General features: G+C 36.9%; 1 long non-coding RNA gene across 2 annotated transcripts; it reads left to right on the forward strand.

Moving 5' to 3' along the window:
• The first annotated feature begins 12,355 nt into the window (after positions 1-12,355).
• LOC130146953 (uncharacterized) lies at positions 12,356-53,457 on the forward strand. 2 transcript variants are annotated; one of them, XR_008821055.1, is made up of 3 exons: positions 12,356-12,563; positions 15,132-15,244; positions 53,370-53,457. It is a non-coding gene; the product is annotated as an uncharacterized LOC130146953 (long non-coding RNA). The 2 variants fall into 2 exon arrangements; XR_008821056.1 differs by lacking the exon at positions 53,370-53,457 and adding an exon at positions 15,503-17,657.
• Positions 53,458-72,089: the final 18,632 nt, after the last annotated feature.

Raw genomic sequence — 72,089 nt, forward strand, 5'->3', positions numbered from 1 at the left:
CCCCATCACTGGGTAGGAACAGGCAGCTTACAGCCATTCATGTTTTATGTAAAATCGGGATAATTTTTTCTAAGTGTGTCATTCTACATTTATGTCCGCTGAATTGCAATGAAATTTTTACCACTTAGTCAATCGGTCACATGACATTAGTTGGCTGGTAAAATAGTTTGTTGTTTTTTTGTTGATGAAAAAATTGTAGCTCATCTTTCGTAGTTTGCGCTGTTGTGAAAGAGCATGCCATTATCTGAGCACGGAAGGAAAGGATGGTGGAGTTGTCTTTTCATTCTCTAGGGATCTGTGAATATTCTGTGTGCAGTTTCAGGCTGGCTGTGTTCATACAGTCCCAAAGAATGAGTGAAGTCTACTGTCATGAGAAAGCCATAGAGCTTAATTAAAATAACTTACAGTTTAATTAAAATAACAATATACCAACTGTGACTACCTTAATGAGATAAGCTGTCCTTTTGCTTACATAAAGATAGCAAAGCTGGCATATCATGTTGCAAAACCACCCCAGATACTACCAGAATAGACATGCTTTCTGACAACTTGGTGGACCCTCACATCATCCTACGTATTCAAACACAAAAATAAAACCTCGTGATGTTATTCAAGAGAGCAAGTGGGTAGATAATTTATGAGGCTGCATAGCCAGAGCTAGAATGGAAATAAGAGCTGACCCATACAGAGAAGGAGACAGACGGTCCCTCAATACAAGGAAACCTGTTCTTAACATAACACCCCAAAATGCATCTTCCAACTTCTCTCCTTTCAGTGTCACGACTTCTGGAGATTTAAGGAAACAAAATATGAAAGAAATCAGACCACTCACTACTCTCACTTAGTAGCATGCAGTTATGGATCTAAGTAATCAATCAGTGCAGCATTCTGCCCCTGACAAAAGCTTGAACTCCTAGCAAAATTAGAGCTCCTCTAAATGTGGTTATTAATAGCAACACTAACTGAAGTGACTTACTGCTGAGGCAAGCTGGCTGAACAAGTTTGCAGCTCAGAAAATGACAGCCACTCAGTGCCTACAATTGCCTTAGGAAGTGCGCTGGCAGAGTTCATGGAAATGTTCATTAACTCAGACATATGTTCATTAGGTCAGTTCAGTCTCTGCAGACATGCTTGATTACTCTTGTCCCCATAGCACACTTAGAAAACCAGGGAGGGAAAGGGATACACCAGATGTAGGGCAAGATTCTCTGGCCTATTAAATCCGTGATAAAATATGTCAAAACAGGCACTTCAATTAACAGGGGAGCTTGTTGATGGTGAGAAACGTTTCTTCTTCACAAAGTTATGTCGGGTTTGCCAAGGGGCTTACCCTGTATGCTGTGGTGCTCACCCTCAGAAAGCGGCAGGGCTGTGGACCCTACCTAAGCCACACTACCAAACTGTTGTATTTATTCCAGTAATCTGCAACTGCAGCCAGACTGTGAAGTTAAAACATTTGTTAGATCCTGAAAAACTTGAAAAGATGGTAAGGAACTTTAGACGGACCCAGAAAAGTGACAAAATGTTGGAAAAATATATTTGTTCAATTTAAAACGAGCATAATCTTTATGCACTAGAGATATATTTTATGAGCCATCAGGTCTCTTTAACTCAGTCTGTCGTAGGCTGTTTACTGAATGTTTTTGATAGGCCTGGTTACAACAGAGATTGCTTACTTTTATTCAGGAGAAAAGAAAGAATAGATTACTGGAGGAAATAGCATTGTCAGGTGTGTTTTTTTCTGAAACGTAGGAGTCCTCTCCTGACATGCTGAATAATCTTTATCATAATGAAATTAAATTTTATGTTCTCTTCCATCAAATTTTAATTAAGAAAGTTCTCAACATACATTGGGTGAAATGTCACATTGACAGCAGTAGAAACAAATGAATAAAATGTTATCTGAGATCAACTTTTGGTTTTTCATAATTTTGATACACAGAATTTCAGGTTTTATGTGTAAACATATGTACTGAAAATTCAGTGAGCCATATTTCAAGGAAAAATGAGAATCTCCAGCAGATATTTGTTTATATGAATGAGCACTTCCTTCCAGAATTAAAAATCAAATCAGAATTTTTCTGGTTATTACAAAGCAAAATTGGTTCTTAAGCCCTATACAAAGTTAATTAATACATGCAGTCCTTCTTTCAAACTATGTAGTCACATCACCAAAAATTGCTAATACTGGTGTTTTTCCTCTCCCTAAAACAATTTCATCATAGTTCAGTCGATTATGTAGTACTACTAATAGTTTTTCTTCAGTGCTTGTTTTATCTCTAGACTTTGGGAAAGAGGAAGAATACATTATACAATCTACACATCACACTGTGAAGATCTTTGGTATTTAAGAAGTACTTCAGTTTTAAGGATTTACTAGGACACTGGAAACAAGACAAGAAAAAAAAATAATCTCTAGGAATTCTGTAAAATATACCTATTGTGAAATTTCTGGGGGGAAAAATCAAAACACAACTGTATAGTCCAGTTAATGTTATATTATGAGATTATCTGAAGGACTGTATAGCAACCCAGATTTTTATTGCGTGGAGGATAGTTTTCACTGTCACAGTGAATGTGCCAAGTAAGAACTCTGACACTGACATAAAGTAAGAGAGAATGACAGTTTTGTTGAAATGGTGGCTCCCAGCAGCAAAAAGGAAGTTATTGCTTCATTGCTTGATATTCAAATTAATGTTATTCCACACTAAGCTATCATTAATGATATTGTTAAATATACTGCTCATTAATTAATGAAAAGTACTCTTAATTCTAATACATGGAGCTTACAATTTATCAGCTACACAAAATGTGATGTCCAATGATAAAAACAAGTCTCCTGTAGCATTCTACAGATATTTGAGGATCTTGAAATGTCAGAGAAAGAAATCCGTTATAGGTGGTATAAAAACATTGAGTAGACTGGTACTTTGCAGAACAGGGATAGAAATAGTCTGTACAGATCAGCTGCAATACTCAGTGAAGGTTTCTTAGTCTCTAGAGGAAGTTTCTGAGCAAAGTAGTCCATATACTCATCTCTGTTTGATCTTGATTGGATTGCTGTCCTGAAAGTTGTAAAAGGGAAATGGACATGCATAAAAGTATATATACACTTTTGTATTGATGTATTTATTTCTTAGGTTCAACCTTTGTGTACAGGCTCACAGATAACATTATCATAAAGTGAATATTTATAGAACAACTTAGGTTTGAAGAAGATCCAGGAGGTTGTCTGGAAGTCGCTACTCAAACTCTGAAGTTAGAGCCAATTCCGTCTCCAAAGATAGAAAATGCACAACTTTTCTGATGGTCTGGTCAGCTTCTGTTAGCTCAGGAAAGACCACAAAACAGAAAAAAAGCATGTTATTGCTGTAATTACTGTTTTCCAGATACTCTGGGATTTCATTTGACTTTCCAACACTTGTAACAAAGTACATTCTCTGTATTCTATAAAGCTTTCATTTAGTTCAGAAATAAAGCTTCTAGTTTCACTGCCTTTCACTAGGAGTTTTTGCAAATGTGTGGGCCTTGAATTATGCAGATTTACATGACTGCAGTTTTCACAGCTGTCAAACTGAGTTTGCATTTTAAAAAATTACTCAAGAATCATTTGGTGGAAAAGAACTTTATGTAGTTGTTTAGGTGACTAGATGTTTTTACCATAGCAATTTTGTAAATAACAGTATTAAGCAGCTCCGTTGTAAACAAACCAAAATACAGCATTTACTGCTAATTGCAGCTCATTACAGTTACACATTTTAAGCTTTTTTTGGGGAAAAAAGGAGGATAGTAAAAGTAGAATTTAGGGGTTTTTTTGGTTGGTTTTTTTTTACATTTATAATAACATACATAGATATGTGTGTGTATATATAGTTATATATACTTACCCCTTCCTCTGCAGTCACTATATAGGACTACCTGGAAAGTTACGGTAGCAATAACAATTCAACATTAGCCATGCAGAGTGCACACACGTAGCAGGCTGCACTGGAAGGAGACAAAGTATCTTGGATACAATGTAGGCACACTTGCTTCCTGACTGGCCCTGAGCAGCATTTCTGTCCCTACAGCTACTTCTCATTGTCCTCCCCTGGGGGGATTGATCTGCCAATGTCCTCACTCCCTGACTTCATCTGTCAAATAAGTTAGAAAAAAGTAATGTTAGAAATGTATTATAAAGTGCTTAGATTCACCAGATCATTTTGAAGAGGTCACCAGTAAGAATGCCTGTAGAAAAGTAGGAAAGAGGTGAAAACATCTAAAGCAACCAAACCAAACACACATTAAAGCTTACATTGTCTGTATTTCAGTTTGCAGTGTCAACAGTGATTTGATTATTGCTAACTAACAGCCAGACAACCTGGTGAGGGAGAAGAGCTTTTTGTGTGACATGAATTATGAGAAAAGTTAACACAAACTTCAAAGAAAATCTGAGAATTTTAAAGAGGTGTTTTGTTCCTTATCCATCTTAAAAATAGGAATCATGACTTACAACTGTGCTTCAGCTATATTTAGTACATTTAGGACAATTATTAAAACGTGAAGCTAATAGGCAGATTAAAAGGAGAATTGGATACATTACAAGCCAACTGTTCCATAATAACTAATACATTTTTAATTGCATCCTTCTGAAATGTAGGAAATTCTCCCACCTTCTCACACTTTTTGTCTGATAATATGTAAACACATAAAACTTCAAAAATTTCAAAGATTTGTGGTAATTTAATTTATCTTCCTTAATTTAAAATATCACATTATGAATATACCTTCATTTACTGCTTTGCCAATGTTTTACTTTGGACTGCACACACCTTTGCAGGTAATTAAAAGTAGCAGTTGCAAATGAAATAAATAAAATATAGCATTTTACCAGTGTGTTCAACTACATGTACGAGCGTGTGATAGGCAATTTCTCTGGCTGATACCTAAAATGTCATTGCCTGAGACAAACATTTTTTATTTTAAGAATAATGCAACTGGAATGTAAATGCTTTCTGCAAAAAACTCTCTATCCAATACTTTCATTAAACCTGTAAAATGAGTCTACCATTGCATTCTAGTTTTGGAAACTCTTAATGTATATTTCAAGGGCATATGCTGATTACATTTTGGTAACTAAAGAAACTATTACAATAGTTAACAAAAATATTGCAATATTTTAAATTTCTGTTTTAATACATTTCATTGCTTAGTTTGTAAAACTAAAATTCTCAAGCATTTTTTCTTTCTAGCATAGAGCTCTTGAGGATAAGATTTGTTCATTTCTGTACAGTATAAATATGTAAATTTTTTCTCCACAGTTTAAGATACACAATTACTTTATCATGCGATTCATTTAATCAAGATTTTCAGCAAGTTTTCAGAGCTTCAGTTGGCCCGTTGGCATTCTTGATGCAAACAGAACTTTATTGCCTTTTATAGATGGTTTAGAGTCAGACAAACAACTTTACAAGCTTGACTCTATTCTGGTCAGAGCACTGGATGGCTTATCCTGCATGGAAAGAGACGCTGTCTATTGGAAATTTGCAGAACTGCAGAAGATGCATTTGAAGTATTATGACATTTTCTTTCGTATCAGATTAAAGATTCCAGTGATTATTCGGTTTCTTTTGCCTTAAGTTGCATTGATTCTCTTAGAATTTTAGTTCTATTTTCTAATGGAACAGTTGACCATTTAATTGGAAAAAAACTATTAAGAATCCCCATCTGCCTTCTTTTAGTAGTCTGGAATAAAACAAAGTGAAACACAAAATATTTCTCTTGGCCTTAGGCCTTTCCAGATCAGAATTATATCTGAATTTGTGGTGATTCTTTTCTTTCTCTAAAAGTATATGACAAGATGTGCTGATTTTGCAATGTATTTCCTCAAAGCAAAGCAAAATATCGTGGACTCATAGAATAGTCTGGGTTGGAAGGCACCTTTAAGGGTCATATAGCCCAATACCCCCTGCAATAAGCAGGGACATCTTCAACAAGATAGGCTGCTCAGAGCTCCGTCCAGCCTGACCTTGAATGTTTCCAGGAATGGGGATACAATTTGCTTTCTGGGCTGCAAGCACAGTTTGTTGGCTTATGTCCAACTTTTCATCCACCAGTCCCTCCAAATACTTCTCCTCAGGGCTATTCTCAGTCTCTTGCACCCTCAGCCTGTATTGATGCTGGAGGTTGCCCTAACCCAGGTGCAGAACCTTGCACTTGGCCTTGTTGAACCTCGTGAGATTCACATGGGCCCATTTCTTGAGCTCGTTCCAATCCGTCTGGATCAGGGGTCCTCAAACTTTTTAAACAGGCGGCCGGCGCGCGGATGAAGTGGCAGGTAGTCATCTGCAGCTGCTTGGTTACCCCCCCCCCCCCCCCCAACCCCCGGCGGGGGGTGGCAGGCAGGGGGTTCTGTAAACCCACGGGCCAGATATGGCCCCCCAGGGTCCTCAATCCAGCCCCCGGGCTGTAGTTTGAGGACCTCTGCTCTGCATAGTATCCTGTTCCTTAAGCATGTCAGCCGTGCCACTCTGCTTGGTGTCATCTGCAAATTTGCTGAGGATGCACTTGATCCCATGGTCTATGTCATTAATGAAGACATTAAACAGTGCTGGTCCCCATAGGGACCCCTGCAGGACACCACCTGTCACCGATCTCCACCTGGACATTGAGCCATTGACCACTACCTTCTGAATGTGACCATCCAAGCAATTCCTCATCCAAAGAACAGTCCATCTATCAAATCCATATCTCCAATTTATGACAATGCTGTGGGGGCCCACATCAAAGGCCTTACAAAAGTCCAGAGATATGACAACCACAGCTCTTTCCTTTTCCACTGATGTAGTCACTCTATCATAGAAGGCCACGAGGCTGATCAGGCAAGGCTTATGCTTGGTGAAGCCATGCTGGCTGCCTCAATCACAGGAACTGTTGTACATGATCATACAGGTTGTCAATCTAGGCAAGTCTCCTACCCCTGGCAGTCCTAAATCCTTCAGAAGAAGCTGAAAGAATACTCAAGGTGAACAAGCGGGAAGTAGCCTTCTTACAAAGGCACTGTGATAGATCATGAATAACACTCCATTATGCATTGTTTAAATCTTTTTCATAACCCTTTTTTAGTGGGTCTCTAAAATTTTAAATATTAAAAATAAAATTTTGTAACTCCATAAATGTGTCTCTGAAGACTTGCCCATGGTTTAGATTCTTTTTAAGATATTACAATTTTTACTTTTGGTTTTGTTTTTCTGAGGGGGAATAAAGATTGAAGTACAATTTAAAACTACACTTCCAGTAAAAATAAAACATTCTATGGACTTCATCATGCGTTTTATGAAAACAAGTTTTTCCTTGATGAAATTTAAGTTCGTCTTTACTTGCTTTTACTGCAGTTCCTTGATGTTCTCATATATCAAAAGGACGAAGTTTTGCATCTGTTCTCTGAAGCTTTGTGCATTTGGTGTGTTTCTTTTCAGTCGTCCTGTCTTACCTGTTCCTTTTTTTCTCACCTACTGGAGTCTGGTGTCTCTCCACAGGTTTACTTTCTATGTTTCTAATGATTCCTTCTACCTATTTCTAAGCTTACATTAGTATATGAGGTAGAGAAATATCCCATTTAATAAAGTCAGAATTATCCAGTTTCAGCCATCATCCATGTCTGTAATATCTCAGTTATTTTTTCCTTATACCCCCATTTTCCTGCCTCTCTTCTTCCTGTATGCATCACTATACAGACACATCTTTGTGTACACCTGTGGTTTTCCTCCCCCTTCTCGTTTTATCTTTTGTTATTGCTTCTATTCAGAAGAAAATACCAAAATTGGAACTATTATACTCTGATTTCAATGACATTTTCAACTTTTAGAAGAAAATCACTTTTCCTTGCTTTGTAAAGATTGAAAAAAATTGTACTAGAAAGTTTCATGACAAAAAAAAAATCAAATTTAAAAAGGCAGAGAAAAACAGAGAAACAGTTTGATAGGGTTCTATGGAAATAAAGAAACTAAAAAAAAAAAAACAAAACACCCAAACCACCCAAATGATAAAAAATGTTCATTCCATGCTCTGCCTGATGGCTCCTAAAGCTACTCTGCGGCACTTTGTGCCATTGGAAGTTGTGTCGTTACTTGCACAGACAGTAGGATGTTGCCAGCGGAGCAATAGGGCCAGGAATAAAAAAACACAAACAAACCAAAATTTTTTTAGTATTGCCATTGGTCTAATGTTTAATCCTTGCTCATAAGTCCATCCTTGGTTCTCCTATTCCAGTAGTTTGGATCAGAGTTTGTTTTATTTCTCTCATTTTTTCCTTTATTGCTTAGGACTGTGATGCTTGATTTCACTGACGACTTCTGCAGGGTGGGGTATAAGAATACCAGAAAGGAGAGAATGTTATACCATCTACTCTGCAAGTCTGTCTATGACAGTGGTGATAGCAGAGAGTGTTTAGGAAAAGCACGCAAGCTTGGTCTCTTTCTGTGCTCTGCTGACCCTCAAGCTCCACTGCAACTTTGATGATTTGACTGGGGACATTGCAAAGACTGTCCTCTTCTACTTCTTTCACTATCTATTTATGGAGCTATTGTCCATGATTTGTCTCATCTCTTCTCTATCCTGCTGATACTGTCTGCTGCTGTGACCTCTGCGCCAGGAAATTCCAGAAGTTCCCTGCCCCCTGTGTGAAAGAGTGCTGTGTTTTATTAATTTTAAATTGAATCCCTACTAGTCGTATTGTTTTACTCTAATTGTAGTATTGCAAGTTTTAATGAAAGTCAGTTCTGCATAAACGTTACTCATTACATTCCTGATGTTGCACATCTCAATTAGATGCCCTTTCAGTCGTCTTTACAGATGGAAGATATCCAAATGATCCTTTTATTCTCTCCTGGTATGGGCGTTTTTCTACATTCTTGTTCGTTATATTTGGCCTTCTCTACAATTTCTTTAGCTCTACTGTATCTTTTCTGAGATGCCAGGAACAAAAGCACACACAGTGCTTTAGCTTGTAGAAATTTCATACAATGGCAAAAGGACATTTTCTGCCTTGTTTTCAACAGTGCCATGCAGATAATTAGCAAAAACAGATGAAAAATGATTGTGGCTTTCAAATTGATGCTTTCAGGCTAAGGATCTCAGTCCAAACATGAGAGTTATACTGATGGAGTCCTTGGTCCTCTGAACCAAGAGGGGACCATTGGAATTCCTTTATCAGAGCTGCAGTGCAGAATTTAAAATCCCAGAGCAGACCATGTTGAAACCACAGCATGTTTAGACATACTCTTAGAGCTAGATATCTGAGAAACAATATCAACAAAGACACAGTATGAAGTAGAGATCTGTGAGTGCCGAGGGCCATGTACGACCTGTGTGAAAAATGAAACCACACTGTTAGCTATATTTAGGTATGGCTAGCCGTCCTGCAGTCATATTCCCCAAAGGCTGCTTAGCAGGTTTTTTTTGAGCAAGACTTATCAGCACTACAGCTACATTTTAAAAAGGTTTAAATTTTATTCTTAATTGAACTGATCTTGCAGAGACTCAGAGGTGACAAAATCCTCAAATCGTAAGTGATAGATGAATTTCAGTTCCCTGCTCATTTTGTTGTTAGCCCAAATGCACATGGAACCACAACCACAAAGATGCACAACTGACAGTTTCAAACTATATGGGTAATCAATTAAAATAATTTCTCTCACAAGAAAGAGAATTGTGTTTGTTCTCAAGATTGGGATAATTGAAGTACTTCTGGTTTGACATACTGTTGCTCAGTGCTAGCCTTCACGATCTTCAGATGGTGATTGGCCTTAGATATTTTTGATCTATGTTTTTTCCTGTCTCTGGGAAAATATAAATCAGGAGATCATGAGTCTTAGGAAGCATAAACAGTCACAGATGCCCTTTGAGTCTCTTGCATTTTTATTACTTTTGAGTTAATGGCTGAACATGTTGAGAAATTTATGGTTTTGTTTTTTTTTTTTTAAATAGAAGTTTCCAAAGTAATCAGGACCTTTTAGAAACATAAAATTTTAAAAAGCTTAAGGATCTGAACTTCACTTTGTTAGTACATTACTTGCTTTGAGTTTTCCATTTTGGAAGATGGAATATCAAGAGTAAAGATATTAAAATCAGTTCTTAATATTAGCTTATTTTGAAGATACCTTTTAAAGACAAAAAACATTCACATGGATGTTTCACTGTTGCAAAGACAGAATTGTTTATTGTCTCCTATTATCCAGATAGAGTTGGTTGGAATTCCCTCTACTCTTAAAGAAATCAAATAGAGCAAGGGTCCTCAAACTTTTTAAACGGGGGGGGGGGTGGCGCGCAGATGAAGTGGCAGGCACTCATCTGCGGATGCTTGGGTTCCCCCCCCCCCCCCCCCCCCCCCCCCCGCAACCCCTGGTGGGGACGGGGATGGGGGGGTTCTGTAAATACCAGGGGCCGGATTGAGGACCCTGGGGGGCCGTATCTGGCCAGCGGGCTGTAGTTTGAGGACCCCTGAAATAAAGCCTCGTATTTTTATAGCATTTTTTTTAAAAAAAAAAACCCAAAAAAACCCCAACTAGACATTATACAGACATTAGGGCAATCTATCATTGGAAATTGATCTGTTGCTAAATAATTATATTGGGTGGTTTATCAGGATTTATGCTGGCACATGATGAACCTTATAAAAATGACATGTATGGTATTTATTTACTTCCCTTTTAAACTGTCTTTTTCCCCAAGGAGGTAGATTTTCCTTGTAGATTGTTTCCCTTTACAAATGCGGGGCAAATTCTTCACTTAGAATCTGCCGTTAAGTATTCCTTTGGCTAGATCCTTCAACCAATGTAAAACCAAGTGGCTCAGCAATAGCAGCAGCAACAGGGCAGGAGCTGCCCAGCAAATCTTCCTGTTCTGTATGGCTCTGTGGGACACCTCTTCTACAGAGTTGGTCTTGCAAGAAGCAATGTCTCAGCTAGATGAGAGTAGAAATCTGGACCTTCATGAGGAAAAGCTAGTCAGGCATCCAGCCCAAGCAAACAAGCAAAAATTTTCAAGATAATTTTGTCTAAGTCTAAGCATGTTAATGGAGTGCATGAGATGATACTGATCATGTCTTCTTGACTAAAATTATGATTCAGTCATTAATCTAGAGTTCCAGTTGAACAACACATGATCTGTTACACCAAATATTGCAAAAAAAAAAAGGATTGAAAATTCAAAAATTATCTGTAGGGATCTTTTTCTATATGTAAATATATAGATAAAAAGATGAAGTAAGTTACAGCAATATGGAACTGAAATATGGCTTTATTACAGGACATGAACCAGGCGATGTCACATTGCAGGAGAAAATCTTAAACTTGAGATTCTAATAATTAGTTTTAGATTTATGTTTGGAAAATTACTTTCCTGAGGGCAAAATAAAACATATATTTTGCAATGCCTTTATAGATTGCCTTTTTTTTTTCTCTTTTCTAAAACTAAAAAAATAAATAAGATCTCACATAAGAATAAAGTGTATGTTCTTATTAGAAACTGAGGAAATGGTATGTAGAGACTATATTTCCGAACAAATTTTGGCTTAAAAATTCTGTTTATTCTAATGACAATATAATTGTCACGTTCTTAAAACCGTATTTAAAATGTTGGACTAAGTGGGGTGATTTGCAGAACTCCCAGATAATTAAGAAATACTTTTTTGCATTTTTTCAGAAGTCTGCCAATACACTTTTATTTCCTTAGCTATACAGAGCATCTATACCAAGTGGAAGGCATAGATATCTTTGAATATACTCTCTTAATTGCAAAACTCTGTGTTTAGACGTTTACCTTTGGGAGTAGTAAGTGAAAGAAATCCTGCAGTAGCTGTTTTACATAAAATCTTGTAGACTGAAGCTTACAGAATGTTTTGTTGTCTTCTTGAGTGCTTTTCCTTTATTGTCTATCTGAGTTTATGCTCTTCCTCTTTTGGGGGAGGGGTGTGTGTGTGTGTGAGGGGAGAGTGCTAGGCAAATGTGCTGCCATAGCAACAGCTATCAGTTACCAGACGAAAAATCAGTGATGAAGTCCAAGCCTGACTTTTCGATTGTTACCTGAGGCTGGTTGTTTTCAAGGCTTTCTCAAGTTCTCAGTCTTTTCTAGTTTTCTTCATTGTATTCTCCAGAGGCTCAATGGGTGACCTAAAAGAAGGCCACCTGCCACAGTACCAGTGTTCCTCCCTTCACAGTCTAGTTTTATTCATCTGTAAAGGAAGGTCATTACCTCTTTTTCACTGTGTCTCAAATATTATTAATGCTTTTATTTTAAAACAGACTCTTTTGGGGAAACAGGAAGAAGTGCTCTGTTAATCTTGCAGCAGTTTTACGTGATATTGTACAAACAAGATTGTCCCTCTGAGAGGTGACAATATTTTGCTTTCTTTCTTAGCAGTTTTCTGTACTGCATGGTCAAATTCCACATCATGAAAATTCTGTATAATTTCAATTTTCTTAGGTAAAAGGTATAAGTATTTTGTAAATTCAGGAAATAATATCTGAAACCAGTAAAATACTGCTCAAGAGCTGAATATATAGAATCTCCTTAAATTTTCACAGGTAAGTAGGAAATAAATAAAGACATTTTTCCGGATGTACTTGGTGAAATATAGGTGGGCTGCTTATACATGGGGATGTGTATGTATTGGTTAAGAGAGAGAGATGAGTCCTACAGTTATTCTGCAAGTATCCTAGAAGTTTTAAAAGAGGTAGCTGGTAACCTTGTTGTCAAAGTTAGCATAAAAACAGAGCTCTCATACACTTTCACATTGAGGAAAGGGGCACCTGAACGAACCTTAATTTTGCCACAACCAAAACACTTTAACAGTGACTTCCATCTTCGTTAACCTGGAGAGTTATCACTCTAAATGAATCATGAATGAGGTAATCTTGGATACATTAAGCCAGCCTGTGGGCTGACAGATGCTGTTTCTTTGTGTGTTTCTTGTGTGAGAGTAAAAAGGAAATCACAAATTTACCGCTCAGGTTTCCTGTATCAATTTTGAACAGTGTTGTAAATTAACACACCATATAAAGGAACAATGAGAAGTCAGTCCAACCTAGTTTCAGGTAGAATTTTATTTAATGTAGATTCCTGTCTCCTTAACTATCCTGTGGCTATGAGAGTACACGTGCTGCCTTCAAGTAACAGATGAAACACCAAAAGCTGTAGCATTCAGGTACATATATTTTATGGAAGTAAGTAGGTATTGGTTGCTTCATTGAGACTTGCTGTTTCTCAGTGAATATCAAGACATTCAGTCTCAGCACAGAAATAAAGTATATGGATACTCCTGTTACCTGAGCTCCGTGGAAATTGAGGGATGGGATTTTTTTTCACAGAGGGCATTCCTGTTGCATGGGCTTTACTGGTTCATTGCCACAGTACATATTAGACACTGGGTTACAACTGCTAAGATTATTAAGTGTTAGAATATTAATTCTCCTATTTCGAGCTTTGCCTGGAATCCCCTGTTTGCTAAGAATGGCACAGAGGATTATGTGATTAGTACATTTCTGTTGAGGATCCAGGAAACCTTCATGCACACCAAGTTTTTAATTTCTTTTTGTTTGTGTTTTTTTCTTTCTTGTTTTGTTTTTGTTGGGTTTAGGTTTTTTGGTTTTGTTTTTTAATGACAGGGTATTTTGAAATGAATGAACTTGATGTGGTAGAATAGAACAGAGGTTTAATTTCCACAGGAACTTTTTCTGGTTGATATATTGGTTCTGATCCTTGGTTGCTTAAGTGAAAAGAGCACCAAGAACTGCTCTAGCGTGACTAGAGATTTCTCTTTATGGGTTACGTGTGGGATACAGCAAGCTCTTCATAATTTTTCTTGCCAGAGTGGACATCATTGGAGCATGCTGCATGCCAGTTTCTGACACGGCCCATAAGAAACCGTTCCGCCTGGCAACTACTAGACATTAAATTGTAATGAGAGCTAACGCTGTCCCAAAATCCTCCCTGATCTTGGGAATAGAAAGACAGAAGTTCTCCCTGCTGCCTTGAAAGCTGCCACTGCTTCAAATGTTCTTGAAGTAGTGCCCAATTGCTTGTTGTTTTCATTTGTTAATTTTGTCAGCATTTCCAGTATGAGAACATTACAAAGAGAGACGTTACACAGAAAATGCTGTCTTCTGTTTCAATAGGAAAGCCTGATTTTGACTGAACACTGATGTTAAGCAATACATTACCATGAAATCAGTCCTATGGAAATCAGGGGCTGAGCAGCTAAATCTCATGCTCAATGCCAAGTGAGCAGGGACCAGAACTGAGGATGAAGGTTAAAGTTAGGATTTGCAGAGTCTGAATGCTTGAATTTCAGACTGATTTTTCATTTCAAGGATACTTTAACAGATTCACTTGGTTCAACAGAAGGCAATCCTCTGGTTATTAGAATTAATACTAAAATATTCTATTATGGTCAGTACATTTATAATGAACACATGAATTATTAATGCCAATATTTCTTCTGTAGTTTTCTACAGTAGCAGTTGTGTATTTCCAAGCTAATGCAATCCTAGGATATGTCAAGCAATTTTTTTCCAGTAGAATTAGGGAGGTATTTAAGGGTATTGTACTAAAGACCAGTGTACAGTGTGCATCTGGTATTCCAGAGGGATAATGTCATACAGGAGCCAATGCAGAAAAGGGCTTCTAGGATGATCATGATGAAAAATAATTATTCTTATTGGCAGAGACTAAAAGTATTTGACTGAATTCACTCAGCTGAAAGCTCCCTATAAATACCTCAGGGAGCAAACATCAGAGAAAAAGAGTTATATAAACTAAAGGACTATGCTGGAACAAGAATACATTACTCTGAACTGGTCATGGATAGATTTACAGGAGGTTTTCTAAATATCCAGTCAATGAAATTCTGAATTATTTTCCAAACAGCATAGTGAGGGCAAAAAAGCAGCCCATTTTTAAAATGGGTTTGGATGACCTTTATTTAAGAGGATTATATGAAGTAAATACTTGCAATAGCTGAGGATGACACTTTCTGGTTCAGGCCTTCCCTTCAAGGCTAATTCTTGTGAAGACTTTTTATACAGTGAAAGTAGTGTATTGTCTTCCTTTTTTTTCTCTGTGGGAAAAAAAATAATATCTGTCTTTGCACATAGGAAGCCAGTGATTTGTGCAATTGTGCATCTCACCAGAATGAGTGCTGTTTGCAGAGGAAACCTGGATGCACGTTTCTAGAAGGGCTGAAGGAGCTCAGCACTGGATGTTGGGGGTAAGGAGGTTTCTGTACTGTGAGGAAATTGCTGTTAGCGCTAGGTTGAAATAAGGGAGCACCTGTCCTGGTAGCAGTGTTGGAGCTGGGTCTTCCTCCAGCTCTCCTCTATTCCGTCATTCCAAACTTCCTCACTCCAGTAAGTCTAAATGAGTAATTAGATAATATACTGCACTTTTAATTATCCCTAGCCACCTTCCGTCTTTCTTTTCTCCTATCTGTCTTTCTAAAGCCCAGCTAAACTCGTTTTCCTTGCAGAACATCAAGAGACAAAGGAAGTGCTTAACGTGGCCACCAGTAGGCATATTCCTGGCTCTAACATTAATTTATTCTTCGGTATCTCCCCAGCCTGATCCGCATCAACACATTCTTCAATTGCTTCTGCTGTTTGGTCATGGCACTCTCATTTCTGTATGAGTGAACTGCTTCATTAAATCTTTGCATTTTTCTTTGCTAAGAGATTTAATTGCTCTGTGTGTGTCAATATTTTACAGATGTTTACAGTGGTTATATCTAATTTAATTGGTTTATTTAAGGGCTGCTAGGGCAATGTTATATGAATGCTCATTAGCAACATGAAATTGTTGAAAAGTTGGAGTATTTGCTGGTTGTTCTTATTAAAGATATTCCAAGAAGTGAACTTTGGTGTTGCCTAGAAGCAAAATGAAGAAACAGACATTATTGAGGTGTATTGTATGCAGGGGAGGGTGTCCAACACTTCACACCCGATGCAGATTGCCTGTGATGGAGAAAGATAAAAATATATGAAAACACATTTTGCAGGTCTTTCAATTTGGACAGTTCTAGAAATAGCAGAAACAACAAATGCCTGTGCTTTCTTATACTGCATCACATGATAGTGCTCTTGTAAAGAATTAAACAAGTGAAATTTTTTTTACATACTCTCTACTGTGCAAAATTTTTTGCTTGGGAAAGAGCAGAAGCTTCACAAAGCATGTGGGCATGAGTACTACATTGGGAATATAGGGAATGGAAAAAGAATGGGGAATAAGGCACAGGTAGAGAAATAACAGAAGCTAAAACAGGGAAATTAAACACTGAAAGTATTAGCTAAGTGAACACCTGCCTTCTGGCTGCTGGAAAGTAACATTTCTCTTTCCACTTTGAGACTGATAATTCATTATTAAAGGTAGCATAATATTTTTCATTTATATTTCACTTTAACTGCACTGCAGGCAATCCTCATGTAAAGAAATAATTTCTCCGCAAAGCCCAAGAGGTTACAAATAATTGCTTTAATAGTAATTGAATTATGTCTTATTATCGGTATCTTATAAGAATTATATTTGAAAATGCACTAGTTATGATATGTAAGGTTTCAATTCTACTTAAAGTGATACATGCTTCACTTATATGTCAACAGAAATTAGTACTAAACCTAATGAAAACTATACATGTGCCTGTGTCTGCTCTCTTTAATGCCACTGTGAGTCTTGCAATTGAGTATGGCATTAGCATCCATACTACAGATTAACATTGCCATTGGGAACCAACATTAAAATTATGCTATACAATAACCATCTTTCAAATGCACGTCACAGCACAGATGCTCTAAACTTCTGTGTATAACACCATTATAGAAATCTGACACAAATTTTTGGCACTAAATTTCTTGACCCAAATGATTACTTCATTTCGCATCTATATATAGTATTAAAATGAAAAGGTCTATCCAGAACTGTAGTTCAGAAAATAGGTCAAAGAAAGATCATGGCACATCTACCACCTGGAGCTCATGAGCCTAATTCATACTCTAGTATGTGCAACAAAAATAAAGGGTGATGGGGACATCTTCTTCGAAATGGATTGAAGACCACAGAGTTAAGTAACCTGAAGTATAATTCTACTGCAGTCAGTTGCATTTTATGGAAGAATAAATAAGGATGTTGTGCAAAAAAAGGTTTCTAATCTTAACATTATTACTAAAAGTAAGATGTTAAAAAGGAGAGGGGAACAAAGTAGTGAAGCTGACTGGTATAGCAGGTCCAAATTGCTTCATGACTAGTTTGAAATGCATTATTCATGCATCAAATAGCATGACAAAAAATTTCACATAACTGACTCAATAGCTGCATATGTAAATATTTTCAGCAGTATTTTTATTCCCTTTATTTTAAACACACTAAAAATCCCAGGTATTATTAAACTTGACTGTTTTCGGGATCTAATCTAATTCTGCTGTTCATACTTATTCTACAACTAATATGGGATAGATTACCAAACCGATTCTGCATACAGCCTTGACTGTGATGCATTATTTTTACTGTTCACAGTGATTTTTTTGATATTTTATAGATGAATATATTATTAAATGATCAGGCTAAAATAAATGTCTTCATGTGAAATCTAAAGTAATTTTGCAGATACAGTTCAGTTTTGATGGATATGCCTCTTGTCCCACCAGGGATGGGGTGGAGAGGGAGAGAGGGAGGGAAGAGACAGAAAGACAGAGCACCTTTTCTTTGGTAATTTCAGTTAAATAACGTTGGGGTAGCCTTTATTTTTCTTGGGGGGGGGTGGTGGGGGGAGGGCGGAGATCCCACCCTCCCTTTACAGTGATTTCTGTAAGCCAATAAACATGATCTTGTTATACTTTTCAAATGATTATTAAGAATACTGATAGCTTTCTTCTTATCTTGGATTTATTTTCTCTTTCTTATTGTAAGTTATGAACTATTACAAAGTTTTTTATATCAAGGAGATAACAAGCTTGGCCTAATCTCTAGTGTGGCTTTAATGCAGCTGGGTGGCTATGATTCAGCAGTAACTAGACAAAGAGCCAGAAGGGTGAAACAATAACAGTGAAAAATTTAAAAGGCTACTTGTTTTAGAAGCCACATCTATTATGACTATAGACAAGTGAAGGTACGTGCTAGCCTTGACCTAATAAAAGGAATAGTGTAATGATTACCTATTCACATTAGACATTCATATTCCTGTAATAATAATTTATTTTGAGACCAACACCAAAACAAGCTGTTACACAATGGGGGATAGTGCTAGAGAGTTGCTCGCATCCTCTTCTTAGTGCTGAAGTTTTCCAGTAATTGCAAGGTTGGTATTACGAATATAAAAAGAACTATGTCTTGTAAAGAGGAGGAAATATGCTCCTAAAACATATAATGTATGCATAGAATGGATGAAAAATCTTTTCACTGGGATTCACCTCACTGGCTGCAGTGTGTCAAAATGTACTTTGCTCTCCCATTTCTAGATTTGAAACTGCATTTGCCCTCCTTTTTCTGCATAACTTTTCTGAATAAAATATTTAAGTTGTGGCTAAAACAGACTAGAAATGTGTTATCTCTACACTTCAAGCTGAGAAAGGAATAAATTTTCTACTCCCTTGCCAAAGTGAAATGCTAAGAAGCAATTAGTTTCACTGATGCTTTGCTTACAGTTTTGGGCATTCCTTTCTGTTGAAAACTTCCTTCTGATCTTCATGCAGCGTTTTACTGTATGTCAAGCTGTATTTTAAACATCTGCAGAAGAAGTCAAGAAAATGGATTACTGGAAGACTGAGCTATTTTGTTACTGGCTCTCAGTCAGATTCAGTTCCTTCCTCTGCCTTGAAGAAATTTGCACTCCTGTTTCCCACTTCCCAGAAGAGTGCCCGTACTATCGGCATATTCAAAAAACTTGTTTCATGCGGCAACAAGTTATCACCAGGGCAGTGGGGATTACTTCTCAGTTGCAATATCAATAGCTATTTTAATGTCAAGAACTATTTAAGTACAATGTATTTAGAGGATAAGGTTATGAGAAGCTCCTTGGGATGCTAGTTTAGGGCACTCATTTTGGATAAGCAATACCAATTAATGCTTATGTATTTTGTACAAAATGCAGAAGGGTTAGGATTAGGAAGTACAGAAGGAGAGGATTAGACCTAGGTCAATGAAATTCAAATACAATTAGATCTAGTGAACACTGCAGTAGATACTTACAGGAGGTGCTATCATGAAGAATCATGTCTCCCCACCTCATCAAAACTAGTGAGCACTATGAATTTGTACAAAGTTTTGTGAAGAGTGACATTCATGAAATTGTTCTTTCTTGTTTATCCTTAAGATTGAATTATCAGTTAACTCCATTAGGTGAGTCATGGCAGCCATTAGAGTTTACTAAAGTTGGTATTTTGTAAATTTCAAAATATGTGGCTATGACTGCTTTTATCTTTTGGTATGGAAACTGTCTTCTAAGGATCCTGCCTTCATTTAAATACAAACATGAACATAAATATCACTCTCAGACAATAAAATTGATAAAATATTTTGGGGCTTTTTGTCAGAAGAAAGGAATATAATTAAGATGTTAATACTTGAAAAATACTGGATTTTGAAATCGAATTTGAACTATGATAAAGTAACCATAGAAAATATTAAACTGTGCCAAATGCCTTGCTAGAAGCATTTAGTAGCCCACTTCTCTTGTTAACATTTTCTTAATGGTTGTGATTGATAATTTATCATGTTGTATTGAAAGACTGAGGAGGTTTTGCATATTTTCTGAGGTGCAGTTTGGATTCAGGTTTACTAACTTAAAAAAAAAAAGAGAAAGTATTATTTGGTCTAAAAGTACTGTTAAAGTAGAGTAGAATTTATCCCTAGCATAACAAAATATAATTCACATAATTTTACAAGTCTGCATTTTTTGTTTTCTTGTGATATCTTTCTAATTTACAGTATTCTATTGAAAATAATGCAGTGAAAAACCTTAACAAAAACAAGGCTTTCTAACTCAAAATTTAGAATTATCTTATTTTTATCATCTCTGGTGTAGCATGTGAACGATCTTCAAATTATATATATATATTTACCTAGGTTTGTTGAGCAGATGTGGGATTAAGTATATGTTTAAAGAACTTCATTGAACAGAGGTCCATATCTTGTTAAATTCATATGCCTAAATGTATGACTAAGTATGTGTAAGTATGTATAAGTGTGTGTAAGTAGCTTGATAGTGTTAATGTATGAATGTAGTGTGGTTATTGATACGTAAGTAATTTTCCTTTAAATTATCAGCTCTACTGAATCATAAAGTGAGTGGTTGCCCAGTAAGTTGCGTGATTTCCTGTTTCACATGTGGAATAGATTTACCTCAAAAATATCTTCTCTTGCTATTAAATAATAATAATATAAACAGATAAGAAAATGGATTTGTTCTCAGGAAATGAAGGAAATCTATTGAGCTACAGCAGCAATAGCAACAAGAATGAAATTGTACATCAGCTCATGTAATCAGCAATCAAAGTTAAGTTTATGATACTCAAGAGGAAATGGACAATAAAACCCATTTCAAATAAAATGAAGGAAGTGATTTTCACTTCTTTCTTGCTCATCCATTTCTTCAGGAAAGTGTCAGTAGTTGTCCTTTCCATTTTGCCTGCGAGGCAGATGAAAGGATCCTCAGATTAATTACTGCTCAGTTGTGACAGGCTTGGGAGATGGTTTCTATTCCAGAACCTATTTTTTGCCTTCTTTTTTTTTTTTTTTTTTTAATCGTGGCTTCCTTTATTTCTATCTGATCTGAGTCACCACTGTGGAATGAAAATAAAAGCTTTCTGTATACTGCCCAGACTGCCACAAACTTTATCCTGATGGTAGCACAGGATTAGATATAGATCTTTTTCTTAAGCATTTGTATCATGTTTGTAGCAGACCCTCTACTCCATGGAGAAAGTCTGAGATCTTTCCCAAAGCACCTTGACGTGCAGTGAAATATTGGTATTTGAATTAGAGCCTAATCAGGAGCAGCAGAGAAAGTGACGTGTTTCAGCTCTGTCTTTTTTGTAGCCAATTACTTCAGGCTCCTAGTGTTCATGTCTTCCATGTACTTTCTTTAATTAGCACTTTATTAGTTTGGCTTCAGAGAGCCAGTTCTGGAGAAAACTTTCCTGAAGCTGCCAAATGGTCACAAGCAGGAGGTGATTAAATTTAGTCTAAGCAATAGGCATCTGCATGCATTCTTTGAATCTCAGTGTGCTTTAAAAGATGTGTTCCCAATAATTTATGCCCAGAGGCATGTTATGCTGTCAGTAAATGCATCTGAAAAACTGTTTCACATTATTACCACTGTCTATGTGCTATTCATTTAGATCTATTTTAATAATGGGATTCTTGACTCCTCCCCATTAAGCTTAAGTTGATTTATGTTAATGGCAAAAGAAATATGAAATACAGGGGCCTAATTTTTGGTAGATTGCACGGGGGGAAAACCAGCAATTTCTGTTTAATACAATCCTTTTTTATTGCTTCCATTATGGGTGATCTGTTCTCTTCATTTTATAGCTATTAGCCCCTGATATTGTCTTCAGAGATGATTATTGAGGAAGACTGCGCTAGTCAAAGTAGCAAAGGAATTGAATAAACACAGATGATTTATTAAAACACAGACCGTTTTTTTCTCTATTGATAAATGGTAAATTCAGTAGAAGTTGCAGTTGTAAATCCTATGTGTTTTGTAATAGCACAAATGGTAGTAATGTCAGAATTATTTTTTTTTTTTTTTAATGAAAGGTTAGATGCCTGGTCAGGCTCCTTGACTCATCAGGTAGATGCCTGTTGCGTGGTACGCCTCGGAGGGCAGGCAGCAAGCAGGCAGGGAAGGCTTTCTGAGGGCAAATGGAGGTAAAGCACAAACAGGGACATTTCTTATTTAAATAGTATTGGGTTTATTCCATTTCTCAGTGACTGATACCAAGCAAGTGAATTTGCTTGGGTTTTGGTTTGGGTTTTTTTGTTTGTTTGGGTTTTTTTCACCAACCCTGGTCAGCAAGTTTATGCACAGACAGGGTAGAGCTCCTGAGAGGAAGAATCTGTGTTTCAGGGTCTCTGGGTGGCACCTACTGCCAACTATTTCCCTTGTTACTATCGCTTTGCATTTTCCCTCACTGGCATTGTAGTCTGGAGGATGCACAGCATGACCACGGTATTCTAGCTGCTGGAATATCCTTTTGGCAGTTAAATGAAATTTTTGAAAGCTACAACAGAAGTTACTGAACATGCGCTTTCCCATTTAATAGCAGTGTTATGCATGAACAGGTGACTCATGGCTTTGCTAGTTCAAGAGCATGAGTTCTGGAAGAAGCTGTTGAAAGGGATGATTATTTACTAGCAGTTTAGAAGGTCTGTGTGTTGGTTCATAGTTATACTATGCCTCAACTGGTTTAAACAAACAAAAATATTAAAAGAATGCAAAAGCATTTATTTTGAATCACTTTTTGGTTTTATATCATACCTAAAAGAAGCATTTTATTGTAGTTAATAAAAGCCACAAACAAATTAAGAACTTGATTCACTATCCTGTACATAAATAGAATGCATGTATTCGGTAGACTCATTTGTATTTTTAAAGGAGGACACACAGGTCAGCAACCTGTTCTGACATACACCTTAAACAGTCATTTATATCTGTGCTGAGGGAGTACACACTGCTGTGGAAGCCTAACCTGAGGGCACAGTCCTGGGTTTCTTTACACGCACCTCTCAAATGTAAAGGAAGTGATTAATGGTGAATTTTATCTTAACACTAGCCAATAGCATTTTGTTCTTTATAGACAATACCTTAGAAAGAATAGTGAAGAAATACCTGTTGGTGAAAACAACTAGAATATAGTGTTCAATCAGCTGTTATCATAGCTATTAAAATAAATCTTTTTTTTCCTAACCACTATATTTTTGTAATAGTCCACAACAGCAAAAATCCCAAACAACCCATTTTTAATATCAGTCAAGATTAGTTTTACAACAGTCTTACAGCTAAGTGTTTATCTGCTTTTACTGCTATCAGTCTCATATTTTGACTGAGTTCAGTGACTTGTGATGCCATGATCATGCATTTTCAGCTGGTAGGTGGCAGAACTTCCTTGGAAATGAGCAAGGATTAACATTTAACTTTATTCATCGACAGCACCGATAGCACTAAGACTAGCTGAGATTTGACGTGATCATTAGAATGCTTTAGCTAACAATAGCTAGAGCTCTCACTAGTGCTGTCATGTCTTAAAAGCAAAGCTGCTGCACTATGCATGAATATAGCTGCAAACTTACTTGTGAAAAGCAGAAATTTATATAGTTTCTGCACCCACTCTGGTGCTTTTAAAACAGCATTAAATCTCTTCTGGATTGCAATTGGTAGGTTTAGAATTGGCACTACTTGTAATGTGAGGGTTTCTCCCAAACCCAGAAAAGGAAAACACTATGAAGCTGCATCCAATGGTGTCTTGGGGAGAAAAATTGAGGATGCTTTTTAAAAGATAAGCACAAACCTCCAGCTAGTGCTCACTGAGTACAGAAGGAAGCACATCAGGTGAATCACAGGTCTTAACATACACTTTCTTGTGCAGCCTTAAGTGAGTCCAGGGACAAACTCGTGCTATGAAAAATTAAGGTGAAATTGTCTTCCGATGCTGTATGGACACATTTCTACTGCCAAACCAATGCATATTACATAAAAAAAAAATCTGTGAATGTATGCAGTGAAAGAAATCAGCAAACATGCATTTACAGTGTATGAAAGATCTGAATTCTGACTATTAAATGCATCATCAGTAACATCCATATTACACACTTTATTCAGCTCAGTGTTTTCAGTGTTAGTCTGTACACTTTATGTTCAGCATGAAAACCATTTCTCTATCTAATCATCTATCTTCTATATAGCTATAAATTTTATTTCAAAATTCTTTCCCTAAATCAGTTTGTGCCGCTTCTGTAACATAAACAGAAAATATAAAATATTTCACTAATTGGTGAAATACATCTACCTCTAGGGGTAAATAGAGCTCAAAGTAAAGAAAACCTCAAATATCTCAGGCACAAAAGAAGTAGAATGACTTCTTCAGTTCAAAATAATGGCGTAATATTTATTTTTCAAATTACAATTAAACATGCTGGAATTTTACCAAGACACAAGCTACTTGGCATAAAGGACAACAGATAGACAGTTCATCCATGGATCAAGGGTAGTATACATAGTTGAATAAGAAAGTATATATTAGAGTTTTATGGATTAGATGTCACAATATTTTCAAATACTTAGCCTTCTAAACCTAGGATTTCAGTGTGTTAGTTATTTCTGAGTAGCAGGGAAAAAATGTTCTTGTATGAGTTAGAAAATACTTATGGCTGCAACTGGTAGTTGGTCAAAATAGATCGTTAAAGGTTTTATCTTTCTGATTTGGGTGATTATATCTTATTTTGATTTTGTTCTGTTAGACTTAAGAGGGAGATTACTTAAATTACATGGATTTAAAATACCTTCACTGCTTTTTCATTAGCTTGTCAAAATCTTGTGTTAATAGTGTATGATGTTGCATAGGCATTTAAACTTCATTGACTGCCTAAAATTATTTTCTGCTCGTGTCTAAAGTTAATGGTGATCTAGATTGTAGACCCACTATAATTTTTTTAAGTAGCAACATTATTTATATAAGACAAAGAGCTCAAAATATATCACAAATGATAGATGATTAAAGTTCAAAGCAAGAATTTTAGAAAACAGTGTATTTCACTCCATACACAGTATTTTTTCAGTTTAACTCAAATTTAATAGGAATTATTATTATATATATGTATATGTATATATATTTATGTATATTTATTGTATCCAAAAAAGGAGGACAAGCAGAAGTGAGTAAGTGAAGAAAGGGCTTACAGTACTGGCATGCATTAAGTTTAGCTGATTCTGAGAGTTTAAAGTGAATTGCTTGAAGTCAAGGGAAACTGAGAAATGAAATTCAGAAACAGCTTCTAGCGTCTTTATTCTTATCACCAAATGCCTCTCAGCATTTTTAAAAAGTGTTTTCTTTCTGAAAACGGAAAAAATGCTGAAAACCTGTTGCTGCTCGTACTTGTATTTAATCTATTTTTTGGGTTATTAAACCCACAATTTTGGTCACGTCAGACATTTTAATTTTATTTGGTATGATGAAAAAGTAATGAAAAATAATAGACCTGTTTTATCATTACTAAAATAAGAAAATTCTTATTCTTTTGAGTTTGAGAATTTTTTATTTATTTCACATAAAATCAATCTTAAAGCCAGAATAAGAATTTATATCAGCTTATCTGTCACTAGAGCTGTGTTAGACTAAAAAGCAAACAAGATTGTTGGGATTTCAGCTATATAAGTAAGTGGTGTCTGCCAGAAAGCATGAAAAATGACAATTAATTTTTTTATTACTTTCCTGTAAAACTACTTCTGATTTACAGTAATACATAATACAGAAATACATAATTGTGAACATTTTAAATTTAACATATTAAAATAATAGACTTATAATATGAATAATGTGTATAATATATAAACCAGATATAAAGTTAATGGTGATTAATCTTTTCTAAAAGCTAGAACATTGTTAAATGATCAGGTTTGGTGTATAAATGCAAACTGGTTTTGTCAGTTTATGGAATAGGTTTACTAATGAGAAAGGAAATGGACATTATATGTGGCCTCATTTAAATAAATGTCTAATATTTAATCTTCTTTAAATGTTTAAGGTCTTCCTCTTTCCTTTCCTCCTTTTTCTAATGATATTCTTCTATTTGTATTTTATATTTGTATTTTATATTTTATTTTATTGTTCTCCCAATTCTGATGTTAGCGCTTGAGTGGCTCTCCATCAATTCTTTCTTTGGGGATCTCTTTTGTTGTGATTCATTTAGCGTTTGTCTCTAAGTTCATCATGTTGTTGCTCACTGGGAAACAAGTAACAGAAAATAATGAAAGGAGCCAAGTGCAGCCAGCAAGTACAGAAGATAAAATATCAACATCATCTGGAAGCGAGGCACGACAGGGTAGCCCAAAAGAATCCACATCTTCACTTTCAAGTAACACCATTACATACATGAAAATTAAAAGAAAGAAAATACCCGAAGCTGATAACGGCAGCTAAGTGGTATTGACTAAAGTGAGAAGCAAGTGGCAGTGACCTGAGATTTCAGGTGACACAGTCAGAGTAGCAAGCTAAAAATAAGAGATTCATCAAATAGATACAATGCAGCCAAGATTATCATCTTGCAGGAAAGTGAAAATAAGTATTGTGCATATATATTCAAAAATACAACTGTCAAAAAACCTGAAAGGAAATCCTATCTTATTTGTATGCTATTTTCCTTCAATTTTGTGGGAAACAATGCTCTTTACAATATGGGGTTAGAGACTTCGCTGGAATTTTCTTTGAAAGTGATACAGAAACAGAATAACTTTCTGTGTCAGGTTTGGGAAGAGCAAAGAAAAAAATAAAAAGGAGGAAATGGGGAATTAAGATTATCTTGCTGAGGAGCGTAAAGCATATTGTACAATTGCATGCTATTGGCAGTTTAATACCCAGAGGCTGTAGCTGTATTTGGCCACTGATGTTTCAAGGACTACCCTTTTTCGCATATAACATTAAAAACCTTGCTTGCTTATTCTGTGGTCTGTCTAGCATGACTTAGGTACTGTACAATTGTTTCAGAATGTCTTTCTTATGAGAATATATTTGCAAAAGGATCTGAAAAATTTCTGTTTCCTCTTTGTTGTCGTCTTCTTCTTTCCCCTTTCTCTTTTTCTTCCTTTCTGTCTTTTTTGTTTTATTTATGTGTGTGTGTGTGTGTGTGTAATTTCTATAAAATTAACTCTTAATTTAACATTTCTTAAAACGGGATGAGTACTGGAGTGGTACTCTGGTAATCCTGATTTTACTCCTGGCTCTGCCACTGTATAACTACAATTACATTTCTAAAGGTCCTTGAGCCTCAGTCTTCCCATGTGTAAAATAGAAATAATAATTCAGAAATACTCCCTAAATGTAGGCATTTCTTGGTATTTTTTTAAAAAGAAATTTAATAATCACACGTAAAATGGACAGGCAGAAGGATTCCTTTGTTATTAAATGGACAAGAAAACAAAAAATAGTTTTGTTTCCCATAGTCACTTTTATACAGATCATTAAGTCAGAAGCAGAACAACGCAAAGTGAGAAAGCAGAAAAGAAGCATTCCCCATGAGCGTGTCTAAACCTCACAATGTGGGCAGTCCGTTCAGGACACCGTTCGCTTTATTATATGATATCTTCATATATATGAGCAAGCTGTGGAGGGATGGAAGGGGCAGACAGCACTATAGTGTCAGTCTCTTCTTCCAAGTAACAAGTGACAAGACAGTCTGAATTCCCCTGGCCTAAAGTTGTGCCAGGGGAAGTTTAGACTGGATATTAGGAAACATTTCTTTACCAAGAGGGTTATCAAGCTCTGGCACAGGCTGCACAAGGAAGTGGTTGAGTCACATCCATGGAGGCATTTAAAAGACATGTAGATGTGGCACTTAGGGATGTGGTTTAGTAATGGACTTGGCAGTGTTAATGGTTGGATTCTATGATCCTAAGGGTTTTTTTCAACCTAAGTGATACTATGTCTCTGTGTTGCAGAGTGACTTAGTGCCTCAGCCTTTATTTATGGTGGGTTAACCTTGGCTGACCACCAGGTGCCCACCAAGCCACTCCATCACTCCCCATTCTGAACAGGACAGTAAAAGGAAATATGACAAAAAACTCATCAATAGAGATAAAGACAGGAAGATCACTTACCAATTACTGTCACTGGTAAAACAGACTCTTCTTAGGGAAGTTAATTTAATTTATTTCCAATCAATCAAAGTAGGATAAAGATAAATAAAAACAGTTCTTAAAACACCTTCCTCCTACCCATCCCTTCTTCCCAGGGTCAGCTTCACTCCCAACTCTTCTACCTCCTCTCCCTGAGTGGTGCAGGGGAATGGGGAATGACAGTTGTGGTCAGCCCAAAACAGCTCTTCTCTGCCACTCCTTCCTCCTCACACTGTTTCCCTGCTCCAGCATGGGGTACCACCCATGGGATTCAGTCTTTCACCAACTTTTTCAACATGGATCCTTCCCATGGGCTACAGTTCTTCAAAAACTTCTCCAGTATTTGTTTTTCCATGAGGTACAGTTCTTCATGAATGGACTGCTCCAGTGTGGGTCCCATATAGAATCAAAAGTCTTGCCAGAAAACCTGCTCCTGTGTGGATTCCTCTCCATGGACTGCAGTTCCTGCCAGAGGCCTGCTCCAGCATGGGTTCTCCAGCGGGTCATAGCCTCCTTTGGGCACATTTGCCTGCACTGGTGTGGGGTTTTCCATGGGCTGCAGGTGGATATCAGCTCCACTGTAGACCTCCATGGGCTGCAGGTGGACAACCTGTGTCACTGTGGTCTTCACCACAGGCTGCAGGGAAATCTCTGCTCTGGTGTCTGGAACACCGCCCTGCCCCCTCCCTGTCCCCCCTCCCCCACCAGCTTCACTGGCCTTGGCATCTGCAGAACTGTTTCTCTCTCATTTTCTCACTCTCCTCTCCCAGCTGCTGTTAAGTGCCTTTTTTTTACCCCTTCTTGAATATGTTATCACAGAAGCACTACCAACACCTCTCGATTCAGCTTTGGCCAGAAGTGAGTCTGTCTTGGAACCAGCTGGACAGCTGGAACTGACTCTGTCCAACATAGGGGCAGCTTCTGGTATCTTTGCACAGAAGCCACCTCTGCAGCCTCTCTTCTACCAAAATCTCGCCATGTAAACCCAATACAGCCTTGCAACATGAGAAGTCATACTGCAAAACTCTTCCTGTAATCCTGTAGCTTGCCTTTTACAAGGAACTCCACAACCCTTCACAGACCCACCATGAGGATGCTATGGCAGTGCCTTTAGCCTCCCATCCCAAGTGCTCATCTTCCTGTGTTTTTTCAGACATGGAATCTGAACCACTGGTATGCTGGGTTTTCTGTGGGAAGGGATTGCCTTTGCTACTCACATTGTTTGGTTCTTCCTCTGTCTCCATTCCTTCACCTTGTAGCTTCCAGTCTGTAACTCTGTACTAAGACGTCTTCACCCTTCCCACCACAACTTTTGGTTTATAACTCCACAGTCTAGTAGTAATATCTACATATTCAACAAAAATTACCTTATAACAGACATGCATAAAGCTTAATCAATCAGTGTGCAACTGATTGTATCGGGTCAAACATGCTCCAAGCATGGGCAGGTAGACCCAGTGGGCAGTTTGAGTGGGCCGTGGTGAGAAATGTATAGCTACTAAGCAAAAAGTATGTGGGGGAAATTGCCTCCTGGACTGGGAAGGATGTCTAAGAGACAATACTAATTCGGAGGCTGTTGTTGCTTCTCTCCCAAGCTGTCCACTTGGAAGAGGTTTTAATTTTCTGGTTTGCTTTCTCTCTTGCTTTCTCCATGTTCTTTTGATGTTTGGTTTTCTTTGGGTTTTTTTTTTCCTTTTCTCTTCCACCCCTGAACCTCATAAGGTAACTTTGAAAGGGTTGTATGCCATTAGCTTATCAGTTTATCACTGTGGTTTGCAAGCCAAGTCATCATGAAAGATGTACTCACAATAATTTGAGTACTTGACATCATTGTGGATGCCCACAGCATGCAGGGGAGTTGAAAGTCTGAGAAGCTTCTGGTACCATTTGGATATGAGGAATTCACACAGATGCCTCTGGGCTCAAAATTCATGTTTAATTTACAGACACGCCTACAGAGTGACATATATGCCCTGATAATTCTGTTAAATTCTGACAGCTCCTGATAGTAGACAGAATTTTCCTCTACAAGGTATCTAAACTATTTAAAGGGATAACATCCTTATATTTTACCATAAATTTGAAAATTATTTCGTTTTAGAATAGCCCTTACCTGTTCACAAGAGAAAGCTGGTGAAGTTCAGTTCTTGAATCAAAGTAGTTCATACAAGGTTTTCTAGAAAAGGATACAGTAAGCAATGCCTGACTACATTTAAGTTATTTACTTAGGTCCCTTCTAATTCTGGACCTATAACTCAAGTACCTATAAATGATAGAAAAGTTTGTGGTAGTTAAAAAAAAAAAAAAAAAGTTGTCTTAAAAATAGAAATTCCACCTGAAATAATTTCTGTTTCCTCTTTTATTTATTTGTTTATTTACTTTATTTTATTTTCAGATTTTGGCTGGAAAAGTAACAATAAAAAAATCTGTAAATTCATTATTTTCATCAGCCTAGGGAAACTATTTAGCTGTTCCTTAAACACTGCTTGTTACACATCAAAAATGCTTTCATTTTTAGTTGTCAGAAGCTGGAATAGTTTTTCAGTTTTGTTTTGTTTTTCTGAAGTGACAAAACGTTAAAACTAGTTTGATGAAGTGTTCTATTTTTATGAAATGTTTTGGTGAGGAGCAAAAGGCCATAACCTAAACAATGCCAGTATCAATATTTAGGTATCAGTCTCATAGAAGCAATATTGCTAATTGTAAAACAATTTTAAATGTATCTATCTCTGGTACAGATCTCTGATACTTTTGTAGGTGCAATGAATATATTGATACAGCATTTTGTGGCTTAATTGCTATTCTTCTTGCTCTGTCAAGTTGTAATATATGGAAAATACTGCAGACTTCTATTCCCTGATGACCTATTGAGTACATGAAAAATTGAGGATCTTCAGCTTGCATTTTAATAGTTTGCATCTGACTTAGATTTGTCAGGCATTTGGTTGTGTGTTCAAATTGAAGAGTGGTATTTTCAATTGTGACTTAATCAGAGAAGAATAAAATACTGAGTAGCTCAACCCATTTTGCACACTCAGCTGTACATTTTGTGGATAAAAATGTGGCTATAAAACTAGACTTCTAGGTTTCTAAGATTTGTAATCACTAATAGTTGTTCTGAAAAACGGTTGCAAACTACACTGAGAATGAAATCTGAGAAAAAAAAGAAGTAACATTTGTGGAATCAAATTTTTTAAGTTTTCAAGTTCCTGTTTTTGTATGAGTGAAAGTTCAGATGTGGTTGGTTCAGCTGAGATTTTCACCAAGATGCTGCAGACTGGCATTCTGTCTCACCATGTTACACATCTGTTCCTTTTGCTGAGACACTAGCCATTTCCTGTTGTGATATCCTCATAAATAAAAATATCTGGAAAGGCTATTCTTTGTGTTTGACATTAACCTTCTTAACATGAACAATTAATATTTTTTTTTAAATGCCTTAACATATAGGTAGCCAAGAGGTGGCAGTAGTCCATCCTGTATTTACTTTATGCTTTATCATTAGAAGTATATGCGTGCTTTACTGTGACAGACACATTTTGAGTTTTCAATTGTCTAGCATTCTAAATACAGCTCCCATTCAACCAAAGTCTCAAAGGTCTTTGTTAGAACTAGAGGAAAGTAAGTATCTCCTTTAAAGACTCCAATCTTCTGAAGATAGCAAGACAGGTGCTTAGAAAGTATGTAACTGGGCAGGTAGGAGTGAGACCAAGGTAAGCCTTTGATCATCATGCATAGTGGGATGACAAGTCCAACCTGTTCTCCCAAGATTAAGCATCCCCTAAAGGCCTGCAGAGCCCTGCAGTGTGGTTACATGCAGCTCAGCAGCTTTGTGAGGTCCATGTCCCAACAAACACAATTATCAGTGTTACAAATGTTTGTTGCTGAAATTTTCCCATAATAACTACAGGGGAAGGCATGGAAGAGAAATGAGGATGGCCAGCTGGCAATAGGGCCAAGGTCAGGCATCAAGGATGAGTTTTTCTGCCCCCCAGCATAAAGGTTGTCCCTGTAAAGGTAAGCAGGAAAGTGTGGCTGGAGAAGCAGGTGATTATTTTCACCTAGGCTTTGCTTTGCCTCCAACCTTTCTGCCTTGCAGTAAGCACATAGCCGACTGTGAGGAAGGGCTTCAGATGGGGAGCAAGCTGATATGAAGAACAGTGCAAGACTGGCTGAGGCACGTGAGAGCTGGTGGATAACTTTCTTATCTCACAAATAAAAAACTTTGCCAGGGAAATAGGGTGACTGGCTGGACTTTTTCCCCAAACACATAACTCTTTCCTTCTGCCTTTGTAAACTGAGGGATGGATGGATAAGCTCTGAGGAACAAGACAGGTCTCTCCTTCATCTGTGAGTGCAGGACCATGGCAAAACTACCCCTACGGTCAGAGATACGGTGTGCTGCTTTCTTAGTAAGAAACATATATTGATGAATAACAATATTACCAACCAGTCCATAAATAACTGGCAGTTTCTACTCCCTGGAGGCAACAGCCAAAGGAATATAATTATACCAGGACCCGGAATGTGATACAGATACTTTTGAACAAATTCAGAAACAAAATTCAGGTTTGAGGCCAAGCACCTCTGTGTGAAGACCACCTGTGATGAGCAAGTCCGTAACAGCATACTCAGTGTGATAAAACACAGTGTTTCTGTGGTAGAATGAATTTGGTCCATATCTTCAGAAACAGCTAATCAGAAATGAGCTGACTTCTTTACCAAGAAAAAACAACTGAAGTACGGACAATGCAGCAGCAGCAGCCAGGATTCTGTCAAAAGACAGGTAGTTACACAATCCCTTAAAAAAAAAAAAATATGGTGTCTTTGCTTACTTATGGGAAAGATCCGGAATAGTCAGCCACAGGTCATAAGGTCTGTTTAAATATTGATAACAGATATTGAGAAAAAACTCAATCAATGGACCAATAAACAGGAAGGCAGGCCTGAGAGAGGAACTGAAGTGTATGTTTATTCTAGAGGCTGGATTTTTTTTTAATAGAGATGCACAGTACGTACAGCTGAAGATTGTATATAGCTCACACAACATTTGGCTCAGTCTATGAAATGAGCAAAATTAGCTGGTTGTGGAAGTCATCAAAGGAAGTTGCCTAGCACAGTTAGACTTTTGCAATTTGATTTTTTTTCTGATTAGTCCTAGTATAAACCACTCGGTTCCTGCACCATTTAGGTGAATATCTGAGGCATGGAGAAATTTACTGAATTCTATTTTAGGGCCAGACTGAGACCTTGCAGAATGTGCTTGTACAATCTGTGATACCGTGGCTACTGGAGTGGAGGTTTCCATGTAGGGTATAAGAAGAAAAAGGTGCAATGTGGCTGAGTAGTGCAAAAGCCTGCAGTGGGAAGCCCAGATTTAGCATCTCTACCCTCAGTCTCTGAACACATAAAATAAGAGAGGACAAAAACTGTAGGACTATGGGAAAATATAAGTTGTGCAAAACTACTGCACCACAGATTTGCTTCTAACAGTATGTGGCTGTACCGAGAGGTTGCATTTTCACAGGGAGGGAGTTACTACAGGAAAGGGGTGTCAGTTCATGACAGTGCTGTTTACAGACATGTATTACCAATCTCCTGGTAAATCAGGATTTAATTTCTTCAGGGTTGGTTTTGTTATTCCACATGGAAATAGGTGGCCATTAAGTTAGGGTTGTTAATGGTGAAATCTGAAAGCATAAGCAGGTGTAAAAGTTCCACCTACAGAAGGTAAATCAATGGTTTATATGTGCTAAATTGTTACATTTTATCCTTTTTTTCAGGGTTATATTTATGGGTCACAGTAGGTGGAGACCAGCTGTGATATCAAAATATTGTAGCATTGGCTTGTAGCAGGTTCATTCTTTTTCTGAGTTTTCTTGGGTGGAGATTTATTAGAAGGGAAACTGTCCACAAGATAGGAACCATTAAAGTAGGAATCATGACTTGCACTGTATAAGTTATTGCAAATAGTTCCCAGAAGAAGTAATAAGGTTGTGGCCTAAGTAAAACATAAAACTCTTCATTACATTTTGTTCTACTAGGGTTTTTTGGGGGAAAAGGCACTTGGATCAAAATGAAATTAGATTTACTTTTTTTTTGCCTGCATTTTTTAATTAAAACATTGTAAAGTTTTTACTTAAAAGGTATTTATAGGGTAATACACTTTTTTTTTTCTGCCCTCAGATAGTTATAAACTACTATTTTTCCATATCAAATAAATTCAGATTTGGATTTTTTAAGGTGGGGACTGCCTCTGACTGTGTTTTTAATGTTCCTGGCACAATGTGAATATCCACCCTATGGTATGAAGCGTAAATAAGTGATGTTTATGGCCATGGAAAACTTTGCAATTCCATTCTTCTCTTAACTAAGATTTCTAAAGATCTAAACTATAGAATAAATAGAAGCACCACTTATTTTTGAAATCTTATTTGCAAAGCAGTGGTATTAAAATAGAGATATAATTCATATTATCATAAGTATGTAACCATCAAATCCTATTCCACAGAGAGCATGTGATGAAACAGGATTCATCTGATACCTAATGATAATCCTATACAAATATCCTGGTGTGTTCTCTGTAGCATATTTATGATCTTCTTGTGTCTGGTCCAAGTTTCTTGACATTCTGAGTACCCCTTTGGGGAAATATGACATCTTGCAGTAATGTGCGCTGTGCATGTCAAAAAACAATGCCAATCTGCTTCTGTTACTCTGAGTTTTAAAAGTGGAAAGAGCAGGCTGCTCGTTTTTTAACGTATGCAGGATGGTGATGTTTACAATACCAGCTGGAAAAGCAAGTACATGTACAGAACAGTGCATGGAGACAACAGAACAGGAGGAAGAAAAAAAAAAATAAAAACACCAAAAACAAACCTCAAATTTTATACACTAAGCAAGCACTGAAAACAAGGGCAAGGAGATACTGGATTTTAGTGGTACCCGCAAACCTTATAGGCTAAAAAAAAAAAAAAAAAAAAAAAAAAAAAAAGCTCTGAAATACTTGGGGTTGTGGAACATATAAAGAACTTTTTATTGCTTGTTCCAGGTTTTCCCATTTATTAAAGCCCACCCAGCCCCCTCGCCCCACAAACAAAACATTCCTCCCCCTCAAAAAAAAAACCCCACAACCACCCAAACCCTAAGAAAAAAATGAAATTATTAGTAAGAAATTAAAAAAATATATATCTGGGAAAATATGTGGAGTACAATGTGGACTGCTTAGCTTCATAAACTCTCTTTTTCTAGTGTTAAAAAATAAATTCTTAGGTAAGGTAAATAAAATCTTTTAAGTCTTTGAAAACAGCTCAGAGGGCTTGATGATTTCAGCACTGGATATCATAATTCAGCTCATTCAGCTAAGAATCAGCTCTAGGTTGCCTGTAGTATAAATTAGGTCATGAAAAAGTCTGTCCTGATGTGATTACATTGCTTAGAATATTTCAACAGGTTCACAAAGCCAGCTATCCTTATATCACTTTAAGAATGTTTAGAAAGAACCCAAGAGAGCATTATCATGATGTTTTGTGATATTTTGTGAATAAAATGACACTTAGCTGCATGTGATTTCCAGAATTTATGCAGTATTTGGAGAATAAAAGAAGTCTGAGTAAAGTCTTTTGACTTAAACAGCACCTATTCAGGTTTCTGTTTCTAAAGGGAAACAAGTGGTTTCCTGAGTGGTGTTTATGTTCCCTTTGTAAATTTAATGCTTGGCTATCCATTGCTTTATTTTTGTTTTGCATTCACTTAGATTCAACAAAATATAAGCACATACTTTAAATTTGTAATACTAACCATTGGATTTGCATGGAAAACTTGAGAAGAATGATAGACTGATTTTGTATATATATAGATCTACCTGCTCTATGTCTTTTCCATTTATCCTTTCTTCAGTCTGTACTGCAGCAACATCTGTTTTTCATGGTATAAGACCATGGTATAAGTCAAGCTGCCCAAGGAAAAGCAAAACAAAAGAAAAAAACTAAATAAGGTAATAAATACCTTCAATAAAAATAAGGTAGATATTTACTGCAGTATTTAATAGCAGAGTTTCAAAGTTCAGCATGCACTGTTCAAGAAAACATCCTCTTTTTTACTGGTAGAAAAAAAAAGGTAGGTGCTTAGCACATTTTAAAAAACTAAGAACTTTATTTCAACTCCTGAATGAAGAATTAGGACTCTAATTTAAAAACAAATAACAAAGCAAAACCAACTGTATCAACCATATATAACAAGTTGAAAGTTGAAGAAGTCATGCTCCTGAATTATAGCAGTCAAAATACTTGCTGATCTTTAACTTCTTTGGAACCACATACATCAGCAGAGTGAAATGAAGCTACTGTCATTTGGAGACAGACAGTCAAAGTGTCATTCAGTATGTGATAATGTAAAAACAGGGGTAATGGTTACTTTTTGTTTCAAGGTTACATTGCTCTTCATAAGAGTATTTTCTCTGGTGCATTTGGCAAAAATATTACAAAATTTAAAAAAGTTTACATAGTCCTTCTTATTTTTTTTTTTTTTATCTTGCCTCTAAATCAGGGGTCCTCAAAATATGGCCCATGGGCCGGATACGGCCCCCCAGGCTCCTCAATCCGGCCCCCAGTATTTACAGAACCCCCCTGCGAGGTGTTGGGGGGTGAAACCAAGCAGCCGCACATGACTGCCTGCCACTTCATCCATGTGCCAGCCCCCTGTTTAAAAAGTTTGAGGACCCCTGCTCTAAATAAATGACTATATATCAAAAACATTGGAAATATCAAAACTGTTATTACAAGGTACAGCTTTAGGAATCAAGTTTCACTTTTCAAAGGGGGAACATCATGGTTACTCTAGACAGAAGAGAAATAGTTAAAGATCTTTTACTCTTCTTTTTTAAAAATGATATATTAAACCATTCACTACACAGTGAGATTCAATGCAGTTTTGTGGAGTGTTTAGACAAATATTGACTGCAATTCAAATTCATATTCCACATTTCATATTCTATAAACAGAATAATTAGACATGATCACTGGATCAGCATATGAACATTGGTGGTGACTTTGCATCAATGCTATGCTTGAAAATGTAAGATGTTATATACTATGTAGGGTTTTTTTTGTTCTTCCTCTTCAGTTGCTTAAGAAATAAGAAAAATGTAACAAAATATAATGCAAAGGAAATATATCCAAATTCATCAGTGATACAGAAAATGACTGATGGTAGAAAAATATGGGTGAGTGATTAATTCTGGAATTAAAAAAAATAAAACCCAAGGATATCACTGAACCAAAAAAGTCAAAAGCCTACAGAACAAAATAATCAGGGTGTTCGAGAAAAGAAAATATTTACAGTAAACCAAAAAAAGATGTGTGGAAAAAAAAATATTTATTATTAAAAAATATATTTTTTCAAAGAACTTTAAAACTTCATTTACATCATCTTTGTCTAAAAGCACTAAAAGGATATTAGTTATCTTATATTCACTGACATCTCTTTGAGATGTGTATGGAATGAAATTTGCAACATACTATTTGAATAGATTTGGCTACACTGGGGAGGTCTACAGATGAGACCTAAAGACTATAGCAGACGTAGTACACAGACTGAATTAGCTTTGCAGATTTTGTACGTCTAAGCACAAAACCAGAGGCGTTTTATGCAGGAGTGAGTTCTCACGGTTATTTAACACCTACCAATGCAATGGTGCCTCATGGGATACCTGCTGCATTTTGTCCTATACTATGCAAATAGGACATTAGCCCCATTGAGCCACTTGACGTAAAACCACAGTATTGCTCAAGCACTCAAACATCATACTCCTCAGATTGTCATTTATTTTTTTTTCAGGGATAAAGAAGTATTGTATTTTAAGGTCTGTAACTTTCTTTAATATGAATATTTTCACTATAGCTTTTTGCAAATATTTTTTTTCCTTTTTTTTTTTTTACTTCTTCCTGTGATTAGTTTCAGGATTTTTGCATAAATATTTGAAGGATCATATAGCAAAATTGTGTTTTCCCTTTTGGTATGTGAAAATATAAAAAGATCTTGATTAGATAGGAGATTTTGCTGATGAGAAGTAACTGTCAGAGGGAAATATGTAAATCTTTATAATTATTTAATATAGACTTTTGCACATTGTGTTGGAAAGCAATTAAAGTTTAGTAATTGACTGATACTTCTATATATTGTTTGTAAAATATGAAGCAAAATAAGACAGTCCTTTCCGTTTATGATGGTAAACTTATAAAACCAAGACCAAAAATAAATAAAAATCTTCTCCTTACTTAAAATACCGTCGGCAATAAATTATGAATTATATGATATAAATCAGACACATAAGTCTTCCTAATATTAATTTAAGGCTTCTGGGAAATTAATGTGATCAAAAAATGAAGAATTAGTTGCTGGTTTTTTTTAAGAAAGATGCAAAGGATAGATTTTATTCTTATTCTGTACTTCCACACTTAGCAGTAACTCAGTTGAATTCCGTGGATGCAGCCTGCGATGAAACAAGATGAATACTGCAAAAATTGCTGGTATATATGGTCTGACTTAATATCAGTGATGTAACTTACTGCCTTGACGCTTAAATGGAATGCAAAACACAGTAAACACTGCATAAACAAGGGAAGAAACTTCTAATGTTCAAGCATATTACAGGACACAAAAAATTTTGTTACAATATCTCACCTATAATTAATAAGATAGTAAGACGTTGTCCTTTAAGTGACATATTTAAAGTTTATATGTATATATAGTATATACATGTATATTATACATGTGTGAAAGTATCTGTATATCTGATCTCATATTACTTTCTTGTAGAAAATTTTGCAAGTCACTGTGATTGTAGCTGAATGATGCAAGAGAGGAACAGGTACTTGGAGAAGGATAAGAGAAAATATTGAGGGAAGTGGAAGCAAGAAGAAAAACAAAGATCAAAATACATAATATCAGGAATTAAAGGGGCTCTTCAAATACTAAAGTATTAGAAAAATGTCAGATAAGGAGCTAAGGATTCATTTTTATTCTGGCAGAAGTAAAGATATAATTAAAATTTTAGAGTGAGGTCTATGGTCTTTGACCCATTCAACTATTACAATATCAATGAACATCTCCATATCAGGAGAAATGTCTAGTCCTTAAACTTCATGAAGAAAAAAATAATGATTAACATTCCATAATTATAACATCTTTTCTTTAAAAAAATCAGCCTCTTGCAATGTATTTTGCTATGTAAATGATACAATAAAACATAGAAACTGGAAAGATTTTCAGTGTAATCAAAGAACTCTTCAATTTATTTAAGCTGAGATGAAGGTTTTTTCCAGAATTTTTCTTTTACAAAACATTGTTTCTAAACTCTTTTTAGTTTTCATAGAGAATTAAAATTAAGAAGTTCATTTTTTTAAAAAGAATGAATTTCTGCATTTTGACCACTTGCAAAACCCGTACCGCTTCTATCAGTTATTTTTGAGGATACAACAGTTATATGGATATATTTTTTTATAAGAAAAACCCCCAACTCTTTAGTTAACAGTCTAGCATTTTCCAAAGTTTGAGAAATAAAATTTTGCTTGGCTATATCAAAATATGTCAGGTAAATAAAGAGGCATCCCAGACCTATGAATTCTATTGAAGAAACAGTGCCAAAATGACCAAGAAGAAAGAGTGATTTATGTGGCACAGCTGTCAGTCAGCCTTTTGAGTTCTGAGGTAAAGGTTCCATAGTTCCTACATCAGAGTTATCTATTTGTGTATACAGTTTTTAATCAAAGGAGCCGAGCCTTTTGTAGCTGATGCTTAGGGAGCAATTCTGACTACTCGTTTCACATCCTATTGATGATGTCTTAATAAAAACCTAACAGTCCATGAGACAAGAAGGCATTTTAAAAGATAATAGGAAAGAAAAAAAAAAAAAAGCATATGACTAATATCAGGTATTGATGCGCCAGTCTCTTTATTATTATTTACAGATGCATAATTAACACTGCTAAGAATAATGACATAGCTTTTATTCCATGGTTCGTGAACATTGTCTCCAAAGACTGGCAGGAAGACTTCGGAGTGATCTTATACTGGGAGACAGTTCTTTGTTACCAGTAATTTTGTACTAGCTTTGGCAGATGATAGGGATTTGGAAACACCCGTCTTGAGGAGGTGGAACACCAGTGCAAGTGGGATGAGCCCCAGGGTGTGCAGAGGGCTGCCGAGCTGTGATTCTCTGTGTTCCACAGAGTTAGGTTTTATTTTCCAATTCATGAAGAAATCACTTTGATTAGCTAGATTATTGTAATTCTTTGTTACTATTTCATTCAACCACTAAATCTGCTTATGAATTGTTTCTTTACAGGTACCTAAAACCTTTATGTGCTGATTTCTGTATATATGGTAATTTTATTCAAAGAAGATTGCTTAGATTATGTGCTTCTACACTTGTGCATTTTCAGTTCTTGCAAAATTATTCAACTCTTTAGCACTCTGTGAGAGGTCTTTAATTTAATTTTAAATTTTACTCTTTTTTTTAATAATGTTTTTTATCTAATTCAAACGAACTATATGACATTATTTTTCTTCTTCTAAGTTTAGGACAATAATTTTCTGAAGTCTTTTTTGTCAGTATTGGATCTGCTATATACATACAATCTACTTGTGTGTTAGGGCTCAAGCTCTCTGAAATTTCATATTTGAATCCAAAACCAAAAATGTGTTTTACAACTTCTACAATATGCTGTTATTCTCTTTAATTTAATTTATGGAAATGATACTTACAAAAAAAATTAGTTCAATTTAGGGATATTAATAAAATAGTCTGAGAACTGATTTGTTCTTCCTCACTTAAACATGGTACATTAAGTATAATGATTTACATCTTCTAGTATTAATAAAGATACCTTATTTTTGAAGATCGTGAATTTGACTTTACTTTTAAAGCAAGACATGACAACCTTGATTGGACATGTGATAGCTATATTCTGTAGGATTTCAGATGTTTTGGTTAGCTTTATTCTCTTGTTAGTTATTGTCTTGTCTATATTTCTCTGTTTTGAGCTGCTTATAGCTATTCACAGAATCACAGAATGGCTCAGGTTGAAAGGGACCTCTGGACGTCATTTTGTCCAACCGCCCTGCTCAGGCAGGGTCACCTGCAGCTGGTTGCCCAGGACCTTGTCCAGGTGGCTTCTGAGTATCTCCAGCAATGGAGACCTACAACCTGTCTTGCCAGTGCTTAGTCACCCTCACAGTGAAAAAGTGCTTCTTGATGTTCAGATGGAGCCTCCTGTGTTTCAGTTCATGCCAATTGCCTCTACACATTTTGAAAGATATACATAAAAAGCATTAGTGGACAGTAAGCTAAAATACTTGCAAGAGGGAGCAAGAGACAGAAAGTAATATAGGTTTAATCTCTTTGCTTTTTGGAATATCGTTGCAAACTAGCTATCTGGTTCTATTAAATTATTTGAAAGATGCATGTGAATTTTAGCACAAGACCTAAAGAACTGTATAAAGTTCTAGTGAAAAAACAGGTGAAGATGTGTAAAACTGGTGTTATGTACAAATGCACATTTTCTTCTGCAGGCTGCTAATTGTAGCAGCCCAAGGAACAACAAAAAGAAAAATAACAGTATTCAAGAAGGATATTAATATTAAATTATTAAAGTGCATGGTCATGAAACAGACCAGCTTCACAAGAATTTATATGACATGTTAATGAGCCAGAGTCCTGCAGGTGACTGTCCAGTGGCCTTAGGGCAGCATGCAGATCTCCTCTACATTGCTTTACCAAACAGCACTTTACATGGAGCTGCTGTGATCCTCACCTTTGGGATTATTTAATGTCATTAAAATTCAGTGTGCTAGAATGTTTTCTAACATAGTTTTCCTGATCAGTGTAAGAAAGATTAGAAAATCTCTTTCTAGATGGTTTGGCTGTGTTTACCCTGTCCATGAACCCTCTTGTATAGTTATATTTAAGTTCTCCTAGGTGACAGAGATCTTTGGTATGAAACCAAAGACCAATCATTCCAATATCTAAAAGGTTCTCTGGTGAGCTATCACCAATAACTTCCTCCAGAATCACTCTGTTCAGTTATGGAGAAGAGAAGATAGCATGTGCTTGCACTGTCATGACACTCATCATTCTGTTCCAGTGGTGGTGAGTCACTGGAGAATCCACAAGCAACTGTGAATATATAAAATGTGTTGTTTAAAAACATACCAGAATATCAGATTCCAGGCTGGTACTGAATCACTTCTGCTCCTAGCTAATGATATCTGCTGTGAAAAAAAAAATAATTGCTGTCTCAATTTGCAAAGGATCAGTTCAATCCAATTAGCTAGTAATGCAGTGATGATAATTGTCATAATGATTTTAAAGAGCTGTTGAAAACATCTCTGACTATGAATCCAAAACAAGTAACTTATGATATTTCACATTTTTTTGCAAATGTTTCATTCTGCAAATGAATATGTTTCATAAAAATATGGAAAGAATGTACACAGCGGTTCTAATTAAATAAAATAGGATGAAAAAATATTAAACCCATAGCTAATCAGATACAGAAGGCTATGACAGTGTAAAAATGCATTATGTTTAATTACCATAAAGCTCCAGAAAATTCAGAGATCAAGAAATAGTGAAAACTTGAACTTCTTGCCTACAAACACTGAATTGTGTGCGTAACACTGTGCGTGACTGTTTCTGTTGAGAGATGTCACTGATGAGCTTGCTATTTGAAGATATATTTACATCACTATCCATAGCACATCATATAAAACGGGTATTTTCAGCATCTTCCCAGACCAGACTTTTGTGAGCATTCTCTCATTCTTTTTTTCATTATTATTAAACTACCTAAGTGCGACTGTTTCTCTGAATTTGCCACACTTACTCTTCAGCACATTTACTCAGTGGTAGTCCACCGCAGGGTTTGCCAGAAGCAGAATTTTGTCTTCTTCTGTCACTTGATTCATCAAAGATATCAGATATCAGAGAAGACACTTAAATCATACTTCATAGGGCATTGGGGATGCAAATACCAGAGTAACCAATAAAGTGGAAGATACATCACTGTTTTCTACATGTATTATTTTTAAGATTTATGTAGGAATGAAGTGATACACAAGCCGGCATTAATCATTGCAATAAATTTCAGGTTGCCCACAGTAATTATTTCCACTGTTAATGCCTTAAGATGTTTAAGGCTTGTTTAATCTTTAAAACTGTGAATGACATGGACAGTGTAAGCATATGAATAAGCACTAAAGCCTTTAAGTGTGAATTTATCAAAAAGTTGCCTGAAGTAGTACATTACAAATCCAGATAAATGGTGCTTTGCACAATCCATCGAAGATAACTGGTTCCCTCCCATGCTTGGGCTGATGCCAAATTTCAATCTGAGTCTAATTTTGTTGTTTCTGTTACTCTTTTAAGTGACAGTAGTCTCTTTGGGCCTTGTCTACAATTAAGTGGCTGAGTGATGACCCCTAATGTTCACCAGTGTGAGCCTGTAATTGAAAGTAAACAGTTTTAGGCATGAAGTACAGAATGCTCTCAAAATGCTGAACTGTAAGAAACTGTTGTCCAAATTCTGCAGTTCTTTTCTAACCTCAACTAAATAAATCTAAACAAATTCGTGTGAGTAAGTGTGGTACAGCCTAAGGCTAACTTGAGCTTCCTTGTGTCCCCTGTTTTCATACATCTTGATTACAACCAGGGGACTATACCTCTGCTGTCCTCCACAGTCATAGTCTTACTATGTGGGAAGTTGCTAGTGTACTAATGGGTAATTAAAAAACATTACTAAAGAATTAATAACAAAACCATTTACAGCAACGAAGTGTGAAAAGAGAAATACTGTGGGAGAAAAATTTACACCACATAACTGTAGGTATCTAGTGCAGGGACTCAGAAGAACACATGCTGAAGGTTCGTACCCTTTTTTCCATTGGATAAACCTGGATGAAACTGGAGCTCCTAAATTCTGTGCCTTCCAAGGTGACTTCTTCCATGATCATTTCTAGATCTGCCTGGAGGGTTGGTTACTGTATTTACCTAAGTATAGAGGAGGTTGTGATGATTCTTCAGATTTTTTTTTAAATGCTTTGCTATGTTTCAGGAGGGGTGTTGATCCATGCCCACTGTTTCTATGCTATCAATCAAAGATCCTATTTCCAGTGTCTTTCTACTGCATTACCCTTCAGTCTCAAGCCCATGATCTCTGCTTCCAATATCCACCCTGTCACAGCTTTGCTTTCTGTCTTCAATATTGTTGAACAGTGGTGAGGGTCTCAGCTTTTCCCTGAATTCCTGTCACTGGGAAACAGTCCACCTTCCAAGCAAGTTACTTCTGGATAAGCTGAAAGAGTCAGAAGTGCCATTTCTAAGGCAGCCAGGTGCAAAAGCTCAGTGGGACCACTGACCAGAAGTAAACGACTGAAGATACTGAACAAGTAGCATTTGCCTCAGTAGTCAGGCAGAAGTTCCCACACTCTTAGCCACAAGTAAAATTATGTCTAAGCAGGTAAGTTTTCCTTTTTTTGTGAGTGTGTGTTTGTGAGCATGTAAAAAAACCAACAACCTGAAAAAACCCCCCTCAGAAATATATAGCTAGGTGTAATAACTTAGGTGGCCATTTGAAGGATGCAAAATAACAAGATGTTTTCTTATTCATATGATACACTCAATGGTAGAGTTGTGGTAGCATAGTTTATTGCCTAAGAACATCATCTAACAAAGTTTATTCTGTCACAGGGAACCAAAATCTTTTAAAATATATCATTTTCCTACTGTGTTCCGTAAGACAACATAATTTCTCTCTTTCAGTTTTTCTACCAGAGTGTCAGACGTGGTTTGTTGTTTGTGGCATAGAGATTTTATGACCCCTTCTGAATTTAAGATTTATCATCAGTTGCCTGCAAGTGGTAAGAAGAGGACACTGTGACCAGTTCTCTTCTTAGGCAGTGTAATGTAGCTGACATATCTACTTTTTTTTTTTTTTCTTTAATCACAGGTCTAGGTTCATTTTCTTCCTTCTGAAATGCATGTTTTAATGCCTGTTCGCAAAATATGGTACTTTTAGCCTAATCTAAATCCTAAACTGAATAATAAGGTGGAGGATAGTACCAACAAATGTAAATGTAGTTTTCACCTTCACTTTACTGTAAAAATATGTTATGCCAGATGTTTCAGCCACTAACAAGGCAATTTGTATCTATTCACACTTGGAATGCTCACATTTCATTGTTATATCAGTCATACACAGCACCAACTTAAACAGCTAAATACAGAAAGTGCTGAACTGCAAAAGAACTCTGTAAAATTATAAGAAACAAATTAATTAGTCTGAATTATGCTAAGAATTAAATAGCCATTTTCAGTCAGCTCTGCAGTTATATTGCAGAAAGGACTATGACTTCATTCAACTTTAAACATTAAATTCATGCAAAATGTTTTATGTTTCTATTTACTTGGGGCTTTGCTTTTATTTTACCTTCTTTTACCTATTCTTCCTTCTGAATACATAGAATCTCAATTCTGTTTTTCTTCTTTGCAATTTATATCTACATACTTTGTCTCCCTAAAGCAGTAAAAATCCCGCTGGTGGTACATCACACTTCAAAAAAGATAATGAAGCTCAATAGCACTGCTCAGTGCTATTCCATTTGTTTTTACTCTTTTTCTTCTAGGCTCTACATCGTCCAGAAGAGGATCAAGAAAAGTACAAGTCAGGAAGCAGTTACTTAGAATAAATAAAAGAACAGCAATAAAAGCATTCCTTGATGGACTGAGTCCAGTAAAGCTAGGTATTAGTCAATTACATGTCTGTCTTGTTGACAACTGTATGAACAACAACAATAGCAACAAAGAACTACCTTTGATGGCATGGAATTTTAGTGTATATCTGCAATGGGCAAGTATTCTTAGATGCAATGAATTTTATTTCTTTTAAAGAAAGGCTAAAAGTTTATCAGGATTTATACTGATCAGAAAAGCTTTTTACCTTTAGATTATTCTCCTAGTTTGGTAACAAAGACAAGAGACAACTTGAAGATTATGTAAATCCTAGCTGTTCTTGTATTAATTTTAGAAATTCAAAACATTTTGATCTTCTGTACACCTTGGAATTAAAAAAAAAAAAAAAAAAAAAGTACTGCATTTTTAAAAATCTCCTTTAGAATTAGAAAAGGAACCTTTTTTTATATATATATTTAAATGAATTTTGAAAAATACCAGAGCATTCTAATTGGTGTTTCAGGCTTCTACATTTATTTGTTTGTTTTGGGGGTTTGGGGGTTTTTGTTGGTCCTTTTTCTCCAAAGGATAGCTATGCTTGGTTAACCTGGCTGAGGCAGTGAATATATGGTGAGACTTCTACAATTGATACTGCTCTTTGGTCAGAGGTGGGATTTTAAAAGCCAGATTAGTGAATTTATGATTAAAATTCCGTTATGAAAGAAATTTTGAAATTCAGGCTTTCAGAAAGCAGTAATGTGTGAAATGGAAGCCAGCCTATATTGAAAATATGGAATGTTTATATACATGTGTTTTGGCATATTTTGCATTTTTAAAGGAGTCTATAATTAGAGTAATAGAAATTTTAATGCATCAACATACGACCTTTGTATCTTTACATAAAAGCATCCATACTCAGTTTTTTCCATCATGTTTCAGTAGGTCATTACAGTGGATGTACACATTACATTGAGATGAATAAGGTGTATCTAACAATATTGCTGCCATCTTTAAACACAAAATATATTTTAGAATAATGGAGAAAAAATAGGTAATTTAAATAACCTGCTGCTTCGCAGAAAGGCGACATATTTTGAATCACACCTATTGTATTGCCAGTCATGCACTTATGCTGCAACCATTGAGAGTCTTGGTTAGAACAAATAATAAGATCAATAATAATCAATAATAAATAAAGATCAATAACTGCACTTGATAGTTGTAGTAGGTTTACTGTGAAAATCAGGAGGGATGGTACTCTCCTTTTCAGACTTTCTCCTGATTATGTATTCTTACTTGAACGCTAGCTGAGTGCTTTGCTTTTCAAAGAGAATTGTTTTCTTGCAAAGGATAGTTGTACTTCAGGCTGTATTCTGGGAACACCTATCCTTTTAAATAAAAGGTCTTCCACCTAAAACTGGGCTGCAGCCTCTTGTAGCAATAGATTTTCTACTGTTGATATATTGCTCGAATTCATTGCTCTCTGTGCGTCAGATGGCTATTCTATGGATAAGGATATCGTGCTTTCTGCAGAACTTTTAAGTCTTGAAAACAGTGAACAATAATAATTGAAGCCAATATCTGTCAGATAAAGTAAAAAAAATAACATCAAATCAAAATAAAAATCCAAATACACTTTCAAAAGCAAACAGAATTTACTTAATTATCCAAATTGCTACAGTGAGCCCATGGGTGTGTATATTGCCTGTATGTGTAAATTAAAACAAATAATTTATAAAGAATTGGAATAAAAAAATATAATAAAGAAAAAAATAGATTCCACCAGTTTTATTAATATATAAAATAATGGCATTTTGCAAACCCACCACAAACCTTTCCCACTGAATTAATTTTTCTTCGCTACTTGTCCTAATTTCAGCTGGGACAGAGTTTATTTTCTTCTTAGTAGCTGGTGCAGCGCTGTGTTTTGGATGTGGTGTGAGAGTAACGCTGACAGCACACTGATGCTTTTAGTTGTTGCTGGGTGATGTTTATACTAAATCAAGGACTTTTCGGTTTCTGAGGCCCTGCCAGTGAGAGGGCTGGGGGGGCACGGGAAATTGGGAGGAGACACAGCCAGAACAGCTGACCTGAACTAACTGAATGGATATTCCATACCATATGACGTCATGCTGAGTATGTAAGTTGGGTGAAGAAGGAAGAGGGGGACGTTCAACTTTATGGCATTTGTCTTCCCCAAGTAACCATTAGCCATGATGGAGCCCTGCTTTCCTGGGAGTTGCTGAACACATGCCTGCCCACGGGAAGTGGTGAATGAATTCCTTGTTTTACTTTACTTGCATGCGCGGCTTTTGCTGTACCTTTATCTCAGCCCATGAGTTTTCTCACTTTTACTCTTCTGATCCTCTCCTGATCCCACTGTGGGGGGAGTGAGCGAGCGGCTGCGTGGGGCTTAGTCACTAGCTGGGGTTAAGCCACGACACTAATATGAAATAGAGCACATTTTCCAAAAAGGTAGGTTCATTGACATTTATGAGCATTAAAATTGGGATATTACAGAGCACATTTTCAAATACATAGGAGAGGAGGAGCACCAAAGAAATAGTAACATTAAAACCAAACACATTTTAAGAACTAAGAACTTGTGAGTACTGGATAAAAAGTAGAAGTACAATGTTTCAAAATACAGTGTATAATCTGGATACTATTCTTGTTTTTGTCAATGTGATCAGGATTTTTATCCAAAAAAAATAAATCTCTATACTCACTGTTTAATGTATCTGGAGGCAGAAGCAACTTGAAATTTTTGTTACATTTCTGCAGGCTTTGTGAGGGGTATGCCTTATTCAGTAAAGCATTTTCAGTTGGTTGTTGTTGGGGTTTTTTTTTAATTTATTGTTGTTTTGGGTCTTTCTTTGTTTCAGTTTGTGGTTTGATTTTAGTTTTGCTGATGTTTTTTTGAAAGTTTCTTCCTACCCTGATTTCTTAAAAAAAAAAAAAAAAAGAAAGAAAGAAAAGAAGATATTTATAGGGACGCAAAACATTGTCAAGTGCTTTGAAATTCTCAGTGACTTGCAGTGCTTCTGAGAATGTAATACTCACTGGAAGCTTGCAGAAAGCAGACATATTAGTCTACAAGATCCTGGACACAGATCTGAGTATGCACCTTGAAGGATGACTTAAAAAGCTATGCTTATCCTGAGCAAAACCTAATTGCCTTCCACCTCCAAGATACTTTTGTACTCTGGACAGGATCCATTCAGGAGCTACCTTTGGCCTGCCACCATTTTTACAACTACTTCCAAAGGCAAAGATTTCTTTTCAGGGACATGGAATTATAGAAACACTGCTTGAAATTCTCACATCAACATGAATTTCAGTGGGGTTTTTTTCCTTCCTTCCTTTCTTTCTTTGCAGAAAAATGGTTGAAAAATTCAGCTAAAATTAGAGTCTGGTTAATGTCTGTAAGACCAAGGTTTGAACAGATTCAGTTGTGGATTTGAATGTGAATGTCACTACGTTTGAAATGGTTACACCTATAGGATCATAAGATCATAGGATAATTCCAGCTGGAAGGGAGCTCACGAGTCTCCAGTCCAACCTCCTGCTCACAGCAGGGCCAGCTCTGAGGTCTGGCCTGGTTGCTCAGGTTTTTGTCCAGCTGGGTCTTGAAAACTTCCACAGCTGGAAACAGCACAGGCTCTCTAAGCAGCCTGTCCTACTGCTGGCTCTCCGCAGGAAGAAAGTGCTTTTCCTTATACACAGTCAGGACCTCTCTTGTTCCAGGTCATGACAGTTATTTCCTGTCCTTTCACGGTGCACCAGTGTGAAGACCGTATCTCTGTCTCCTTAATAGCCTTCCTACACACACCAAGGGGCTGCTATAAGGTGTCCCTTCTCAGGCTGAACCAGCCCTGGTCCTTCAGCCTCTCCTCACAAGGCAAGCGCTACAGCCCCCCTGCTCTCGACCTCTATGTCTTGGTGTCTCTCCCCTGAACTTACTCCAGTTAGCTGAAATCTTTCCTGCAGTGGGACCCTCAATACCACCATCTTCATGAGCAGTTCTCAATGCCAGGGATGTACTTCTGCTGTATCCTGTCTCTATTATGGAGAATCCCCCAGGGAAACACTAGGTGTAATTCTTCACAGCCTGGAAACCAAAAAGGCTGCTGTGATCATGTGCTGGTCTGAACACCACATGGACTGGAGCATGCATCTAATGCAATTGGCATAAATAGTTCTGTATAGATGTAGTTTTAGCCTCTGGGCATCAACACATTCCTTTAGCATTTTTCGACACAGATATTGTTGTACAACTGATATACTAGGATAATTAAGTCAAATAAATTAAGCGTGTAAAACAGTATCTGTATGTGGTGTTTAGGTATGTTACATTCAAAATGCTTTTGTGAAGATTAATAGTTTTTGCCTGCCTTGACTCCCCAACTATCTGTGAGTGGGTCTACATTGCAATCCAGGATGTCCAATTCCTTGCAGATATGATCGCTCAAGTTAACATTAGCCTGCCCAGGTCAGCTTCTGGTATCGCATGAGGTATGCAAAGGGCATACCCCCATATTGAACTTCAACACACTGATATCCAAAGCTATAAGATTAAAGTACATCAACATGTGCTGTGCTTTGACGTACAGGATGGACAGTTTTAAATCCCTGCATGACATCAGTGTAAGAAGGGCATGTGGCTTCATTAACAAATTTAATTCATATTTCAGTATCTCCCACACGCTGTTTTAACAAAGGTGGATCTCTAAGACACCCTTTACCCTTTACCAACCTCTGAGGGCAAAAGGATGTTTGGACTCATATTCCCCATTCACCACCCAGAGAAACCGTGGCTCGATCCCATCACAGCACCATCAGTTCTTTAGAACTCCCTGGCTCCAAATACTATTACAATACTGCATATAGTATAATACTATATGCTACAGTACTATGTAGTATAGTACTAACGTCCTGCAGGTTTGTGAGCCATGTTCTGTGACACAGCAGAGAACCATCTCCTCCATTGTAAGATCTGATATATTGATAATTGCCTGAAACATTGCTTAGTGCACAAATTCAAGTGGAGCTGGTGCAAAGCTGTTCTGGTCAGATTGGAAAGGAACTGCCTAACTTGGTAACCACAAGGGGGTACAGGACGGAATGGCTTTAGGTCTTGCAATGGTGGGTTCTGTCCAGTGCTTCCTGGAAAAACCTGCTGTGGTAACATAACATAACAGCTTAGGTGCAGAGCAGGGGTTGTTTACAACCCTCAGGACCACCAATGAGGACCCCCTGTGACCACCGTTCACACATTGAGCTCATGCAGACAGATGACACCCACTCTTGCTTTGTATGTAGTGTCCCCTCTGGAAAGCATAAAATGCAAGTAAATGAAAGCATGGGTGGGACCCCCCCCAAGACACCTAGGGTGAAGAGGACCAGTGAAACACCACTGGATCCACAGCTGATGATTTCACTTTCTCTCTCTACACTTCCCCCACCCCGTTCTTCTCTCCTGTCTGTCTTTCTATTGACTACTGACCAGATCTAAGTAACAACATGTGGCACAGGACTGGCTTATCCAGTTAAAGTGATCGCCATTGAGCTATTGTATCTAACCACGTCTTGTATTTTCTATTAGTATATCATAAAACTGGTTGGTTGGTGGTGTTTCACCTTGTCGGTCCAAGGGTATCACAAACTTGGTCGCTGGTCATAAGGGGAGGAGGTCATCCTAAATCTCTCCTTTTAGGTCATGACAGCCATCAGTGCTGGCACTGTGTCCTTCCCCTTTCTGGGCTGCAGCTGCAAAGAAGGAAGCAAAGAGGTGTAAGAAGCGGTACATTCCCAACCGCTACAGCAGCTGATGTATGGTTGTTCTCCCCAGGAGAACCTGATCCAGGGAGTGAATATAAGTACTTTCAGAGTCTGTAGTAGACCAAAGGTCCTTCTTTGGCCACCTACAATCCTCCCTTTGCCTACCAAAGGCAGGTAATTAGGGACAATAAACAGGGAATTATTTGAAACTTTCCTTTATTATTAATGATCAGAAAAAAAATACTTCTTGAATTTTCTGAACTGGACAATGCATCTGGATCATCATCTTTAATAGTGACTTATAGACAATCCTCTGTTTGTTTAACATCTTTTAACACATATTTATTCTTTTGTTATCCACAACATCCATTGAAAATGAGCTCCACAGTTCAATTATATGTTTGATTTAGCTGCCTGTCCCCAGGTGTCCTCTTACTCTACGGTTATTCAGAATTTCCTGCTGTTATTAGCCATGCAACTGATGATCACAGAGGAGTAAAAGACATTTGTAGTTATAGTCAAAACTGAGCATTGGAAGTTATTGCATTTTACCAGTGGGGGAAAAAAGGCTCACAAAACCCAAGAAATATTATTTCTGCTTATCTTGGAATACTGTAGGCACAGAACATTTAAATACAGATTGCGAAAACCATTGCAGATGATGGGGACTCTTTCAATTCAGTATGTATTAACTAATGTTATCAAGCAATGCAGCCTGGAGATATTACTAGGACAGATCACAGTATTTTTTATGCTAAGCATGAAATAAATTCCACAGAATCAAAAGTTTAATTTTGGACAGTGCCAGTTTAACCTAGTAATTAATCTGAGGCAGAGAAAAACCCAGTAGCATGCAGTTTACTGTGTTATGGATCTTTCAAGTAAGACCTCTATGATTTTTGGGGTTTTGTGGTCATAAAAAAGATCCCATAGCTGTTCTTTGTAGGTGATGGAATTTGCTTTCCTTGGAAAAAATTTCTCTCCTTTTATCATTATACAACATGGTTCGCACAGCTCAGCTGCTGCCCTCTGTTTCCAGAAGGGGATGTACTTCTTCAATTCCATATGTTTATACTACATAAAGGATTTGCAGACCCATGTGACACAAAAATATTTTAAATATAGGCTAGTATTATATTTATAATAGATGTGTGAACTAATAAGTGATTTCAAAACACCACCAGTGATTCAGGATGCTGGACCATACTGTAATTTTATCAAATGACTAATTATCTCAAAACCAGTCTGAACTGGCATTCCACAATAGGATGACTAAATCTGCTAAGTTAAATGATCACGTATTTAGCTCGGCATAACTACAGCTTCCTGATGTTGGATGCCACCTCCAGCAGAACTTTTAAGGAGACTGGGTCTATGCTATCCTCGACAGAGCATCACCTGTAATAGAAAATAACAAGAGAGCTTCATTGATACCTTGATGTTCTGTGCTGTTTCTTGGCCTCCACCATGTTTCTTAGAATGTGATGAGCTAACTCTAAAGTAAGACATAGAAATGTTGTCAACTCAGCTACCGAGTTTCATTCTTACGTGAAAAAAATACTTTCCTGTCTGGGAGCTTCAAGTCCTGTAGGTTCAAGTCACTGTATTTTCTTGACCACAAACTCAGTGTTTGACTAGAGAAACCTTGTCAAAGAATCTATTTGTAAAAAAAATAGCGTGTTTTCATTAAAAAGCTTTCAATTCTTACTAAATGTTTTTTCCTTATGAAAAGATGTTAACGCAAATATATTTCACCAAGATCTACTTCATACCATTCACATTGCCATATTACATAGGGCACATATGTCAGCATGTAACATGCAAGAACTGCAATGGGCTCAAACAGAAATATACTTTATCAAACAAGCACCTCCTAGTTTTTCTGTATGTACTGACTTATAGATAGTATTGATTTTATTCTGAGCAAAATATCCTTAGCTGTTCCTAAAACAATTTCAGCTGTCTGGTGAGTATCTCACACCAGTAAGAAAAATTTTGTTTTCTATCTAGATGCAGTGATATCCTTGTGTAAACAACAGTGAGAATTTACAAAGCATCCAAATGAAAAATAGCTGGAAATTGACAGCTTGAGCACCAGTAAGTATTAACACCCTCCTTGCTAATTGCTGCCATCACAAATTAATGGAAGTCTTTTAAATCTCCTGACAGTGGTTATGTAACATTCTGTGGTTAAAGGAACTTGAGGCAGGACATAACAGATGCCGTCATTAATATGCAACTGCATATGCTTCCAGTGCACAAGGGTTTGTGAGGGTTTTTTTTCCCTTTACATCCTCATTTTTTTTCTTTGCTATTTGAAAATAATTCTTTACAATTCTTAGCTTCTGCTTTTCCACTCGGTTTTTTTAAAGAGAACTGTTTTAACCCTTTGTCTTTTTCAATGAGGGAGCATGTTTAGATGGTATTCCAGAGTTATGCTAAGCATCTATTCTTAGTAGAACCAGAACTAGCTATAATTTTAACAGATTGTATATGATGAATAAATTATCTTTTACTGGGTCTTTTTTTTTTTTTTTTTTTTTGTCTTTTTTTTTCTCCTTTTTTTTCTGACAAACTTAGAAAACAAAATAAAACTTTGGGAAACAAAGTGCTCTGTTACCCCTGCTGAATTTCAACCTCTTACTTTGTCAGTGCTTAAAACCTATCTTGAACTTCTGAGTTCTGTTTCTTCATGGAATTAATTTTTTCTTCTTGCAAATCTTTATGGGTTTCACTTTAAATAAAAGCAACTGATACACTTTAAATAAAAGCAACTGACCTGACTATGCCTGCAAAAAGCCACCCAAAACAAGATATCTGTCCTTGCTTTCTTTCCAGCATTAATAATTAGGTATGGCAGTGGAGAGACCAATATAGAAAGGTTAATATATATCTGTATATGAACAAGAGATTACTGTTACAGATTTACTTCATTTTCCACTTCTCCTTTTCTTTATATACCTTCCATCATGCCCCCCCTTTTCATCTCTCCATCCCTTCTTTCCCTATGAATGAGGACATCTTCAACACTAGTTTGCAATGGTCTCCTTTTGCTGCTCACCCTGAGCTCTTTTCTCCCACTAACCAAGACAGCAGGAGTCTAAAACAAGGCAGAGTCTAAAAGCACCTTCATAACAAGGATACACATACCATCTTTCTCCCTGAGAGATCACAGCTTGGCCTCTTCTGTCCCTTTGTATCTCTCAACAGTCTCCATCAGGGAATTGATGTCACTTCTCTTGGTGAAAAACAGTTGATGTACATCTGCCTTAGGGACTTGGGGCTTATGCCTGAGTCACTGATGGGCATGTGACTCAGCATCAGTGAATTGGAGAGGACATCTCTGGAAAGAGAACTGCACAGCAGCATACATGGAAGACTTCCACCTTTCACAGTCACAGGTTCGGGGTCCCTCAGGTCACCAGAGCTACTCTGTTCTATTCCTCTGTCCTGAATAGTGTGAGGGAGTCTACATGAATGGTGACTTGGAAAGGAGATTGGATAGGTGAGAGTCACAACACAGAAATATAGCAGCCACTTCTCTTTCTAATATAATCAAAGATTGTTATAAAGTGATAAAAGACCCCACTGAGTCAGATCCCAGCCTGTGCTGTTACTTGGGATTATTCTGTCCCAGGTGTGAAGGGCTTGTGTTTCTCTGTAATACCTCATGCAAATCTTGACACAATTATCCAGCCTGTTGTAGTTTCTCTGCATGCTGATTCTTCCTTCCACTGTCTGCCTGTCCTGCCACTTCAGTGTCATCCACAAACCTGGTTAGTGTCTATTCAGTCCCATCATCAAGATCATTTATAATGATACTTAACAGCACCTGACACAGGAGAAACTCTTGGAGAACTCTACATCTGATTTCTGCCAGTGGGACTTTGAACCATTCACACTTTGACCCTGGTAGTTTAGATCATTTTCTACAGAAATGATGGTCTATCTGTCCAGCAGAGAGCTTGACCACTTGTCTATGGGGATGTTGTGGGAGACTGTCAAAACCCTTGCCAAACTCCAGGCAGATGACAACCACAGCTCTACCCTCATCCACTCAGCAAGTTTTTTCATCTGAGAAGGCAACCAGGTTGGCCAAGTACAAAGGTCCCCACCTATCCCCTATTTCATTCTCCTGGGCCACTGGGTGGCAAGCACCTGCCCTTTAGCTGCTGATGCTTAGCAAAGAACATGGTGGGGTGTAGACGAATTATAGAGGAATGAAGGCAGATTAATTAACATTGATAATATAGAGCTGTGGGCTTGCTTCAGGGGTGGTGGGTTGGCTGATGTGGATAATGTGCAGCTGTGGATGGTTCCTACTAAGTAGTTAAATAGCTCTAAGGGGTATGGAAGAGGAGGACTGTATGGGGAGGAGCACTAAGTGAAGAGAGACCCAGAAGAAGCAAAGGAAGGGGAGAGAGAGTGTGAGCATGCGCATGTGTGCCCCAGATGTAGGAGAGAGAAGGGGCCTGGATGAGGAGAGGCTTGCTGAAAGAGGAGCCCAGAAAAGGAAATATCTGGATGCAGCAGAGGCAAGAAGCAGGGTGGACTGGCCTGAAGAGGCTGAAGAAACAGCATCGACAGTAGATGAACTTTTGAAACCTTGTTGAGGATCGGTGGCTGTGCTGGGGCAAAGCATGGGAGCTACTTATTGAAGTTAAACTGGTGGGATGGTAAAAGCCTTGTTACAGCCAGCTAGTTTTGATAGTGCTGTGACAATGGGGTGAAGGGAAGTGTTGATGATCATGTGGTGGGAATAACTTGAAAGCAAGAGTGCTTTGCTCACCTTCTTTAACACCTCTCAGACACAACATTGCTGTCTGTTTTGTAAATCTCCTGGAGCTGACCTGCAACTTTTATGAATGCCTGTTTGTTCAGGCTAAAAGCATGACTATGGTTAACCCATGTTCTTGCCTGCTTGCTTTCACTGTGGGTGATGTGCTGTCCCTGGGGGCATCTCTCCAAGTGGAGATTCTGACTTGGAGGCCAGAGATAAGAGCCCCTATTTTTGCAGTTAATGCTCATTCTAGATTAGGATGAAAGATCTGGCATATTGAAATGTAGTTATACATGCAATCAGGGGCAAGATGCAATAGAGGCAAATATACATTGGGAATCTTTTTTTTTTTAGAGAGATAATATTATAAGCATGTCTTAATAAAAATTCTATGCAACACTCTTCAACATCTACAGTTATTTTAGACTGTGTTACAAAACTCTATCCATCATCTATTTGCTATGGGAACATTAAAGTTGTCAAAATAAATTATCAGAGGTTAAGCAGGTCAAAAATTAAGACAGGTTAGGTAAAGGCTGGTTTAATTCATTACTTTTCCATATTTGCAAAACATTTTCTTTACATGTCACTTCATTGTGTCTTGCTAGTGCTGTTATGAGAACCTGGCTCCTTCCAGGATATTTCTTTTCTCCAAATATTTCAAAACCCTTTAGGAAATGCTATAGAGCAGTTATAATACTTTTGGCAATGACAGTTAGGCAAAACAGTTTATGAAACTCCAAAATAGTGTTTTAATTATGTATTTATTTAAGAGTTTAGTACTTTACAACTGTAAAGGAATCTGGTTTCTAAGAAAAAACATAAATCATATTTAAATTTTGTTAAACCATTGAGGGGCCTTAGATAAACCCACCAGCAAGAAATAGATGTCAGGAAATTGAAGAGAGAAAGTTGTTTTCTCTTTCTTGTCCACTTTTTGGAAGAGTGCTTAACAACTTTAAGGTGGAAGATGGAAGCAAAAGCAAGGGTTTCATATTTTTAAATGCAAGGTACATGTGGCTCACCAGTTAATTTTCATACCTTCTACATACTAATCCAGCTGTTCATTGATTTCATTTAGAGCATCTGCTTCAACTTCATAAATAAACATTTATTTTCCCAACAGTGTCAACAAGTTGTTCAGAAAACAATTAAGAGTTGATAGATTAGGAGCATACACAGTGGCCACTTAGATGGTCTAAACCAAAGCTCATATCTAGCTCATTGTATGAGTAACTATGATAATAAATAGATGGACATTGAAATAAATGAATTATGTGCATTGTGGTGTATTTAAAAGGAAAAGCTACTTTTATCCTGCACTTTGAACTTGCTAAGAATCCTGTGAGCTCATTTTATTCTCCAAAATGATGCCTCAAACATAAAGAATAGAGGCATAGAAGAGCTATCCAACCGATACTTTTGTTCTCAGTATTGATTTTTTTCTTAGCAGGATATTACGCTGATGCAGCTTGTAAGTGAACTAAAAAATAACATTTTCTCTTTCAAAAAAAATAACAACAGAAAGCCCAGCATATTTCTTTAAAAAGAGCCTACTTCATGCCAGTAATCCATCAGAAAAGCATACCACCCAGAAGGACGTTTCTTTCACAAACTTGCCACCAACAGTTTAAACCAATTGCAGACTTCTCAAATATATTAATAAAGAGTTTGCCTTGGGCTCATAAACCTATAATTGTGGTTCGTTAGTAAGACTTCCAATTTGTAAAACTTGTTGTTACTCTAGATGCCATTCAAAGCTCCCAAGAAGATTGTTAAATGGTTGGAGATAAGTAGAAGGTTGCTACAAAGCAGGGGTTTGCCTTTGAATATAGAATAAATAAGGATTGAAGTGATGCAAATGAAAGCCTAAGAGTTTCTAATCTTCTCTATGGTGAATTAAAGGATAAGAATGACATAGAAGCAAAAATTCATCTGAGTGTCACAACTTCAGAGGTTAATTGCCAAGTGTTGTCCTGAGAAATCAGACAAAAAAAAAAAAAAAAAAAAAAAAAGAGCTTATAATACCGCACAATAACTAGCACTTTTCAGTACATTATGGTGCAGCCTACAGACTGCTTCACGTTGATTCTTCTGCTTTCAGTGTATAAACTCTCTGGAACAATGTATCACTGTTGCGTATTTATTAAGTGACCTGGAAGCAAATGAGTCAAGTAACCTACACCTGTGGCTTCAAGCTTCCTGTTTGTGAAGCTGAATGTCATGAAATCACATCTTATGCTCCAGTCTACAAATGATACACCAAAGTAGTCCTTCTTACTTCTGTTTGGCTACCTTGACATCCTCAAGGAGTGAGATGAAAAAAAGACCATCATTTGAGCAACAGGAGGCATACAACAATCTTGATGGTTGTTAGTTTTCTGTTTTCTCAGCTGCATTAGCCCACCTCCTTTTCCTGTGCACATGTACCACACCATGCACAGCCTGAGCACACACACAGATGCCACATATGACGACTGAGCGCAGCATGAGTTTCACTTCACTGGTTTTCCAGCATCAAAGCTTTCTTTACTTTAGCCTCGAAGCAAATAATACCTGCATAGCAAAAAGTCTGTATCTACCCAGAGCACTCATCCCCTAGATGGCAGAGGTTTCCTAATCATATCTCTGTCTATGTAGGTAATTTCTTATGCTGTACAGCTGTATTTATGTATACAGTTAGGTGTTATTAGTATTTTAGAGACTAAATGCCTGTTTTTATTATCCCAAAAGACATAAAATTTGGAGATTTATTTACTTGCTTCAAAAAATTCGTGCATCTATACAATAATTTTTATATTTTTTTCTCAATTTTAGTGTTATTTTAAAAACAAACGTGGTTTTTTTTTTATTTTATGAGGAAGACTGTGATTTATATACTTATTAAAGTTTCTGAATGGAGCAATAGTTTTGAAAAGAGCTAGTCATCATGTAGGCAGTCACTTTAAATACTTGTCTACACAGCCTCTTAATCCAGATTGCAATATTATTGCTATGCCCATCTTTTTTCATGTGGGAACAGATTGCCAGTCATAAAAGATATCTGTGCAGGTGACAAATTATCCACAGAAAGCAAGTTGATACCACTGAATATGTCTCACTTGTGACCTAAATCTAGACATAACTCGCCTCCAGTTTGCATTAGCCCACTCTGCCGCCTAACCACCCTCTACCTCCGGCAAGCTAATGAATGATTCAGTGGTTTTCATGGTTTCAGTTCAACACACTATTTCTGCAGCTGGAGACACAGTTTTAAAATATTGCAAGTGGAACACATCCACAAAAGCTATTCCTCATTAGTACAATTTGTTTGCTTTGTTGTCTATGCAATGGCTTTTTTCCATAATTATTAATTTTCAGTTTCCTATTGTTTGTTTTGATACTGCAGTAATAATAAAATGTTCTGTAGAGTCTAAGAGTTTACTTCATGTTATTTCAGCATCATCTTGGCCTCCATAGCAAAAATATATATGGGCTCTTCAAGCACTACCTACCTATGAATAAATCATTTCCCTTAACAAAATGTGAAGGGAAACAAAAAATCAGACATTAAATTTAACCTGTTCTATATAACTCTGATTTAATCTTTTCTGTATATGGTACTATGGAAATACTTAGATCACTTCATTAGCTATGTAGCACATAAAATAATTTAGGCGTTCTATCCATCCAACCAGACATAGCACTATAAACAGAAATTTTCTTGTTACTGCAAATCAAATACATGGTATGGAAAAGAACATCTGGTGCCAAAAAGAAAGGGTATTTCAAATGTACTCCATTGGAAATAATCTGTGCTTTCCTAAAGTCAGAGTGCGTTTCCAGTTGATAGGGACCATGGACCTGGGGTTCCTCTCAGCTGTATCATCCTGTCCTTGGTCAGTTCTGCCTTAAAAATGAAATAAGGAATGTGAAATAAAAAGAAGTAATTATGTTGAATGTTATTTAAAAGTAGCAGGCATTGCACATGAGGCCACAAATTTTCCTTCTTTCATTTATTTCAGACTCAATTATGCAGATACAAGGAAATTGCTTAAGGCCATTACCTGTTTTAGTCTCCTTGATTTTCAAAGGACTGAGGGGTCTAAATTCATTGGAAGCTTTTGGAACTTTTGTTTGTAATCTTCTATGATTATATATCCCAGAAAATCAGGGCACATTTCATTACCATACAAAATGGTTGTGGATATGCAGCACAGCCATTGAAGATTTATTCCACCGAAAGCAAAGGGTCAAACACCTCAAAATTCCACATTAATTCCCAAAATAATTTGATGTTCTTCTTAGGGAGAAAATTCTATTGTTCAATACTAAGTTATATAAAATACATCTATACAATACTGACCACTGGCCCAACTCTGTGTTTGTTCCATAGTAGATATAGACTGCTACCCTGCTTTTTTTTTATTTTCTTTTCTTTTTTTCAGATCAATGTAGAGACCAATGTTTATCTTAGTGCCTACCATTATAGGTTAATGTTTATCCAGATTCTCAATGTCATAAGACTGCCATGTCAGCTTGATCTTTAAGGTATTGCCCAGCTTGAGGAAAGTTAACAACATGTTTTCAAAACAGAGCCTTCAATGAATATTACACAGGTTAAACGCCAAGAATAGATCAACTGTTTCAACAAATGCAAAGAAACTTCGGAAACTCTTCACAAGCATCAAAACTATTGTTAGCTCATTCAGTGTCAAATGGTGCAGAATAACTCTGCCCCAGCTCGTCCCATAACACTACTCAATCCTGAGAGATGTCAGGGGTCTGATATCCACCACCCATGTTACAACTGCACTTTACTCTGGTCTTCTTTGCCAGGAGCACTCTTCACTTAAGACGAATGGTATCCTATGGCATTTATACAGAGATTAAGAAGAAAAGGAAGAAAAATATTTAATTTGTTTCTCTTATTTTCCTAGCCAGTTAACCTTAGAAATTGAGTCCTTTTCATCCTGTAGAATAGCTGTATTTGTATATTGTTCTGACACATTGGTTGTTTCCTACAATTCTCCAATGAATAAATTGTTACAAATGCTACTGTCAGGCCATTCACATTTTCTCAGTATGCAGCAGGTTTTACATACAGAGAATGTTTAATTAATTTTCTGATTAATGGGCTTTTTTTATTATGCTGTTGCCATTTGGCAGCTGTTTTGACAAAACTGCCTTCCTCATTACAGAATTTCTACTTGTGAAAGGAAGTCAACCATAGCAAATAGGCTTATTGAATTATCCAGCTCACCAATTACATAGTATAAAATTATTCATCCTGATATAATTTGATCAAGAAAAATCATTTATCTTTAGTAACTGTGTTAAATTAGATATTATTCTGCTGGATAGGTGCAATTTTGCAAGTGTCTGTACTTAGAGAACTTTTTTAAATTTACTTGAACACTATAGTTATTGCCTATTTTATGATTTCACTTTGTTACCAAAAAAGGTTAGTCTCTTACTAACGGCTCTACTGAGCCCAATTCATTCAAAGCTTGAAAAGCAACACTTAGCCATTTTAGAGCAAAATGCCAGATTGATACATATCATTGGCAATACAGTTTTGGAAGATCTGTTATAAATGTATTTCAATCTGTTGATAAATCAATTAAAAATCAGTCTTGCAACTTCAATATTATTTAATTGTGTGGTTTGCATGTATTTTGGCACTATTGCAGTAATGCTGCCATTGACATTGTGGCATTGCAATTTTAAGTCCTAATTTATTCAACCTAACGAATTTAAAATTGACCTCACTTTCAATATATTTACATCCTGTCATTACCCTACATAATCTCTCTTATTAAAAACCAATGCCTGATGTATTTCAAAAGAAATGTTGTAATGTATCAAAAAAATAAGTGTAACAGATTGTTATGGACTACAGTAAACAGTTGGTTAAAAATAAATACTTCTTATTGCTTAGCTTGAAAAATACTACTGTTTGCCTTATGCTCCAGGACCACTCTTCCAGCGTAAACCAACCCTGAAATTCTTGGTGAACAGTACAGCTACTGTTCATTTGGGGTACAATCACCTGACTATAAGTCACTTCAAGGTGTTCTCCAAATATTTCACTGGGCTCTGCAAATTTCTCAAAACACAAGTTCTTTGTCTCCTCTGTACAGCTAGATAAGCAACAGCATGACTGTACCGGTGTGCATAAGGACTGACACCTTGCCTTTCCATCTAGTTACAGTTTTACAGCACTTTCCTGTCCTCTGAGCCTTTAAAATCCACGCTGCTTTTTCTTGTGTCTCATGTCAATTCTTCCCTGCTCTCACCTAAGCCCAGTCTGTGCCTTGCCACCACAGGGTTTATCATACTATGTATAAGGACAAGGACTCTGCTACTTGTCAGACCTTAGCCATCATTCTTACTATCTCAATCAACAGAAATGACAGAGGAGAGTCACAATCATCCTGTACTACACCACAAAGTCATGTTTACCATAACCCTATACCCATTTCCCTTTGGCTTCACTCCTGTATAGAGTCTGATTTATCAAAAGTAGGTCAAGGTGTGCTGGGAATACCTGAGACGGTAGTACCATGGTTCTACAGTGACTGTGGTATGCCTGGACTTTGGTTCAGCTGGTGCCAGTGCCAGCTGCATCTTAGACATCTTTGATACACATATGTATATAACTGAGTTGCTGGAGCCTACCGGTAATGAGATAATTACCACTCTAGATAGCTATAGGTTTGTGTTAGAGTTCCTGCAGTGGCATCAGATTATTCTCCATATTAGGGTGATCAGTAATGGTCTGCTAATTGAATGATGCTCCTGTTCTTCATGCTTTTGCATGGGCACTGGCGCTGAGGTCACAGTCACCTGGCTCTGCGTTCCAGTACAGTGCATCACTGTCCTTTTGAAGCTGCCTGTATTACAGATCTGCTGCAAAGTAGGTCAGAACATCCACCATGGTTTTCAATCTAATTGAGGCCTGCAAGGTACACACCATCTGGTCTTTCCTCTATTGCTATACACAATGGCTTTTGGTTTGTTTTGGTTTGGTTTGTTTTTATTTTCCCCCCTCCTAAATGCAGATACATAGTATGCTCAGTTTCACTAGAGGCACCTTCGGGCCACAGATCCTCATTCAATTTTGCCCTGAAGAGCTAACAGATATTATCATTAACAAGAGTACTGCATTAATCCATGGCCTCAAATACCCTGGCCAGCCGTTCATACAGGTAGGTTACCATTACCAGTGCTGGTCATTTCTGGGCTCGGAAATTGGAAGTTATCTTCCAGGACAAGCGTTCACCACTCCATTTCTGTGGATATCAGCATTTATGTTTCTGCCAGTAGCTGTTTTGATGTGGTTCATGCAGCCTTGTAGCCCACCTTTGCTTGCTGCGTGCTCATCTACTGTACTCTCAGAAAGATTAAAGCTCCTTATTATTGCCAGAGACTGACTCAATAGCAAGCTGGAGAAAGAACAGCTGCTCATTTCAATATCTGTACAATAGGGTGCAGGGTCCATCCACCTGGGTAGCTGTAGGAGGTAAGGCCAGGGACATCTGATGGGTTTTGTCAGTTCTAAGAACAGTGCTGCTGTAGTACAGGAAATAGCAAAACTTAGATAAGTGTGGTTATATTTTCCTTTCTGAAATGTGCTGCATATTTTAGCAAGAGACACATTTATTTGACTCATTAAGAAAGATACCTTCTTGATAACTTCCTAGGGAAGTTGCAAATCACATCTGAAAACGGTTTCTTGAAGTACATCAAACTCATAGCCATCAGAGACAAATAATTTAGTGTTATTTATATCACAGAGATGCATAACTCCTTTTTAATCAGCCTCAGCTTCAAAAAAGGTCTAGTTCAATGCTGCAGTTTGTTACCATCATATTAAAGAAAGTTTGCAAAACAATTTTAGTGATAAGAAAGGTAGAATCTAGGTTGTCAGCCTTCATACTTGAAGCTGGGCATAGACAAGGATTCTTCTGTTTCTAGAAAGTAGTGTCTTAAGTGATTACATTCAGGAACTAAATTTTCTTTTTTTAGGTCACTGTAATAAAAGCAGGCAATTTTTTTCTACTGCTCTGTTATTTCCATGGCATTCCTGCCTAAACTGTTTCATATGCTTTGCTGTTTCTTAAACTGTCAGTCAATGATAAGATAATAGGTGAGTATATATTGACTTTGTTTTACCAGAAGATGCTTCAAATATGATTAGGTGATTGCTTCATTGTTTCCCATGTTTCTCATGTAAATGTCACTGTAATCAGATTATGAAGTTTTTGCTTTGCCTTGAATGCAGTTTCTTTCAATTGCTTTTTCATCTCGTATTTCCGGCTTCAAAGATTTCATGTTATCAACTTTGTACAGGTCTGTATCTTTGTTTCTCATAGCCTTGCTTGTTTCTTTGCAACAGAAGGAGCCTTCCTGGAGAATAAAAGCAGTATTCTTATATCTTGTGATATAGCCACTTTTCTTTTAAGGATATGAAACAGAGGTAATTTAATTTAATTAAACAACTGCTATAGTTGAAAAAAATAAACAAAAATCCTTTCTTATGTAAACCCAAAACATTTGCTTTTTCTTTCCAAGTAGGGTGATAAACTATTTGGAAATCTTATCAGATAGGTATGAAGGAGACTCTTCAAAAGTATTTTGGTTATCTTGACATGCATGCTGAACCAGTTGCGTAACTCTAAATTACTGGGTAATTTCTGCTGTCACTGATTCTATGACCATATTCTCTCCATGTAGTGCAAGAACTTGGAAAAAAACCCCATAACCACAAAAATTCCTGGAAGAACTATCACTTTTGTAATTATTTGTTGATTACAATTCAATGTTAGGATTTTCCTTGTGCTGATTTTTTATTTTCCATACAACACTGAAGTTTGGCAGAAATTTCATTTTCATAAATGTAGCCTTCACTCATTAAACAAGTTGTACAGATAATAAACCTGTTAGGGAAAATAGCCATCACACAATGCAACAGACAGAGCCCTTCTGTGGTGCTTGTGTAAGAAATCATCATTACAGAGCTCATGACAAGACAGTTGTCTTGGTTTCAGCTGGGACAGTTAGTTTCCTTCTTAGTAGCTTGTGCAGCGCTGTGTTTTGGATTTGGTTGAGAGTAACACTGACAGAACACTGATGATTTTAGTTGTTGCTGAGTGATGTTTATACTAAGTCAAGGACTTTTCAGTTTCTTGAGCCCTGCCAGCCAGAGGGCTGGGGGGGCACGGGAAATTGGGAGGGGACACAGCCAGGACAGCTGACCTGAACTAGCCAAAAAGATATTCCATACCATATGACATCATGCTGAGTATATAAACTAGGGGAAGAAGAAGGAAGGTGGGGACATTTGGCATTATGGCGTTTGTCTTCCTGAGTAACTGTTACGCATGATAGAGCCCTGCTGTCCTGGGGATGGCCGAACACCTGCCTGCCCATGGGAAGTGTGAATGAATTCCTTGCTTTGCTTTACTTGCATGTGCAGCTTTTGCTTTACCTGTTAAATTGTTTTTATCTCAACCTTTGAGTTTCACATTCCTTTCCGATCCTCCTTCCCATCCCTCTGGGTGAGGGGGAGTGAGCAACTGGCTGTGTGGTTCTTGGTTGCCAGCCGGGGTTAAACCACGACAACAGTTATTGTTAAATATCTTATTTTTACACTTTAATGACTGAAAAAAATTGAATACATAAACTTACTAAAATGTCAGTCCTTAAACAGAAAGTCTGATGAAGTTTTACTGTTTGGGCTAGTAAGTCACTGTTACTAGAATGTTATAAAACATGGATCTACTGAGGGCAAAAAAAGAACTCTTGAATAGTATTTCATTGTGATCTTAGAATATTTAAAAGACATCTTTTCTACAGATGGCATCTTATCTATAAATTTTGATTTATTTGAAAGCATTTATTTATAGGCATTTCTGACTGGAATATGAAAAAATATTTACACCTTGGTAAGTTGACACATTCTTCTTTTCTTCAACTATTTTGTTTTTCTGCTCTGCATGTCTATGTATATGTGCTCATATGTAGAGCTTGGATATGAAACTGAGAGAACGAGAACAAAACCTTCAGGCAAGAGTTGGTGCCTAGTGACAACATATTGGCAATGAAGGACAGTGCAGTATGTGTGACTAACAGCTTTGGTTTGTAACAAGCTAGTTGTGCCATGACAATCATTTGTGGCTGATTGGCTGCCTTGGCTGTGAGCTTAGTGACTGAGTCTGAGAAAGCACATGGGTGCCCTCAGTATCTCCTATAACTGACATGTACTTTTGGCATTTTCATATATTTTCTGCAGGCTACTTGCTCTTTTTGCCTTGCAGAGGCTTTGTTTTGATTTCAGTTAGCAGGATTTCTTGGTCTAAACCATTGAGAATGGCATGAGGCCTGGGCACCTTGAGCAATTTGGGTTCCAGATCTGTCAGAAACCTCAGCAGGGAAGGTACAGACAGCGCTGTTGGGGTGCCCTCTTCCTCGCTCATCCACTTCAGAGAACTTCAGTTTTTCAAGTGTTTGGACCTTGATTTTTCTTTTTCTTTACCTTTCTTTCTGCCTCCTTTTCCTCCTTATCCTCAGTGAGCAAACTCCTCCCTCTCCTGCTGTATCAGTGGGCTCCATCCCACTGGGCAGACATTTTGAATTTCTATCTAATTTTTATTTGATGTACATTAATTTATTTGAGGTATATTAATTTATTAATTTGGAGTATATTGATTTGAGGTATATTAATTTTCATATAAAATGAAACTACAAAAAGTAGTGCAACAGCTTTTATTAATGTGCATAAATAGATTTCAGGATTTGTTCCCAGGTGTATTGGCTGTCCTTATAGATTGTCATGATGAATTTTTTTTCCATGTGGAGGCATGGGAGCCTTTCTCTCTATCTCTCACTCTCAGCAAACACACTCCTCAACAGATTAACAGGTGATTCTCATGCTATACCTATTGTCAGTGACTATGGCTTTAGGAAAACACTAAATATTACAAACTTGAGGTATAAACCTTTGTGTTCAATACTGCCTTCATACTAGAAAGGGAACACTGAGAAGAATAAGAAAGCTTCATATAGATATACTTCTTCTGAGAAGATATACCAGGCAGCTGTACAGAGGTGAGCAGCAGTCCTTGTGGGATCACAGCTTTACAGTATCAAAATGTAAAGCTCTTTTAATCAGAAGGAAAATGGCAGCTCCAAGAATTGTCTTGCTTATATACCCTAGGCTTTACTTCTCTGAACTCACTCCATTGCAACTTCCATGGTTCCAGTTCAGATGTTTCAGAGGAGCACTGCTGGATAAGAAAGAAAAGAAGCAGGGCTGTTGTCACCATACAGGGCTGTTTGAAGGGACCATCTGTGAGTCTAGCTGCTGCTGTTGCCTGGTACAACATATATATGGCTTTAAGTAGTGAACTTGTTTTCAATCTTCTAAGAGCACCAATTCCAGGTCAACCTGGCAATAACCACATTGTGTCCACCCCCACCACGAGTCCAAGTGGTGATTGAAACAATATCTCATCTCAATTCTATTTACCAGGTTAAAGGAAGTTTCTCTTTGAAATGGGCTCTCATCTATTTGCAGCAGGAAATAAATTTCTTTTAAAAATAAATCAGAAAAATAGTCTCAGAGCTGCCAACACAGGTCAGTGTAAAATGATTCTGAAATACTTGGTTATTGCAAAGTTTTTCTGAGTACTTTATGTGAAAAATACGAAAAACCTCTGAAAAATAATTCATCTTCTCTAGCAGCTTTGTACAGAACTGCTTTACATAGTGAAGCTTTAATGACCTCCCTCTCCTTTTTGCCCTCACCAAATACTTCAACTAAGCATTTCAAAACTAATTTTTCTGGCAACTGAAAATTTAAAGTAGTCATTTAAACAACCATTCTCACTATAAATTATTGGATATAAGTAGCCAAAGCAATGGGATGAGATAACCATGCATTTTACTGAATCAGTTAAAATTTCAAACTTCAGATGACGTTACAGTATGTAACTTAAACTGCCTGTCCCTGTGGAATACCAGCAAGAGGGAAAGGACTTGAACATTGTGTGTTTTATCCAGAAAAGCTGTATAGAGTTTAATAATTTGGGCAAATTTGGCCTTAGCTGTACTAAGATATTTTTTTCATTATCTTTTGATTATTCCTTAATGTAGACATGACACTGCAAAGTAGATGGGGAAAGAGTAATAATATAGCTTTATTCTTTGTTCAAGATAAGCATAAATGCCTTTTCTTCTAAAAACCATAGCATTTTCTATGTATTAACTTGTATTGTAAGCTGTGTATTAACTTGTAGGAGTTGACAGATGTTTTTCTTGTATTTAAATCTAATATATATGTAAAGATTCATATGGTTAAAGACCAGTTTCCCAACAAGCATTTCTATATCTGAAGACTTACTGTTAGAAAGCTAAATAACATCGGGAAAAAGCTAATGGGATGAAAATCATTACAAGAAAAAAACCCAAACCCACAGCACAATAGGTTTATTCTTGGTTGTATTTGTTTTTCTACATAAATTAAAATGAAGTACCAAGTAAATCTTTTTAAAATGTGCCATGTTTAGGTTTTGCTGTAATGCAAAAATAATGGCTAAATTTAGTTTCTCTACCTGCCTACAACTTAGATGTATTTTTTTTCAGTGATTCTTTGAATTAATGTAACAGTCTGTCATTATAACTTGTAAGAAATTTTGCATGTATTAACAAAACTTGTACAGTATGAGTTTTTTAAGGGGAAACTTTTTTGTTTTCTCCTTGTCAGGCTTCTCTTTAAGTACATCAGAGGTGAGCATTAACAAATACAACTAGCAAAGTTCAGTGTTACAGCAAAATTCCAGGAAAAAAGATGATTTAATTTCCTAAGCAAATGATAACTGTAGTGCACATGTATTTGTCCTGTGTCTCTGTCACCCAGTTCCTTGTATCAGTAGGACAGATGTATGTGTGCCTAGTACATGACCCGATAGGTGTACATCAAGGAGAGAAACAAACAAACAAACAGAGTTCAGCAAAGTTGCTTAAAACCAGAAATGAGACAAAACCTCATAAATCTGTATAGTTGTATTTCTTCTGTAGAGTATCTTGCAACATTTACCAAAACCTATCTGTACAGCCTCAGATTACATTCATTGTTAGGTCTCAGTTGTGTAGGGTAGTGTATAGTTGGATTGGCTTGCTAAGTGTGAAGTGTCTTCTGTTCAGGCCTAGATGGTCGCATCATTGAACTATTCCTTTAGGCAATGTTTGTCTGTCTTCTGCACTGCTTTGTGCAGGTAGGGCAACATTAGTAAGTGTCAGCAGCAAGAAAAGAGCACCTGGAAAAGTGACTGAATGATCTGCAAACTTGCCAAAGCTAATGAAAGTCAAGAAGCTTCAAAATAATGATATTCCACTTTACAATCTCTACATAGTATGTCACAATTCCAAATCATCCCTAACACTCTGTAATATTAAAACAAACAAACAAAACCCAATTCAAATATTATGTAGAGAGTCATAAGGAGAAGGCAGTAGAAATCAGTGGTGTGAACAGCTTCCTTAGGTGACTGAGTAACAAGGAATTTGCCCACTGAAACTTCCTAAATGTTTACAGAAAGATAAACAAGAAAACGCTTCTTTCCTGCAGCTGTGCTCAGCTGATTAAAGCAGATTAAACTACACCTTGCTACATCATGACACAAATGTACTAATATTAGTTAATTCCTGCAAGTAAAAATGTCACTAAAATATGGAGTTACTAATGCACTTCTGTGTCTATGGTGGATGAAATGAGAGCTTGGACAACTAAGCAGAGTTTGATCAACAGCATTACTTTTGGGAATGTCAGATGTTCAGTAAATCTTTAAATTATACTTTTTTAATTTTCCCATTGCATCTTTGAAGAAAATAGGCAATGCTCTGAGCTTCAAAATCTCAGTTGCAGCTACACTGAATTTATTTCTTCATATCTGTGTTGCCTTCGTGTGGCTTTGAGAGAAATGACTTCTCAAGAGAAGCTTGAGACTGTGTTTCAAAGGGTTGAAATTTATCTGGGTATTCTGTAGTACCAGAACCTTGTAAGGAACTATACATACAGTCCCTTAGAAACAAAGTTTTCCAGACATCTAAGCAGAATGCTGGAACTGGAGTTGAAATAAAAACAAACTTCCTATATTTACCAGGATTATATATTATATATCTATTTTTAATATATATACCATGCCATATCACATCATGCTCAGCAACAAAAGCTGGAGGAAAGAGAAAGGAAAGGGGATTGTTTGGAGTTTTGGCATTTGTCTTCCTAAGTAACCATTACGTGTGATGGAGCCTGGCTTTCCTGGAGATGGCTGAACACCTGCCTGCTAATGGGAAGTGGTGAATTAATTCCTTTTTTGTGTTCTTGCGCGAGTGGCTTTGCTTTACCTATTAAACTGTCTTTATCTTCATCCATAGGTTTTCTCACTTTTGCCCTTCTGATTCTCTCCATGTCCCACTGAGAGGGAGTGAGCAAGTGCTGTGTGGGGTTGAGTTGTGGGCAGAGGTCAACCCACAACAGATGAAAAGCCTTTCCTCATGTATTTTAGAAGCAGAAACATGTACTTGGCTAAATCATCATCTCAGGTAGAGATGCAGAAGAACAAGATGAATTTCAATGGATTGGATGGGCTGCAAAAGAAGCAGTGAGACTGAGGGGAGATGTTCCCTGATAGAATAATTATCCCTCAGTGAAAAGGAGGAATTTCTTTTTATTATTATTTCGTCTCCCCCACCATTAGGCAGTTAGAGAACTGTATATTAAAGGCAAGACAAGAACTTCTCTTTGTCTTCAGGGATAAGGATGTGGTCCCTAAACCCTTAAGATGGCCCTGCTTCCACTCCGTCTTTGAAGTCTGTACATCAGAGCGCTTTGACTATACAAAGCTAGCTTATTAGAACAGAAATTGAAACAAGGAGCTTTCAGAAATAAAAAGAACAGGGGATGAGAAAGAATAGAAACAAAGTAACTTGTAAGCAAATCTCCCCTTTCCTTCCTATGCCTTTACATGATGGATTTCAAAAAATCCCACACAATATCTGTGGGTCCACTGTGAATCTCACTGTTCTTTCTAGCCCCTCTCCCCTGTGTGATGTGCTCACCAGCTCTTGTGGAATGTGATCTTTTCTTTCCTTGCAGAAGACTCCACTTTATCTGCAGTGCAGCAACCAGGGCCAGGAAAATAGGCCTTGTTAACAAGCAACATCCTTTTAAGGGACTTGACTTGGGTTCATATATATTAACTGTGAATATGTGACCCAAACACTTCTTGTGAACTCTTGCAGAGAATAATGACAGTATTCAGGAGTGAAAAGAAAGCTCACCTTTCCAAGATTTCTTAGTCAAAGAAAACATGAGATAATTTCCACAAAACCTTATCGTACAGTAGCTGAAGAAAGATTACAGAAAAAAGACATTTGGGAGGGACATCTTGTTTGTTTCTTTTTTGCAGAGAAGGGTCAGAAATAACACTTCTGGTTTTATTTCTGTAAAGGAAATAAAAACTAATGGGATTCGTTCAGATTCAGGTCTGACATATTCTTTTTCTAAGAGTGATAGACAATAGCAAAGAAAGACAGAGAAAGTTAAAGTAGGAGCAAATGAATCTCAACAGACCAGATTTCCATGGCATAAACTAGTCTGGTTGGTGTAATTCCTTCACATTACACTATATTATTACAAAAGATTGGTAGACACTAAGAATTAGTGTTATTAGAAAATATAAAATATACATTATTACACCTCCCAAGAGTAAGTAGTCACCCCTGTGAAACTATTGCAAATGAAGGTCATCCTGTAATTAAATTTTAAGATACATTTGTTGTTATGTATGTAATGATAAAGCAGGTCTCATGCCTTAAGAACTGAAGAGGATTTTCTCTCCCATGTGTTGCACTATATTACTGCTGTACTTAAATACATTCATTCCTGGGATGCAGTAGAGGTG

The sequence above is a fragment of the Falco biarmicus genome, chromosome 3, assembly GCF_023638135.1.
Source record: "Falco biarmicus isolate bFalBia1 chromosome 3, bFalBia1.pri, whole genome shotgun sequence".
Lineage (NCBI taxonomy): Eukaryota > Metazoa > Chordata > Aves > Falconiformes > Falconidae > Falco > Falco biarmicus.